The sequence below is a fragment of the Phyllobates terribilis genome, unplaced genomic scaffold (genome assembly GCF_046119375.1).
Source record: "Phyllobates terribilis strain yellow unplaced genomic scaffold, ASM4611937v1 Scaffold_1__5_contigs__length_1240528914, whole genome shotgun sequence".
NCBI classification, from domain to species: domain Eukaryota; kingdom Metazoa; phylum Chordata; class Amphibia; order Anura; family Dendrobatidae; genus Phyllobates; species Phyllobates terribilis.
Window position 1 is genome coordinate 44,431,343 of NW_027362761.1, and position 72,089 is coordinate 44,503,431.

At 44.5% G+C, this 72,089-nt stretch overlaps 1 protein-coding gene across 1 annotated transcript; it reads left to right on the forward strand.

Moving 5' to 3' along the window:
* The first annotated feature begins 750 nt into the window (after window positions 1–750).
* Window positions 751–52,564, forward strand: SPINK2 (serine peptidase inhibitor Kazal type 2). The gene is made up of 4 exons (XM_073651716.1): window positions 751–884; window positions 2,958–2,995; window positions 48,266–48,378; window positions 52,256–52,564. The coding sequence occupies exons 1-4, from the start codon at window positions 836–838 to the stop codon at window positions 52,299–52,301; spliced, it is 246 nt and encodes an 81-aa protein (XP_073507817.1). The 5' UTR covers window positions 751–835; the 3' UTR covers window positions 52,302–52,564.
* Window positions 52,565–72,089: the final 19,525 nt, after the last annotated feature.

The window sequence follows — 72,089 nt, forward strand, 5'->3', positions numbered from 1 at the left end:
GCACAGTCCTTGTTGCTACGGGTAACCACCAGCTTCAGGAACAAACAACCCATAGTTTAGCTTTCCTTCACATGACAATACAGATTCAGAGCTTGTGTCTCCAGGCCCAACCCACACCAAATGCTTTAAAAGGCTGGGAATTTATCCTCTGAACTCCTCCCTCTCTACAGGTGTTTAATTCTTCTAGCACTAAACATGGCTGATTAACCCCTCTCATCACTTCGTATGCTGGAACATTTTTTCTATGTTTATATTACTGGAGCTAACAATCTCAGTGCTACATACCATATCTCCCCTCCAGTACTTTTCCAGTGACTTTGTCACAATACATCTAATATTTGTCTTGCAGTATGTCGCAGTAATGCAATATATGCTTATCCAATCTTGCTTTGCAGTATAAAGATGCTGATTACAGAAGACCATAGATCAGGGATCTCCATCACAGGACTTTCCACCAGAGTATGATTGTAGTTGTAGTTTGGCAACAGCATGAGAGCTGTAGACTATAATCAACCATTTTTTTCTGTAAGACTAACAGGTAAGTAAGGGAATTTGATACTTCCTACATTTTTATATGTTATTATTACTTTGCTTATACTGCCAATGTCGTCTAATTTAATAGAGACATTGACTTGCTATATGAATTAGATATTAAGGAAAGTACAGTGTTCCTTAATGAATTGTTGGACATGCTACAAAGGCTGCATATACTGCTGTTGTGTGACATCACAGGTTTGTTCCAATGAAGCTGACAAAGGCAGGCACTGGGAGTTCTATTCTGAAACACAGTGCTGTCCTGAGCAAACAGCTTGTAAGTCAGAGGAGAGAAGAAACCATGAAGACTCTGATATTCTCCACATTACTTTTCTACATACTAACACCAGGTATGCAGAGGTATTGTTCTCACCAGTAAGAGATCATTTAAATAGTCTCTTTTTTGTTATTCATAATATATTATTGTAAGGATTTATTGCATGCATTTTTCATGTTGTTTCCAATTACCCAGTGAACTGTTACTGTAGATTCGTTAATAAATGTAGGAACCAGCCAGCATACATTTACTTTTACCAAATAAATTAATTGTATATCATTGGCATGGATTCACTTGTTTACATGATGCCTGTAGTAATACTTTACTTTTCTCCATACTATATATGTACAAATGTCAATGGGATGTCAGCCTTTCATACATGATTGGATGATGAATCAAAAATGTACTTTCTATTCACTAGAGAAAATCTCTTAATGATAAAGAGAAAACATATATGCATTATATTTATAAAAGGCTCTGAATGTGTAACTTTAAAGGGAATGGGCACCATTATAAAAAGTTTTTTCGAGCAATTGTACCAGCCCTTGCTGTTTTGATATTGCTCAGACCATTTTTTTTATCTTATTTTCTCTTAAAGGAGGTTACCAACAAAAGAAAAAGTGTAGTTAAAGGGAACCAGTCAGGTCACCCGTACCCACAGAACCACCAGAAGTTGTTCCCTGCTTAACAGTCCCTTTATTACATTGCACACACAAAGAGATCTTTAGAAAAAGTATTTCTAATGTTCGTTTAGATGTAAATGAGGCCTTTGACTAGTCGATGGGGCGTTAGTGTTCCCAGACTAGTCGGCTAGTGATAACAAGCTGGATAGCTCCTCTCCTCTTGAGTCCTCAGGACATTGCATCCGTGGTTTCCATAAAGAATTTCACATTTTGATTTTTCTAAGCAAAGAACAGTTATCCATTTTGTGTATCAGTTTTAAATGAGCTCTGGCCCAGAGAAGATGGCAGTATTTCAGGACAATGTTGATATATGGCTCTTTCTTTGCATTGAAAGAGCTTTCATGCATATTTTTAATGCCGTGCCGACTGATGGCCCATAGATCAGGAGCCTCCAATATTGACCGTCGGCCTTGTCCTTTGTGTACTGTACATGGATGTCTCTGAATTTTTTTGATGATATTATGTACGGCAGATGAATGGATAATCAAAGTATTTGCAATTTTACGTTGAGGAAACATTTTTTTTAATTTTTCCACAACTTTCAGATGCAGTTGTTCACAGATTTGTGAACCTCTGACTATCTTTGCTTCCGAGAGACTCTGCCTCTCTAACATGCTCTTTTTATACAGTCATGTGACTTAGTTGTCAAGCCTGTCCCAACCTTTTTGAGATGCGTTGCTTCCATCAGTTTCTAAATTAGTATTTTTTTGCAAATGAAATGGAAAAATGTCTGTCCACTTCTGAATAAAATATGGCAATAAGAAATTCCCAAATCATTGCATCCTTGTTATCTTTCTATTTTAGACAGCGTCCAAACTTTTTTGGAATTGGGTTTGTAGGTTGGTGAACGATTGTCTACTGAATGATCGCTTCCTCCATGCAGCAATACTCGTTTTAGTCAATATTTGTCATTGCAGTTGGTCAGCCTGGTCATAAATGTTCAATGACATTAAGCAGAAGATTCTTCTGGGAATGCTCTTCTTAGGAAAGATTGTTGATAGATATTTTCCAACAATGTCCAACAATCAGATGAAAATTTTGAACACAACCGCCATTTTTTTCAGGTGATGGCTGTGTGTCATCATTTGGCTAAAACATCTGCTGTTAAATTTTATCTAATGAACATTTGTTATGGTTAGAATCATTTACTTTTATCAACTTTTGTCTAATTCGTTCGGGCACCTTAAAGGGGTTGTCCAGGAATGAACTATTGATGACCTTTCCTCAGGACATGTCATCTACATCAAATTGGTGGGTGTTCAACCCACGGCACCCCTACTATTAGCTGATAACTGGTGCCACAACCACTAGAAGTATATCGTGTATGGAGCAACAACACCACATCTCTGTGCACTGTCTAGTGGCAGTTCTTGTGTACTGCAGGTCAGCTTCCATTTAAATTAAAGCTTTGCATACATTCTACTAGACACTTCATAATATAAAATGTTAACTTGCTTTTACAGCTTTGTGGCCAGTTCCCGAAGCAGAAGGTGCAAGAGTGGTAAGCATGATTTTATTTCTATTTTAAACAGACATAAGAAGCCCCAATGTTTTTTCGTTCTGCTTACAGAACTACCCATAATATAATATATAAAATCAGCATTACAAGGCCTTTTACCATGAGATGGTTACCAGTGAAAGTGGAAAGCTGGTTGGAGCAAAGTGTTTTACTAAACATTAGGATATGGCTTTCACGTTTCAAGCTGCCCTCCCAGTCTTAGTTTAGACTGAAATATTCAGTAGTCTATAGTTGGACGGCCATTAGGCAAATAGTGGTCAGAAATCTGTAGATGACATAGGATAAAGTTTAAATGGCAACTCTTTTCCTATACTGTTGTTCTCTGTTATTTATGATCATTTCAAACTGAGTGATGTATGTTGTACATTGGAATCATTGGGCATTTCTCAAGAGCAGAGTTACTCCTTTCATGTGACCAATCATATAGTGTGCCCTAGTCACATGCCAATAAACCTTATTAGTACAGAAAGGTTCTCTTAATTTTTATTGTCATTGATTTTTATTACATTTGCCCTCAATTATTTCCCTTAAAGGGAATCTGTCACCATGTTTGTGCCATTTAATCAAATGTAGAGGCGGAGACCCTGATTCTAGCAATTTATCACTTAATGGGCTACTTAGTGTAGTTTTGATAAAATCACTGTTTTATTAGCAGAAGATTATCACTGGAGGACTAGTAAACCTGCTGCCAGGTAGTCAAGCATATTCATGAGCTCTATAAATCCTTATCCCCACCACTGATTGGCAGCTTTCTATGTAGACTGTACATGGGCAGAAAGCTGCCAATCAGTAGTGTTGGTATGGACGAAGTTATACAGAGCACAATATTCATAGAACTGGTAAATCTGCATCAGATGAAACTGATGTTATCAAAATGACAGCAAGCAAGCTCAGTAAGTGATACATCACTGGATGGGGTAGCAAAAGCTTAGTGACACATTCCTTTTAAATTGAAAGTGTTACCGAGTATATAACTATTCTTATTTGTGGTTTAATTACTTTGGATAGTCAGTAGGTAAACTAAACTTGTCCATATAAAATTAGTGACAGGCCCAATATAGTTTAACAAGGTGGCATATAATAAGAAATTTTCCGCTACATGTTTTCTACATTACAGTAAAGGTCATAAGTTTACAAACAGAAGTCTTATAAAAACCCTCTTTTCATGCCCTTAGTACTGTATTCTCTGCTTTACTCAATTGCGGCTTCTAGTTTCCTTTGTAAAGGCAAGGGGGCACCTGATTCCCACACTGTGCTCACCTATTCACTGACCCCTGTGACTATTGTTCTGCCGCTATCTGAGAGCGCCGGCTGCTTTCACATCTATTAGGTTGCAAGTGTACAGTACTTCCAATTTGTAATCCCAGCAGAGGTATCATTCCCCAAGCTTCTAGCTTGAAACAAGAATGTAGCAGCATGGTTTGATTTTGGCAGTCATATAATATAGTGATTCGAACTAAAAAACTAATGCATTGATTTATTATAGATTTGCTGACAGTCTTTCCTTGCTGCGCAAAGCAAATAGAGTTTTCTCTAGTCTATCTTATCCTCTTATCTGTGCTCCTCCTCGGCATATACCACACACTATGATTTATAACCATTTATTTTCTTCTCATGTAACACATTATGTATAATACTTGTATGGATTTTAGGGACCCTTGTTTTGTTTCAGCACTTTGTCTCCAATCTATTGCTGTTATTGCATCATAATGGGGTGCACAGGGCCTGCCAATAGAATTGACTCCGAGGGCCCATTCTACCACTAAATTTTAGGGGGCAACATTTAGGAAGCTGGGCCCATGCAAAGAGAAGATGGACATTTCTGCAGTGATAACATGTTATGTAAGCCAGTTATGCATCTATAAAATAAACGGTGTTATTCATTTAATTATATATGGAATATAAGTGACCAAGATTGCGCTGCCCTTGCCAGTCATGCGGGCTACAGACTTTAATTGAAAGAGGAAGGCCTACTTCTTGTTTAAGAAAAGGATTCATCTGCTCCCCCTGACTGCATCAGTGGTGTGGCTATTAAAGTATGTCATTTTGTATATATCATAGACTCTGCATAGTGTTGCCAACATAGCTCCCAACCGTCCTGTATTCTGCAGGACTGTCCTGTATTCTGCGGGACTGTCCTGTCACGGCTCAACTCTTCTCCCGGGCTATATTTATACTTACCTCTCCGATGTCGCTCCATAGCTCCTCCTCTCGAGGGGCAGGGCCTCTCTCTGGTCAGTGAATAAATTAAATTACTTTACACTCACCTCTTCCTTCTCCTGTGATCGTATCTGCTGGGACTCAAACTGGGAACTCAGTGTTCAGAGCATGTAGCTCTAACCACTGAGCTACAGCTCTCAATGGTAGACATAGGAGGATTTAGTTAACTTGACTCTACAATGCAGGCAATGAATCCAGAAGCAGCTCATACAAGTATATAGCAATATATTTTTAGGCTACGTCCACACAATCTAGAGCTGACTGCGGCCCCGAGTCTCTGGCTTCCCCTCATTATGCAAATGAGCGGCGGCCATTTTTTTTTCTCACAAGAAGGCTTTCCACATAGAGGTTAGGTCTATGGGGAAAGCCCGCATGAGCACATCAGTCACAAGCTGGAAGCACTACAACACTGCCTCGGCCAAGCGGCAACAGGCTGTGCTGAAGCTAATTTGCTTAGGTGACAAACCGCACAACGCTGAAGAGCTGTGGACAGCTCTGAAAGAGCAGGCAGATCTGTGGCTGACACCACTGACCCTACAGCTAGGCATGGTTGTGCGTGACAATGGCCGGAACCTGATGGCAGCTCTGAGGCGAGGCGAGCTCACAGACGTACCATGCCTGGCCCATGTGCTTAACCTCGTGGTTCAGCGGTTTCTCAAAACCTACCCGGATCTGTCGGATCTGCGTTTCAAAGTACGCCGCTTGTGTGTCCATTTTAGAAAGTCAGCTACAGCCCTTCCAGCGCCCTTGCCGTCCTTCAGCAGCATTTGCAGCTTCCAGCTCACCGACTGATCTGTGATGTCCCCACGCGTTGGAACTCTACATTGCAGATGTTGGGAAGGATTTGTGAGCAGAAGAGGGCAGTTGTTGACTACCAGCAATAACAAGGCCGTCGGTATTCAGGTCAGACTCCACACATAAAACCTCAGGAGTGGACATGGATGTCAGACATATGTACCATCCTCAAAAACTGTGAGGACTCCACCAAGATGGCGAGCAGCAATGACACCATAATTAGCGTCACCATCCCGCTTCTCTGTCTTCTGAAACGCTCTCTGCTCACAATTAAAGAGGATGCATTGCAGGCGGAGTATGATGAGATGGAGCAAGGAACCATACAGGGTGATTCCACACAGCCCAGCCTCATCTTATCCCAACGTGGATTGGTTGACAATGAGGAAGAGGAGGATGAGGATGAAGAACGGGAGCTAGTTTCCTGCGCTATAGACGGTACTTACTACCTGCACAACTGTCATACCGTCTGTTCAGCATGGATGGCCTGAGGACAGGGAGGAGGAGGATGAGGAGGAGAGCATGGTCAGTCATCCTCTTAGTGAGGACATGGAAGTCTTGCCTCTTTGCAGTCTGGCACACATGGCTGAGTTTATGTTACGCTGCCTTTCCCGTGACCCCCGCGTTGTCCAAATTTTGGGTGACAGTCATTATTGGTTGGTAACACTTCTAGACCCACTCTACAAGGAGAACTTTGTGTCTCTTATTCCCGTGCAGGATAGGCTTAATAAAATGGGGCAGTACGAGAAGGCCCTTGTTGTGGAATTATTAAAAAAATTCCCATCTGAAAACGCTGGCGGCAGAGGTCACATTTCGTTGGACAACCAAGGAGTACAGGCGAGAGAGACACAAATGCAATGCAACAGAGGCAGTGGAACACTGTCAAAGTTCTGGGACAGTTTTCTCAGACCCTCCCATTGTACAGGCCCTGAGGCGTGGGGTACTCTGCCAAGGAGGGAAAAGTTACGGAAAATGCTGTGGGAGTACCTTGCTGACCGCACCTACGTGATTCCTCTGTGCCTTATAATTATTGGGTATCCAAGCTGGACACATGGAATGAACTGGCTCTCTACGCCTTGGAAGTCCTGGCCTGCCCTGCCGCTAGCATTTTGTCAGAGTGGGTTTTTAGTGCTGCTGGTGGAATTATAACCGATAGGCGCATCAACTGAAAATGCTGACAGGCTGACTCTTATAAAAATGAACAAAGGCTGGATTGGGCCAGACTTCTCAACACCACCGAGTGATAGCTGCGTAACATAAACTCAAATGCAGTGTATTTTTTTGGGAGGTCTAACTCTATTCCCATGCACCTCTGTCTTCACACCCAGACATGGGTATACGATTCCTGATTTTGTCTATTTGCTCTTGTCCTCCTCCTTCTCCGCATCCTCATCCTCCACCTCCATATCACCACCATATGTACCATATCAACATATCTATGTCTCTTGCAAGGGACATTGGAGTTCCTCCAAATTTTTGTCAGCCGAGGCTTCACTGCATAGGCAAACAGTATGGGAGACCCACCTCCTAATAATGGGAACATTATTTTCAGGAGGCCCTCTGACCTCTACGTCTTTTGCAAGGGGCATTAGAGTTCCTCCAAATTTTTGGTAGCTGTTGCAGTCACTGCATAGGCAAACAGTATGGGAGACCCTCACCTTTCTAATGGGAACATTTCGTTACTGTGGCCTAGCTCTATGTGCCTTTAAATTGTTAGTAGGGTTTTTCCTAAATTTTTTTGCAGCCGTTACACTCACTGCATACCCTATAACTGAATAGCAGACTCTCTCCTTTCTAATGAGAACATGTTGTACTCGTTACTGTGGCCCAGCTGTATGAGTCTTTAATTTGTTAATAGGGTTTTTCCTAAATTTTGGCAGCCGTTGGACTCACTGCATACCCTATAACTGTATAGCAGACCCTCTCCTTTCTAATGGGAACATGTCGTACTCGTTAGTATGGCCCAACTCTGTGTCTTTAAATTGTTAGTGGGGTCTTTCCTAAATTTTGGCAGCCATTGGACTCACTGCATATGTTACACACACGCCGCTAGGTTCAGATAGGGCGAGGGGTTTCATGAATTCTTTGGAATCCTGGGGGAACCGTTACTCAGGGCGACCATAGGCTCCAGCTTCTCTCAGGCACACAATAGATTCAATTGCTGACCAATCACATCTGACAAGAGTCTTCATAAACAGTTGAACAGTGGAGTTTAATCAAGTACGGCCAGTACCATTTAACTCTTTGAAGCAACAGACTTCACCACAGTACAGTCTATTAAAGCAGGCACAGTAACGGCAGTCTCTTCAGAAACATAATTCAGCGCAGATTAGATCTCTTTGCAGCACACTTCTATGCATACACAACCACAGGTTTTTCCTTCACAAGGACACAATAGTGCACAGCATTCTTTATCCTGCATGGAGATGGAGGGGGGAGGGTTTGATGAGGGAGATGATCCCTATGACAGGATTCCTTCCCATCCTTATCTTTCTGCCCAATAATACTCCGCACTGTTAGCTCAGGGAGTCTATCTGACCTGTGTTTAGCTTCCCTCCTGACCTGAATTCTGTTCCCATGCCTTCTGTGAGATGCAGATCATACACCACCTTTCTCTTCGGCTCTAGCCAGACAGTAAACAACTTCCCCACAAACCCCCTGGGGCTCTATTAAAACACTCCCTGTCTCCTGTGCTTGTGTTACTTCTAATAGTTGCTGAATGCTTTTTAAGCAACAGCACTACTTCTGCATGTCACACTCTTCCCTCCTTTTTGAATGTCATCCTCGACATTCGTCTTAATTGGTCAATCTGACCAATTCTGAGACAGTGGTGAAAGTTGAATAACTTCATATACAAATTGGCATTGTCGAATTGGTATAACGTTCGTAAACATTGATAACAACCTATTCTTACGACCTTTTACTTGTAGGACGCCTGTAAGAAATAAACCTTTAACACAATTAAAACAATCAGCATCTCTGCAGCTGGAGCTTTTCGTAAGTCTTCAACAAGCTCTCTCTCGCTAGGCTCCAACAGTTCTTTGTTTCTACAAAGTCTTTTAAGGAAAATCAAAGCATGAAAACAAGTCTTTCTAGTAGGCAACATCTTCCATACTGCCTCTCGGTGGTGAATACCACTCCAGTGGGCTTACCTGGTCCGTAGGCAGAGATACCTGTTTCCAGTCAACAGTACTTGGCATTTGACTCGGGACACCAAGTGTCTCATATGTCAGCATCACGGGCCTCCTCACTTCTCGAGTCGACATCCTCCTGGTGGGTTGTTGTTATGTTATGATCTGCAACATGTACTAAGGAAAGATAGGGGAAAGCTGTCTCTTCAGTAAGACTAAGCTGAATCCCTATGATGTAGAGGGCTGCCTGTTCCTAGTGAACAGACCCGCCTTAGTCCTCGGCTAGTCTGAACGAAGACCTATAGAATTAAGGGAGGGGTCCCTAAAAGAACTAAAGACTGGGACAAAAATGGGACACCTCCTAAACAGAAGTTGTTGCAGAACACAAAAAGACAAACTGACAAAAATGTACTAGAGGTCCCAGAGGACCAAGTGAACTTGAAAGAGAAAGGCACCGAAGGCTAGAAAAACAGTCAAACACTGAAGTCCAGCACAGCCACAAGGGCGGAGCTGGAATTTAAAGGCAGATGGTCAAGTGACCGCAAAACACAAGATGGAAAAAACAAACAGGAGGGTTCTAACACCTTAGATACCACGGGTTCTTCGGTCCCAGGAGTTTCTTCCGCCACACTCATTTCCCGTGCTTCCTCAGATGCTCTTGGAGCTGCCTCTGTAAGTTCCTGTACTTCTCCTGAATTGCCTGTTTCCACCCAGTCTGGTAATTTCGCTACACCTGAGTGTCGATCAGTCTCTTCAGGGACTGGTGTTTGATTGTCAGATCTGAATTGGACTTCATCTGTACTCCTTCGTGCAAAAAATCTGGAGCCTCGGGTCTTAGTTCACTCTCCTGAGGATGGTACATCCCTCTCCTTGCCGGTCCAAGAAATACAACGGTGTGTTCTTCTTCATCGGAACTTTCAAGGTCACTATCCATCTCCGGAGCTTCAGTCTGTGGTGGTCCCTTAGTCGATCTCGGACAATGTTGGTCTACTTCTGGGAAGTCTTGTTGCGGTGGGAGATAATCACAGGGTAGTAGTAAATTTCGATGGACTATTCTGGTTTTCTTGTCTCCTGTTTCCAATCGGATTTCATACACTGGGCTGTCATCAGCTTTCCTCCTTACGACCACATGCACCTTGTCTTCCCAGTACGAAGGAAGTTTTCCTGAACCGCCTTTCTCACGTACGTTCTTGACTAGCACAGGGCTTCCCGATGCCAATTCTGCTCCATAATATTTTCAGTCATAGTACTCCTTACTCTTGCTTTGTCCTTGCGTAACCACTTTGGACGCTATGTTGTATGCCTCTACCATCCGTTCCTTCCATTTCCGAACAAACTCCAGATACGTTCTGTAAGTCTTTGACACCAGAGTATCGAACATGATGTCGATTGGCAGTCTTGGCGATTGTCCATACAATAGGAAGAAGGGTGAGTAACCCGTTGCATCGCTCTTTGTACAGTTATATGCATGTACCACTTTTGACAGAGAACTCTTCCAGTCTTTCTTCTCATCAGCTGTTAAAGTGCGCAACATCGACAATAATGTCTGGTTAAAACGTTCCACTTGTCCATTACCCTCTGGGTGATAGGGCGTTGTGTGGGATCTCTGAATTCTACAGTACTTTCCTAGCTTGGCAAAGAGCTTGTTCTCAAATTCTCCTCCTTGGTCATGGTGTAACCTTTTAGGGAACCCAAACCTCAAAGCAAAATCATTGAAGATCTTCTCTGTCGCTGTTCGACCCGATTTATTGGTGGTGGCATATGCTTGAACAAATCGAGTAAAATGGTCCATCACCACCAAGATGTATTTGTAGCCACCCTTGCACGTCTCAAAATGTAGAAAGTCTATTGAGATCATCTCGAACGGATACGTAGTTTGGATGTTTCCCATAGGTGCCTGGGTCGATGTGTTGGGACATTTATCTTTCAGACACCCACACTCCCTGGTCATGTACCTCTCAATATCTCTCTACATGTACGGCCAGAAGAACCCTTCATGGATCAAGTTTGTTGTCCTTTCCACTCCCAGGTGTTCCATTTTTTCATGTAGTTCTTTGAAGACCAACCTACGGAATACTCTGGGTAGTACCAACTGCTGGTTTTGTCCTCCTTTACGATACAGGATACCGTCTCCACTGAGGTAGAGCTTCGTCCATTCTTTAACTAAGACAGATACTGCTGCTGACTCATTATCTCTCTCCCGTTTACTTGGAAACCAATTTTGGTCCACATAATGTAGTATTCGACCAATTATCTGATCTTCCCGTTGTGCTTTATGGATTGTTCCTTTTGGTACTTGTTGAATGGACAGGGGGTGATCTTGTTCTTTCGCTTTTACACTGATTTCCATTGTCAACGGACACCACAATGGTGTGTCTTCCTCTTGATAAGCTTGTACTGCTTGGGTAGTGCTCTCAATTGCTTCCAGACTGACTTCCTCCAAGCATTCTTGCATGAACTCCTCAGGCTCTAGTGGCATTCTCGACAATCCGTCAGCATCCGCATTGCATTTTCCTGGCCAGTACTTGATGCTGAATTTGAAGTCAGCTAGTTCAGTGATCCATCTGTCATCCGTTTCATTCTGTTTGGCTGTAATGAGGACATAGGTCAAAGGGTTGTTGTCAGTGTAAACCTCAAACTCTTTGCTGTAATAGAGATAATCTCTAAATCGTTCACATTTCAATGTCAGGAACTCCACTTTTCCAGAATGTAGATTGTAATTCTTCTCGGAGTCTGTCAACGTTCTAGAACCGTAACCGAAGACTCTCAATTTTCCATCTTGATGCTGATACAGGGCAGCTCCCAGTCCGACTTGAGAAGAGTCACAATGAAGAACAAATGGTAAGTTGAAATCAGGATATCCCAAGATGGGTGGTTTTACCAGGTAGTCTACTAGTTCTTCCAATACCTCCTGGTGGTCTGCTGTCCAGAGAATGGTCTGTTGGGATGAAACGGCGTTGTTTATTTTAAGCCCAGTCCTACCCGCGTTCTTCTTTTTCTCTGTGGGTGTTGTTGACTCTGTTGTCCACCCCAAGAGGAGGTATAGTGGGGCGGCAATCATGGAGAAGTTCCGAACGTAAGTACGGTCGTAGGAGAGGAATCCTAATATCTGCCTCAACTCCCCGACGGTAGATTGCCACTTGTCTTTTAAGGCCAGTACCGGAGCGATTTCTGCTGGGTCCATAGTATATCCTTCTCCGGACACAATTTTCCCTAGAAATCGGACTTGCTTTTTGAAAAGTTCACACTTCTTGGGGTCAACTTAACTCCGTGTTGTTGATACCGCTGTAATACGGTCCTCACGTGTTCAACATGCTCCCGGAAGGTTTTGCTGTGTACCACATTGTCATCCAAGTACTGCTGGCAGATTTCATCCCTCAATCCTTCTAAACAGGTCTCCATGCTCCTCTGGAACTCTGCTGGAGCTGAACTGAGCCCAAAAGGTATGCGGATCCACTCATACAACCCGCATGGTGTGATGAATGCTGTTAAAGGTCTACTGGACTCTTCAACAAACCCTTGATGGTATGCTTTACCCTGATCGAGGACAGAGAACCAGGTACTTCCTGCTAGGGTATCCAGCACATCTTGAATCTTTGGTATCGAGTGCCGATCAGGTACTGACTTTTGGTTTAGTTCCCGGTAATCACAGCAGAGTCTCAACGTACCGTCCTTCTTTCTAACAGAGACAATAGGAGAGGAATAAGACGACTTTGACTTTTGGACTCAACCTCTGTTGATTAGGTCTTGTAAATACTCTTTCACTTTACGGTGTAATGGTTTCAGCAGAGACATGTAACTTCTGGTTACTGGGGTCGTGTCTTTCAAATTGATTTTCAACTGCAACGACGGGATACAGCCTATATCAGAGTCATCTTTGGAGAATGCATAACACTCGTCTCTCAGCATCTGTTTTGCTACCACTCAATCTTCAGAACACAAGTGTTTTAGGGGTAGTGGGGGAACCCAGGATCCCGAGGTTGGTCGTGAATTTCCTCCTCTGGTCAACTCCTGTTCCTTGGTGGGGAGACTGAATTCACGATAGACCACTGGGCTCTGGGCCGGCGTCATTACCCGGCACACCCAGGCAAGTGCTGGGGCCCTGAGCAGGTGGGGGGGGCCCACTCACCGTCGGGCACCCCGGCGTGCTATTGACCCATGAGCGGTGTGGGTGTGGTGCCGGTGCCAGCGCCCCCCCCCTCCGCTTGGTCAGGATCCCGGCTGCCGGCGCACAATACTTACCTCTCCCCGTGCCTCCGCAGCAGCTCTGGTATCTTCCGCGTCCTCTGACTGTGACGTCTCAGGTCAGAGGGTGCGGTGACGTCTTTACACCGCACTCTCTCCTGAGCTGTCACAGGCAGCGCAGAGCGGGAAGACGCCGGCGCAGGGGAGGGGCCCGGAGCAATGGCAGCAGGTGAGAAGTGAGGTGAGTATTTGATTTTTTTATCTATGTATGAAGGCATGGGGCATTATATGGTGGGGGGTGAACAAGTGACATCCTGCATGGGGCATTATATGGGGGGGGGCAAGTGACATCCTGAATGGGGCATTATATGGGGGGGACAAGTGAAATCCTGCATGGGGCATTATGTGGGGGGGGGACAAGTGACATCCTGCATGGGGCATTATATGGGGGTGGAGGTGACATCCTGCATGGGGCATTATATGGGGGGGACAAGTGACATCCTGCATGGGGCATTATATGGGGGGAACAAGCGACATCCTGCATGGGGCATTATATGGGGGGAACAAGTGGCATCCTGCATGGGGCATTATATAGGGAGGGAACAAGTGACATCCTGCTTGGGACATTATATGGGGGGAGAGGTGATATCCTGCATAGGGCATTATATAGGGGGAGAGGTGACATCCTGCATAGGGCATTATATTGGGGGAGAGGTGACATCCTGCATGGGGCATTCTATGGGGGGAGAGGTGACCCTGCATAGGGCATTATATGAGGGGAGAGGTGACATCCTGCATAGAGCATTATATGGGGGGAGAGGTGACATCCTGCATAGAGCATTATATGAGGGGAGAGGTGACATCCTGCATAGGGCATTATATGGGGGGAGAGGTGACATCCTGCATGGGGCATTATATGGGGGGGAGAGGTGACATCCTGTATGGGGCATTATATTGGGGGGAGATGTGACATCCTGCATGGGGCATTATATGGGGGGAGGTGACATCCTGCATGGGGCATTTTGTGGGGACACAGCCTGCATGGTGCATTATGTTGGGGCCAGTATTCTGTATGGAGCATTATAAGGGGGCCAGTATCCTGTATGGAGCGTTATATGGGGGCCAGTATCCTGTATGGAGCGCTATATGGGGACCAGTATCCTGTATGGAGTGTTATATGGGGACCAGTATCCTGTATGGAGTGTTATATGGGGACCAGTGTTCTGCATGGAGCGTTATATGGGGACCAGTATCCTGTATGGAGCGTTATATGGGGGCCAGTATCCTGTATGGAGCATCATATGGGGACCAGTGTTCTGCATGGAGTATTATATGGGGACCAGTATCCTGCATGGAGCGTTATATGGGGACCAGTGTTCTGCATGGAGCGTTATATGGGGACCAGTATCCTGTATGGAGCGTTGTCTGGGGACCAGTATTCTGCATGGAGCGTTATATGGGGTGCATTATTCTGTATGAAGCAATATATGGTGCCCATAATACTGTATGGAGGACTATGTGGTGCCCATAATACTGTACGGAGGACTATGTGGGGTCATTATTCTGTATGGAGCAATATATGGGGCCCATAATACTGTATGGAAGAATATATTGTCTGGTCTCCACTGTGCGCTGCGAGGATTCGCCAGTTTCTGAGCTATTGTAGAATTTACAAATAGATATCACTCATGTAATATAAGAAGTGAAATCTTTGGCATTGTACTATATATATATATTTCTCTGCGGTATCTGTGCATCATGAATCGTGGTATGTGTTAACGGGGCCCACTGAGACTCTTTCGCCCAGGGCCCACAAAAACCTGGAGCCGGCCCTGCCTGGGCTGGTCTCACACTGGCTGGATATGCCATTTTAACGGTTTCGATGTGACCTAACACAGTCTTTGAATCCAGTCTAATTTTGTGCTTCGTAGTATTCATCACCGGTATTGTCACTCGAGCAAACCAACCAGTAGGAATCGTAAGCACAGTCTCACCTTGAACTAGGCCTTCCGGAAGTTCTGAGGAGTCTTTTGGCATGAACAGTCTTTTCTGGACTTTTCTTCCCGGGTTCTACCCAGACTCCACACCTCACCCCCACCATTTGGTTTGCAGGGATGATGGTTGGGCGCCAGCCTACCTTGACTTCTTTTAGGTCCATTGTATTCTGTGCTTTCTTTACTCTATGAATCACATTTTCCGCCACGTCGTTGGTTATGTGTCAATTGCATCCACCACCAGCGTCCCTGACTTGTGTTTCGTGATGACCTCACTGATTACATTATAACCCAGGATAGGATCCTCTGCCACATTCTGATCACTGGAAAAGGTACTAAAAGCTCAATGGTGTTGCTGTTTTTCGTGGCCCTCAGTTGGAAAGTCACTTCCACCCAGCCGATGAAAGGGATTTCAGTCTGGTTGACAGCTTTGCCGTGGAGTTTTACTTATCCTAAGAGTTATGAGAGACAGGTATGTGGCAGGTAGCTCATTCTCCATTCTTCATTTAAAAGGCTCGCTAGGGCTACTGTGTCCCACAGTGCTTTTACCAGGAGTCCATCTAACTGGCACTGCTTCTGGTGCCTCCTCCGTGTCACGGTCACCAGTCGCCCCGCACTGGCCACCTCCTGTCTTTTAACCCAAACGACCGCGACCATTGGCACTCCTTGGCATAATGTCCTTCCTCACCACATCTTAGACAGTGGACACATACCGTATTCTGATTTGATGAACGGTACGCTTCACAAGCCGGGTATCTTCTGTTTTGGAACCCACTCCTGGGTCTGAGGGATTTAGGTTCTGGCCTGGAGTGAATCAACTTTTTCACCTCAATCAACTCGGCTCGCAGTTCTCCTATTACTTCCTCCCAGTCAGCGCTGGTGGTCCTCTCTTTTAAGGTTCCCTCTCGGAGGTGGCACTGGAGGGTCTCCATGATGATCTTCGGACTGGCCACTGGGGGGTCTCCAACTTCAGCTAACTCATTTTGGTGATTTTAGGAGCAGAGCCTTTCTTTAATTTCTGTTTGCTCTCTGACTCCAAACCAGCTGCCGCATTCATTTTTTCAATTAGGACTTCGTCCAGAATGCCGGGATCTTCTAGATACTGTTTCAGCTGCAACTTTATGTCTTTGCTGATTAACCCCGTTCCCAATGATCTCAAGAACTTCTGGACTAGTCCAGCATCAAACTTTTCCTCCGCTTCTATATCTCTGGATGCAAACAACAGTCTATCCTTAAGTTTAATTGCTCTGAACAAGAAACTTTGGGGTGATTCATTATCTTTCTGTGAGATGTTAATGAGTCGGTGGAACAATTCTGAAGCACTCTCTTCTTTATAGTGCCCTTTTAAAATCATCTTCAGCTGTGGCAAGGTCAATTGACTCTTCATTTCTAGCATACTACGGAGGTTCAGTCCTGGGCTGATCGCTTTCACCACCACCTCAACGATCTTATCTGGTTGGTAGCCTTTCTGTAAGCCTGCATCGATCTGGTGCAACAAGTTCATATAAGACAATTTCTCTTTCTGTTCAGATTCTCCAATCTGTCCCAGGATCTTTAATTCTTTCCTTATGGTGATTTGTGGTGTTAGAGAGGACTGTCTCCCTGATTTATCTAACCCAAGCAGGTTAAAGGTTCTGTCTGATTCAATCACCCATTCAGAGGTTTTGGTCGATTCCTGCAGGGCTGTTGTTAGGGCTTTGAATTGATCTTTCAATTCCTGTAGTTCTGTCTGCGGAAAGAGATTCCCTCTTTTGGTGATTGGTGCCGCCCCTCCATCCTCCAACTTCAACCTAGTTAGAAACTGTGTTAAGTCCTGGAGGAATGTCCCCATGACGTCTTAAGCTTCTTTCTCCCCCAGCTCATCCATTTTTGCATTAATGGCAGCTAGCAGTTGCCTGCGGTTGTGTGCTTTAGAAATCTGTTCTTCTGACATCTTTATATGTTCTGCTACTGTTCTCAATTCTTCACAGGTTAACTGAAGAAGCCGCTCACTAATTCTGTCCATTTGTATTTCCACATCCATTGCTTCTAGTGACTTTTCTTTAGGGCTGGTCCCCTTTAACTGGTGTAGCAGAGTTGAATTGAGGTGCTGTGCTGCTGTGTTTTTCCAGACACTTTTCCTCTTCTCCCTCTACATGCTAATTCCCCCTCAGGAGTCCCCGCATGGGCCACCAATGTTACACGCACGCCGCTATGTTCAGATAGGGCGAGACAGGTTTCATGAATTCTTTGGAATCCTAGGGGAACCGTTACTCAGGGCAACCATAGGCTCCAGCTTCTCTCAGGCACTCGATAGATTCAATTGCTGACCAGACACATCTGACAAGAGTCTTCATAAACAGTTGAACAGTGGAGTTTAATCAAGTACGGCCAGTACCATTTAACTCTTTGAAGCAACAGACTTTACCACAGTACAGTCTATTAAAGCAGGCACAGTAACGTCAGTCTCTTCAGTAGCATAATTCAGCACAGACTAGATATCTTTGCAGCACACTTCTATGCATACACAACCACAGGTTTTTCCTTCACAAGGACTCAATAGTGCACATCATTCTTTATTCTGCATGGAGATGGAGGGGGGTGGTTTGATGAGGGAGATGATCCCTATGACAGGATTCCTTCCAGTCCTTATCTTTCTGCCCAATAATACTCTGCACTGTTAGCTCAGGGAGTCTATCTGACCAGTGTTTAGCTTCCCTCCTGACCTGAATTCTGTTCCCTTGCCTTCTGTGAGATGCAGATCATACACCACCTTTCTCTTCGGCTCTAGCCAGACAGTAAACATCTTCCCCACAATCCCCCTGGGGCTCTGCTAAAACACTCCCTGTCTCCTGTGCTTGTGTTACTTCTAATAGTTGCTGAATGCTTTTGAAGCAACTGCACTACTTCTGCATGTTACACACACCCTATAACTGTATAGCAGACCCTCTCCTTTCTAATGGGAACATGTCGTTACTGTGGCCCAGCTCTATGTGTCTTTAAATTGTTAGTAGGGTTTTTCCTAAATTTTGTCAGCCGTTGCACTCACTGCATACCCTATAACTGAATAGCAGACCCTCTCCTTTCTAATGGGAACATGTCGTACTTGTTACTATGGCCCAGCTCTATGTGTCTTTAAATTGTTAGTGGGGTTTTTCCCAAATTTTAGCAGCCCTTGCAGTCACAGCATGGGCATTTCCACTATATGAGACCCGCTGCTTTATGATGGGAACATTTTTTTTTACTGAGACCGTCCTCTATGTCTCTTCAAAGGGGTATTGGGTTGCGTCCAAATTTTTGGCAGCCCTTGCAGTCACTGCATACGCAATAACAGTATAGGAGACCCACTTGTTAATAATGGGAACAACAAAGCATAGCCGGCTGATGGCTCTCTAACAATAGCGAGGGCCGACTGCTGGCCCTTTAAGAATAGTAAGGCTGTAAAAATAGTGTTTGTGACTTTCACAATCCTTCCTTCATAAATGAAACAGGATGTGTCTGATGATGTTTCACACACCACATGGCCAGATAAGGTTGTAAAATGTGAAAATGACATTTCCTGGTGAATGCATTTGTCTTGGTTGAAAGCAATGCAAAAGTGCAAAAACGCATCAAAAACACTACGTGTGAACATAACCCAGGGTGTGGAGGAGTCTTTTTGTTTTTGGTTATTTATTTTGCCTTATATACAATTCATTATCCAGGAAAGGATGTTCCTTAACATATTTCCCAGGAAAATCCATTTTGGTTTCGTTTTTGTATGTTTTATTGTGAGTCCGTAAAAGTGGCGTAATACCTCTGACAATGTTGTTGACAGCAGTGACCTGGGAGTCACAAATGCTTCCAGTGGTCTTCCCCATGCTGTTCCCATGTCATTTGATCACTGTTCCCATCGATTTGGGCAATTTTTAGGCCCTCTGCAGACCGCCGGGGGGAGCTGCCGGAAAAATGCTCGAGTTTCCCATAGACTTACATTGGGCTTGTTACTTGGACCGAGCACTCGAGCCTTTTCCTTTTTTCCCACTCGAACAACAAGTACCCAAGCATTTTTGTGCTCACTCATCACTATTAAAGACACAACAAATTTAGTTGGTGGCTGATCTTGATACTTTTTAACTTTGGGCACAAAAGCGAAATACATGAATTTGCCCAGCAGATGGTAATAGCAAGCTTTATAGACATGCTAGTCTCTGTTCACACCTTGTTTGGCCTATGCAGTTGTAAGCAGGATGCAAACTTGTGCTCTGATAAATTACAAGCCCATTTTCCCACAGCTGAGAAAAATTGTTGTAGGTGTCTGAGAGGTTTGGAGATTTTTCATCCGTATGTTCATTTTTTGAACATACGTTCATTTTTTGGCATTCGGTTTATATATCAGCAGTTTAAAAATGATACAAGGCTAAATTAATTTTCTATGTTAATAATTGTAAATTATATGTTTATGTCATTTTATGTATGTTGTCATTTTTGGGCATAAAATTATTTACATAAATGTTGTTAAGAAATTGTTACCATATAATACATGTTTTATAAGTAATATTAGTTGTTTAATAAAAGAAATATACTGCTGTTCTGCCTGTGTCTCCGCTGTTGCATAATGTTTATCTGCTTTATACTAAGGCCACACTCAAACGTAAGTATATTTGGTTCATGTTCTGTCTATGTGCGAAATGGATTTTAAACTGACCAATGTAACTTAGTGGACTAGTTCAGATGAGTATTTTATCACCTGGACCGGACACAGCATTTACTAGTCTTACATTTTTCAGAAGAGGTTTGCCCATAGAACTCAATGAATGCCTGAGAAAATGGGTATTGTACTGACAGCATCGATATGGCATATGATTTTAATACATCCCTTACATTAATCATTTATTAAGTGGAGTGCACCTCCTATTGGATTCCGCACATCTTATTCCATTGTGTTAATCGGTGATGAAAAAACAGATGTCAAAAGGATATCAGAAAAGCATATTAAGGATGACATGTTAGAAGGTGCGACATAAGAGACAAGAATCCCCAGCACCATGTGGCATTTGTGCTAGAAGACTGCTATCTATTGTCCAAATGAGACCCTGTTGAACCAACCAGAAGAGGGAGAGTTTCTGACAGGATCAGTTTGACTGAAGAACCTGGTCAGGTGACCTTAATAACGCAGTTCCCTGATAGAAAAGGTGAGCGCGCCAAAACGGGAAAAGATTTGGCGCCAAGTTAAGGAACGGGCAGGACGTGTATCAAGGAAGATGCTAAGGCTGAGGTGACAGTCTGCAGCAGAAGGTCTGAGACAGTGGGCTGTGGCGCGCCTGTAAGCAGGACCCTGACGGCATCAGGCGAGTTACAGAATCCAGACGCTGGTCAAGACCTGAAGACCCGATCCACACCAGGCAAGTTCCAGAATCCAGACAACGCCGGTCAAGGCTCGAAAACCTGACCTGCGCCGGTCAATACCTGGATTCCAGAATGCACCCTTCAAGAGCTGAGGCTCAGCTCTCATCTCCCCGGGTACAAGAGACATCCGCCGTCAGTCAAGCACTGAAGATCCCCGAGAAGACTCCGCTCAGGGGTGGACGCCTGTGGTGATGAACGGGAGGCACGAGTGAGCCAGGCCGTTGCTTCCAGCACCGACGTTCGGTACAGGGTTTGGTCTGGGCTAGTACAACAGGCAGGGCGGGGGCCTACTGAAGCAAAGGCGGTCCAGCGAGCCTTGTTAGACTTTGTCAGGAAGACTTGCGGCCTAGCGACAAGAACCGGAGGGCCTGTGTTAGAAGAAGCAATAATACAGTGACTTTCTCTTGTACCGGTATCAACCCCTTTGTTAGAAGTTATAAGAACATATAACAAGAGACTGCTATGGTAGCTAGAGTAACTTGAGGATTCTTTGTACATTTGTTTCTGTATATTTTATGCTGTAATTATCCTGTTTAGCATTAATTTCCGTTGATATAGTTACTGGTCTGGCTCATCCCTGGGTGCAATTTCAAGATACCTGAAGGAGCCTTGTTCATCTGTACAAACAATTATATGCAAGTGCAAACAAGATGGGAATGTCCAGCCATCATACCATTCAGAAAGGAGACAGGTTCTGTGTCCCAGAGATGAACGTGCTTTGGTCTGACATGTGCATATCAACTCAAGGACAAAAGCAAAATACCTTGTGAAGATGATAGAGGAAGCTGGTAAGATTGTGTCAATAACCACAGTGAAACTAAAATTTAACTTTTTGGGCATAATGACCATCTTTACATTTGGAGGAAAAAGGGAGAAGCTTTGAAGCCTAAAAACACCATCCCAATTGTGAAACACTGGGGTAGCAGCATCATGTTGTGGGGTTGTTTTGCTGCAGGAGGGACTGGTGCACTTCACAAAATAGATGGCATCATAGGAAAAGAATATGTGGCAATACTGAAGCAACATCTCAAGAATAGAGATGAGCGAATGTTTCAATATTTGATTTGGATTACGATAGCTGAATTTGCAATATTCGCTTATTTATTCATCGAATGTTCACCGAACGTTACCGAACGCCATAGGATTCAATGGGGGGGGGGGGGCAAAAAAATGCATACACCTTAAAACGGGCCCAAAAACTGCCAAAACACATCATATTAGGGGTAGACACCTTGAAAGTGCCATCAATTGAGCCAGAGTACAAGTACTGTAATCATTATTACTATTACAGCGACATTTATTCCGTAGCGCTTTCCATGTGAAAAGGAGTCACCGTCAGTGACTCATCGACTGCTACAAGAGGAGAGAGGACCCTGCCTGCGAGGGCGCGCAATCTACAAGGGATGGGTAAGGATACAGTAGGTCAGGGTACAGCTAGTCGTGCAGCGGTATGCTGGAGCAAGGCTTACCACAGATTGTACGTTTGTCACATGAAGTATGTCTTCAGCTTCCTTTTCAAGGCTTCCACTGTAGGCGACAGTCTGATATGTTTGGGTACTGCATTATCACAGTAGGGGATATGCACGGGACAAATCTGTGGAGAGCCTAAATCACGTTAAACTTCCAGGAGCTCACAACTGAGCAGATTAACCCCTGCACCGACTAATATGAAGGCGAAAGTCTTCTTTCTAATGACTGCAGGAGTGGGAGGAATCAGACGCTGCTGTCTTCTGGCTCCTCTCTGTCACGGTAAACCCGTGACACCTTGCAAGCTTCAACACAATGTTCACAAGGTAGACAGCAGCAGTGGCCGGTCTCCTAGACAACGAGCTAACTCCTTTATGATGATAGAGGACAACATCTGCGAGTAGTTTGTATGTTCTCCCTGTGTTTGCGGGGGTTTCCTCCAGGTTCTCTGGTTACCTCGTCAGTAAAAAAGCAGCCATACAGGAGTGTTCACAGTTCAAAAAATTAGGGCCTGACACCACCATTTCCGTGGACAACAGATTGGAGATGGTGGATTTCCACCTCTTAACTTTGTCATGTGTGGGAGGAAACAATCTTTTACGTGACCACAAATGCGGGACTGAGAGCTGGCTGCAGTGCTAAGAGAGGGCGGAGTACGGTGAAACGGACAAACTGCTGGACCGTGAATGAGGTGCAGGGGGACATGTTGCAGTGGATTGAGAAACATGTGGTGTGCTCGGTGAAGCAAACACAGCATGCATGCCAGCTTCTGTTACAGCTGACGGGCTCTCACTCAGCCTTACAGAAGCAGGTAGAGAAGCAGAGGTTCTGCAGTGGGAGACCAGCGTGCCAATACTTTGCATGGTAACAGAGGAGGAGGAAGAAGCAGCGGATGCGGTTCATGGGGAAGCTGATGGTTGTTGAGGTCAGCTGGTCCACATTTTATCGCAGTGAGATTGATGGAGTAACACATGTTGATTGAAAATGTGAAGGTTCATGCTTGTAATAGTCAAATTATTGCACTTTTTCCCTCTACTGAGTTTTTTATCGCAAAGTTTGCATATAACATGAGCTGGCTCATCCTTTGTGGTCTCAAAAAAGGCCCAGGCTAGGCTACTTTTGCTGCCCCTGCAAGCTGCTGGTCACTGCCATGGTTGTGGCTAAGGATCCAGTGCTCCTCGTGCTTGCATCACTCCGTGTCTGCACCATATGACGCAACGTAACCACCTCGTCTTCCTCCTCCACCTCCTCAGATGAGCTACTCAGCTGCGTGCCTCTGGGTTCACACCAAGTTGGATGTGCAACCTCATCGTCATCCAATGTGTTATCCCATTCCTCGCCCTCAGAGTCACCCTCCTCTTCTTCTTGCCCTGACAGCACAGTACAGTCGAAGGTCAGAAAGCTGCTCGGACCCAACCTTTTTCTTTTCCCCCTGTGTGGAGAAGAATATCTGACCCAAACAATTTTAAGCTGAGATGCAGTCTGCTTTATATACCCATTTTGAGTTTATCAGGTCTGTGTACCGCTGTGTGGAGAACAATATCTGCACTAAAAAATTATTTTCACTAGAGCATAACTATTGTAAAGGAGACCAAAACCTCTTCCAATGCAGCCAATCAGGAGTGTTCACATTTCCTTAAATTAGGGCCTAATACCACCGAAGTGGCATCAATTTCAGTACAGTAGAAATAGTATAATTAGGACCGACACTTCTTTCCCTACAGCCAATCCAGTAGGTGGAGACCCAATCAGGAGTATTCACAATTGAAAACATTTGGGCCTAAAACCACCAAAGTGGCATCAATTTCTCTAGATTATAAGTAGTATAATGGGGACCAACACCTCTTCCACTACAGCCAACCAAATAGATGGAGACCCAATCAGGATTCCCCATATTTCCAAAAATTGCTGGCAGAAACCAACAAAGTGACATCGATTTTAATACAGTAGAAATTGTACAATTAGGAACGACACCTCTTCCCCTACAGCCAACCCAGTAGATGGAGACCCAATCAGGATTCCCCACATTTCCAAAAATTACTGGCAGACACCACCAAAGTGGCATCAATTTCAGTACAGTAGAAATTGTACAATTAGGAACGTCACCTCTTCCCCTACAGTCAACCCAGTAGATAGAGACCCAATCAGGACTGTTCCCATTTGAAAACATTTGGGCCTAAAACCACCAAAGTGGCATCAATTTCACTAGAGTATAAATAGTATAATAGGGACTAACACCTCTGCCACTACAGCCAACCCAATAGATGGTGACTCAATCAGGATTCCCCACATTTCCAAAAATTACTGGCAGACACCAACAAAGTGGCATCAATTTCAGTACAGTAGAAATTGTACAATTAGGAACGACACCTCTTCCCCTACAGCCATTCCAGTAGATGGAGATCCAATCAGGACTGTTCCCATTTGAAAACATTTGGGCCTAAAACCACCAAAGTAGCATCAATTTCACTAGAGTATAAGTAGTATAACGGGGACCAACACCTCTTCCACTACAGCCAACCCAGTAGATGAAGACCCAATCAGGACTGTTCCCATTTGAAAACATTTGGGCCTAAAACCACCAAAATGGCATGAATTTCACTAGAGTATAAGTAGTATAATGGGGACTGACACCTCTTCCACTACAGTCAACTCAATGGATTGAGCGACCAAATCTGTATTCTCCACATTTCAAAAAATTAGGGCCTAAAACCTGCAGACGCAGCAAGAGCAGGCACACAAGCCATATCACAGACTGCAATTCCGCAAGATCAATGCAGCACACAAAAACTACAACATCGCCTACTCTGTACAGTCTGCAATTGGGGTGCAAAAGTCCATTGAGATCCATGACTTGTTCACCTTGATGAATGTTAGGCAGTCAACACTTTCATGGGACAGCCGGGTGCGCTTATCCGTCAGGACATCACCAGCAGCGCTGAACACACGTTCTGAGAGAACGCTGGCTGCTGGGCATGATAAAACCTCCAAGACGTGACAGGCGAGCTCAGGCCATTCATCCATTTTTGAAGACCAAAATGTAAAAGGGTCAAAATCCTCACTGATGGTATTCGTATTGAGCTCTAGATGGTCCATCACCATCCTCTCTAGTCGTTCTCCAAGTGTCATATTTGTATTCTGTTGTGCTGGTGCACGAGCTGGTCTAAAAAATGTGTGAAAGGACTCACAGAAATTGCTTCTGCCACTTACTCTGCTGCTGCTGCTAATGTTTTGGCGTTGACGAACTGGCCCACTGTGTGCCTCACTCCTATCTTGGGGAAAAGCTCTATTAAGGTTGCTTAAAAGCTTGTTTCGATACTCCAACATTAGCGTGTCCCTTTCCAGGGCGGGAAGCATATGGCAAAATGTATTCTTATAATGTGGATCTAACAGAGTGGCAACCCAGTAGTCAGCATTATTTCGAATCCTAACTATACGGGGATCATGTTGCAGAAAGTGTAGCAAGAAGGCACTCATATGTCGGACTCTTCCAGGTGGTCCAAAGCCCGACTCTATTGTTGGCTGCGTAACACTGATGCATGTTTCCTCCGTCCCCTCCTGCCAACCACGTTCAACAGAGAGGGGATGATTATCCTCTTCATCTTCTGACTGTTGCTCTCCCATCACCTCTTCCTCCTCCATTTGTTCCTCGGCTCTTGCACCTTCACTAACAGTATGTCTGGTATCACCAAACCCCCTCGATCGCAGGAAGCCACCATCACTTGGCATCCGCCTGTGTGACAACAGTCTGGAACTTTGAGACATTCTTATCCCTTCCACATCTTCCTCTTCTTCTGGCACAACCACCTCCGACTGCATGCTATTCAAAGTCTTCCCCAGCATGTAGATGCTGATTATCAGCGCTAACTAGTTTAGTAGCCATTTCAAAACTGTGCAGAAGGGTGCAGAGGTCCTTAATCTGGTCCCACTCCGTAAACGTGATATGCCCCACATCCGTACTGCATTGGCTTAGGCTATATGACACAACATACGCGTCAGGGCTCGTTGCTGCTGTCACAGTCACTGCAACATGTGCAGAGTGGAATTCCACCGTGTCGGCACATCACATATCAACCTGTTAACTGGCATGGAGAATGACCTCTTTATCGATGCCAGTCTATGACATGAGGGATGCAAATGGCGGAAGTGAGCACACAGCTTCCGTACTTTCTAAAGCAGCTCATCCAGTCCGGGATAGTTGTTGGAGAAATCACTATACCACCAGGTTGAGGACGTGAGCCATGCAAAGTGTGTGAGTTCACCTCAGTGTAGGGCCACCAACAGTTTCTCACCGTATGGCACATGACGTGCCCTGGCTTCGGGTTCAGCGGAGACAGCCATTGCTGAAACTGAGCCTGGAGAGCTGTCCACAACTCTTCAGCTGTATGACTGCAATCTCCAAGGCATATTAATTTGAAGACTGCCTGATTGTGGTGAGCCCTGGCTGCTCAGTATGGAGGTAATGTGGATTCGCTCTGCACTGTTGGAACGTGTGTCTCGTTAACGCAGAGGTTGATTGCGCAGGGGGAGGCCCTAGAGGATGTGGAGGATGCAGAAGCAGTGGAGGAAGTGCGAAATACAGAGGTTTCGTCTGCAAGCCTTGGGGATTCCAAGATTTGTGGAGCAGCCCCTTCCCAGCCTGTCCCCACAGCCACCAGAGTCACCCAGTGCCCAGTCAGCGAGATGTAACTCCCTTGGCCATGCTTACCAGGTGTCTGTGGTGAAATGCACCCTGGCAGATATAGATTTAGTCAAGAAACGGGTGATGTTGTCTGCAACATGCTGGTGTAGCGCAGGCACAGCTTTCTTAGAGAAGTAATGGTGACTGGGCAACTGGTACTGGGGGACTGCGACGGATATCAGCTTTCGGAAACCGTCTGTATGTACCAGGTGGAAAGGCAACATTTCCGTGGCCAAAAGATTTGAGATGGTGGCGTTCAACCTCTTAGCTTTGTCATGTGTAGGGTGAAACAATCTTTTACGTGATCACTGTTGTGATCTGCTACAAGCACTAAGGAAAGACAGGAGATCTGTCCCTACAATCGAACTAAACTGGATCCCTACGATGTAACGGGGAACCTGATCCTGCGATCAGACCCGCTAAAGTCCTCGGCTAGTCTGTACGAAGACCTATAGATACAAGGGAGGAATCCCTACAAGAACTAGGGACTGGGATAAAGTTGGACACCTCCTAGCAGAAATTGTAGCAGTCAAAGACAAACACACAACAAAGAACATAGAGGTCCGAAGACCTAGCAAAACTAACAGAGAACGGTAACAGAGCACCAAGCTAGCTCAAGAGTAGTAAATACAATGAAGTCCAGCAAAGCCAGAAGGGCGGAGCCGGATTAAATAGGCAAAAATGGTCATGTGACCAGCAAACTAGAAAAAACCTAACAGGAGAGTTCTAACAGTACCCCCTCTTCTAAGAGGATCCTCCGGATCCCCTAGGACCGGGCTTATCAGGAAACCTCCTGTGAAATGCTCTGACAAGTCTGGAAGCAGAAACATCATCCGCCCTCACCCATGAGTTATCCTCGGGTCTGAAACCCTTCCAAGCGACGAGATACTGCAAACTCCCTCTATACCGTCTAGAATTTAGGATGCGGGAAATTTCATATTCCCCGTCCTCCACCACTGGAGGAACAGTGGCAGAGGCGTCACCAACCGACACATCAGCTTTTTTCAACAGAGAAACATGAAACACCGGATTAATCTTCCAGGAGGTAGGAACCTCCAACCTAACAGCAGATTGGTTAACTATCTGAAGCACCTTAAAGGGCCCTACAAACTTGGGACCCAATTTTTTCGAAGGAATCCTCAATCGCAGATTCTTAGAGGACAACCAAACCATGTCACCAATAGCAAACGAAACCTCTTGCCGTTTCCTATCAATGTACCTCTTAGATTTTTTGTTAGCCTCCTGAAGATTATCATGCACATCCGTCCAAACTCTCTCCAAATCACCGCAAAAACTCTCCTCCTCCGGCACAGCCGATACCAATTTGGAGAATGACCCAAAAGACGGATGTCTCCCAGTACAACAAAAAAAAGGCGAACACCCAGCAGAAGAGGATGTATGGTTGTTAAGAGCAAATTCATGGCAGAAACTCAGACCACCCCTCTTGATTGTCTGCCACAAAGCAACGCAAGAACTGCTCAACATCCTGGTTCTTTCTTTCTGTCTGGCCATTAGACTCAGGATGATATCCGGATGAAAACGACAAATGAACTCCCAACCTGTCACAAAAGGCACGCCAAAAACGAGCCACGAACTGAGGTCCCCTATCAGAAACAATGTGAGTAGGAACGCCATGTAGTCTGACAATTTCCTTGACAAAGGCCTTAGCGAGTCTGTTAGCGCAAGGCAGTTTGATGAAGGGAACCAAGTGACACATCTTGCTAAAACGGTCCACGACCACCCAGATGACCGTGAAACCTTCAGAGGGGGGAAGGTCAGTAATAAAGTCCATAGCCAGATGTGTCCAAGGTGCACTAGGAACCTCCAGAGGGCAAAGCAACCCCGCAGCAGGAGCATGCGAAGACTTAGATCTAGCACACACAGTACATTGACGCACCCACTTAATGACTTCCTTCTGCCATCCAGGCCACCAAAAACTGCGACCCACAAGTCTCTTGGTCTCAGAAATTCCTGGATGACCTGCCAACCAAGACTCATGACACTCAACAAACAAATCTCTCCTAAAGGTCCTAGGCACAAACAACCTCCCATGGGGAGTGTTAGATGGGGCATTCTCCTGAGCTTTAAGAATCTCATCCTCCAAAACGGAGTCCAAAGCAGCAATCACAACACCTTCTTGTAAAATGCTCTCCTCTTCCTCCTCAGCACTGACCATAGGAGAAAAGCTGCGAGACAAAGCATCCGCTTTAACATTCTTGGTACCCGGGATGTAAGTAACGGAAAAATTAAACCGCGAGAAAAAAAGTGCCCACCTAGCCTGACGGGCATTCAAGCGCTTGGCAGCATCAAGATAGATCAGAATTTTGTGATCAGTGAAAACCTGAATGGGAAATTCAGCACCTTCCAAGAGATGACGCCAGTGTTCAAATGCGAGTTTAATAGCCAGCAATTCCCGATTACCAATATCGTAATTAAGTTCAGTCTCAGAAAATTTTTTTGAAAAAAAGGCACAGGGATGTACTCCATCCTTGCTTTCCTGAGACAACACCGCACCGACCCCCACAGAAGAAGCATCAACCTCAACCAAAAACGGCTTAGTCACATCAGGCTGCATAAGGATGAGAGCAGAGGTGAACCTCTCCTTTAGAAACACAAAAGCTTCAATGGCCTCAGAAGTCCACTGAACCGCATTAGCACCTTTCCTGGTGAGATCGGTCAGTGGTTTGACAATAATAGAAAAATTTTTTATGAATTTTCTGTAATAATTGGCGAAACCCAAAAACCTCTGTATCGATTTCAAACCAATAGGCCTAGGCCATTCCTGCACAGCTTGAACTTTAACCGGGTCCATCTCAAAACCTTCACTGGAGATAATGTAACCCAAAAAACTAATTCTCTGTACAGCAAACTCACATTTCTCTAGCTTAGCAAAAAGCGAATTGTCCATTAATAACTGTAAAACCTCACGTACGCTCCGCCAATGAGACTCCAGATCAGGCGAATAAATCAGAATGTCATCCAAATACACAACCACATTTTTGCCGATCAAAGGTCTAAGGATGTCATTAATAAGATTCTGAAAAAATGCTGGAGCATTGGTAAGACCAAAAGGCATAACCAGATTCTCAAAATGACCCACAGGAGTGTTAAAAGCAGTCTTCCATTCATCACCCTCCTTCATGCGCAACAAATTGTATGCCCCCCGGAGATCAATTTTAGAGAACCACTTAGCCCCCACTAACTGGTTAAACAAATCAGGAATCAATGGCAGTGGGTAAGGATTGCGTACAGTAATTTTATTAATCTCACGAAAGTCCAGACAAGGACGTAAACCGCCATCTTTTTTTTAAACAAAAAAAAATCCAACAGCCACAGGAGACTTGGAAGGCCTAATGTGACCGGCGGCCAAGCTTGTCTGTATGTATTCCTCCAAAGCCTTTCTCTCAGGAATAGTAAGATTAAATAAACGACTTTTAGGAAGAGTCGCTCCAGGGACAAATTCAATGGTACAATCATAGTCTCTATGGGGAGGCAAAATTTGTGACTCCTCCTCAGAAAAAACTCTCCAAAAATCCTGAATAGGTACAGGTAATTCCCCTTTTTCCACCGCAGCAATACATCTGTTACAACACTTGTCATAACATTTAGGGCTCCAGGACTTAATTTCATTGGTAGACCAATCCAGTACAGGATTATGCAATTTTAACCAGGGCAACCCCAATATTACTGGAGAAGGCAAATTATTCAATACTACCAAATCCAAATTCTCTTGATGAATACCATTAATAGTGAGGGGAAAATCACAGACCTTGTGAGTAACACTCTTCAAGGGAGAGCCATCGACAGAAACCACAGCAATAGGGGATGACAAAGGTTTAGGTTTTAATGTAAGTTTTTCCAAGAATCCCCCATCAATCACATTCAGAGTAGAACCACAATCCACAAATACCCGAAATTCAATTAATTCTTCCTGAGCAGTGGTAGTAGCAGATAGGAATACCCCCTTAGAATTTAAACAGGCAATACAGGCATAACTGACCATTTTTTTTTCTTTGTTCCTACGAAGCACACAGTTCTTAATAAAATGACCAGAATTTCCGCAATAGAAGCACAAACCTTCAGAAAGCCTGCGGTCTTTTTCCTGAGAGCGGGGTGTCATCGCCCCAATCTCCATCGCCTCTCCTTTGTCAGCACAGACCCTCTCAACACTTGGAGCTGACATAGCAGAGGATTTGCTCTCATTAACCCTTGCACGCAGTCTCCTGTCCACCCGTATAGCTAATTGCATAGCCTCCTGCAAGTTTCCGGGTGTGGGATAAGCAATCAGCAAATCTTTAACCCTTTCACCTAGCCCCGCCAGAAACAAACTTTTCAAAGCTGAATCGTTCCACCCCACCTGGGCAGACCACCGACGGAAGTGAGAACAATACTTTTCCACATTACCTGATCCCTGCCTCAAACGTCTCAATTCAGACTCAGCAGATGAGACACGATCAGGATCATCGTACAACAAACCCAAAGCAGAAAAAAAACTATCCACTGATCTAAAGCACGGATCACTAGGTTGGAGAGAAAAAGCCCATCCCTGAGGATCCTTGCGCAAAAGTGACATTATGAACCCTATGCGCTGTGATTCATCACCAGAGGATCCGGGTCTTAAACTAAAATACAATAAACAAGCATTTTTAAAAGAAAAAAAATCTTGTTGTTCACCAAAAAATAGATCAGGCAGACGTACCTTTGGCTCTACCAAATGTGCTCCAGAACAGCTACTCACGTGTTGTTGGAGCTCGGCCACCTCCAGAGAGAGTCCCTGCAAGCGTTGAGCCAAATCTTGAACCGAGACCATCATGGAAACTGGAGGTCTTTCCTTAGAGAAATTTTTTTTTTTTTTGGCTGGACTTACTGTTGTGATCTGCTACAAGCACTAAGGAAAGACAGGAGATCTGTCCCTACAATCGAACTAAACTGGATCCCTACGATGTAACGGGGAACCTGATCCTGCGATCAGACCCGCTAAAGTCCTCGGCTAGTCTGTACGAAGACCTATAGATGCAAGGGAGGAATCCCTACAAGAACTAGGGACTGGGATAAAGTTGGACACCTCCTAGCAGAAATTGTAGCAGTCAAAGACAAACACACAACAAAGAACATAGAGGTCCGAAGACCTAGCAAAACTAACAGAGAACGGTAACAGAGCAACAAGCTAGCTCAAGAGTAGTAAATACAATGAAGTCCAGCAAGGCCAGAAGGGCGGAGCCGGATTAAATAGGCAAAAATGGTCATGTGACCAGCAAACTAGAAAAAACCGGAGAGTTCTAACAATCACAACTGCGGGACCTAGGGCTGACTGCGGTGCTGAAAGAGGGTGGAGTATGATGAAACGGACAAACTGCTGGACTGTGAGGTGCAGGCGCAGATGTTACAGTGGATTGAAAAACATGTGGTGTGCTCGGTGAAACAAACACAGCAGTTATGTCCGCTTCCGTTACAGCTGACAGGCTCTCACTCAGCCTGACTGGAGCGGGTAGAGAACCAGAAGTTTTGCGGTGGGAGACCTGAGTGTCAGTACTTGGCACAGTAACAGAGGAGGAGGAAGAAGCAGCAGATGCGGTTGGTGGGGTTGTTGAGGTCCGCTGGTCTGCATTTTAGCGCAGTGAGATTCCCAGCATAATGCATGTTGTGTGCGCATGTGAAGGTTCATGCATGTAGTAGTCAAATTATTGCACTTTTTCCCTCTACTGAGTTTTTTCTTGCAAAGTGTGCAGATAGCGTGAGTTGGCTCATCCTTTGCAGTCTCAAAAAAGGCCCAGGCTAGGCAACCCTTGCCACCCCTGCGAGCTCCAGACCTGCGACCGCTGCTGGCCACAGCCACAGTTGTGGCTAAGGATGCAGTGCTCCTCGTGCTTGCATCACTCTGTGTCTGCGCCATAGGGCGGAAGGTAACCTCCTCGTCTTCCTCCTCCATCTCCTCAGATGAGCTACTCGGCTGCGTTACTCTGGGTTCCAACCAAGTAGGATCTCATTCCTCGCCATCAGAGTGACCCTTCTCCTCTTGTTGCCCTAACAGCACGGTACAGTCCGCTTGAGCCTCAGGTGTATCTGAGTCTCATCAGGATCACCTCTCTCCCCGGTGGTTAACGTCTGGTGATGAGGGTCAGGAACCTGCTTGGATCCTACTTCGTCCTGCCCCGAATCCAACGTAAAAAAAATTTGGCCTATAGTGCAGATGCTTTCTTCCTCTTCTTGACTCTGTGAATGTTTGGAGTACACGTCTGATGCCCAAGGTATAAAATGGGTCAACAGTTCTACAGACTCACCCATCTGTGGTTCGCTACAGTCAGTTGGGCACTTGGACAGTTGTGACACGGGGAGGGGAGGAGCAACGGTAATTGGGGTGCCACCTCTGTGGACTGTACTGTGTGTGATGTTGAGGTGGAGGAAGAAGAGGAGAGGCCACTTAAAGCAGCGCTTTCCATCCACTGGAGCACCTGCTCTTTCTGGCCCTTATCAACAAGGCATATCGCTGTGCCAAAGAAAGGGAGTGGATTAGCCCGTCCAGTAACAAAAGTTGTCAGTTTGTCTTTGGATAGGACATGACGGTGTTGGTTCACTAGTGGTTTAACTAACATTACAACCTACCCCACGTATACCTTGAACACCAAGCCTATTCCCCCTTCCACCACAACCTCTCTTTTTCCCACTCATGTTGCTCAGATACTGTAGTAGGAGCACGCTATTAGAAAAACAAAATTAGATTTTTTCCTCTGCAACAGCTCTGCACACACCTGAATTTCAGTGGCACTAAATGACAAGGTAAGATATGGCTTGCTGTATAATGTTACTAACCGAACAAAGTATTTTTGGTAATGTAAAAGGACCTGTCACATGACCGCGGACGTCATGGAAGGTCCTTTTACATTACCGGTACCCGCCACGGAGCCAGCAGCGACGCCGGGAGCAGAGCGGGGGCCATCAGAAGGTAAGTATAAGGTTATTTTTTATTTGAATTCTTTTTTTTACAGGTTCTATGGTACCTGGGTCTGGAGGAGAGTCTCCTCTTCTCCAGACCCGGGTACCATCCGTGCATTAATCGCATAAGATACGATTGACTACATGTAGTCATGCTTATCTTATGCGATCCAATGCAAGTCAATGGCGACGATTTAGCAGTGAAATCGCACTAGAATTGGTCTTGCTGCGGGTTTTACCGCAATGCGAATTCGCAGCGGAAATTTCCGCATGATCTGCACAGCACATGCGGATTTCAATTGTAGTAAATGGCGGACCTATTACAAGCGATTTTAATGCGTTTTCGTAGCAAAAATACGCTGCAAAAACGCATTAAAATCGCTTCGTGTGCACATAGCCTAAAAAGGAATGTTTAAGTTTGGGAAAAACATGGTCGTAAATCATGGAAACTGTTAAATTCCTAGAAAACTGGTTCTACCCAGCTTTCTATGCCTTCTGTAACAAAGAAACTTAATACAAAGACATCTCTATATCAGATACAACACCCTGTGTTCACTTTTATGAATAACACTTCTAAAGCTAATATTAAAATACGAAATTATCAAAGATATGTGAATTTTCTAAATAATAAAGCAAAGTATAAATATTTACTATAACAATTCCTCCCTTTTTATTATTTACAGACAATTTATCCATCAGCTACTTCCCCATGCTATGGGAGCCTGGAAGGGACAGTTCCCGTTCACTGGTGGACATCTTGTTTGTAAATCTCGTCATATATGATTACTGGAGGAGCACTGTGATATTTTGCAGATGTGTTAACTGATGGTCTATGATGTCTGATCTTACGCATCTCTTTACATAGTGTCGTCATAACAAATATACCAGTTCTATCAGTTACATACACTAGTAATACCAACATTTATGTAATGAAAAGGTAAATGCATATACTCTTATTCCCTATCCCCATTTCCACTATATGAGGCGAGGTCTACCATTCGGTTGGTTTATCTGCAGCTCATTTCTATATATGGAATGTTTGGGTACAGCATTTGTATCTAGGTCACCATGCAGGAGTATGAAGGTGGCAGGCGTAAGGCGTGCTAAGGTGCAGGTTCCCTCTGCACCCGGGAGAAGCCATTTATAGGCCTGGTGACCACATACTAGATATAAATCCTTAGGCAGTATGCAGGGTATGATGTCAGTGAGTCTCCCAAGGCAACATATATAAGTCAAAAGTCCTTGAATCAGAGGATTCCTCAGTTGTAACGGGCAGTATCAAAAGTCTCTTTGCGGAAACAGCTATAGTTGAAAGCCTCATATGGGGTTGGGGGCACTGCGGTATATGGCATAGTATCAGAGGATATTGGGCTGTGAGTGCATATCCAGCAGTTCTTAGGACAGTCTTTAGAAACTATGTCTCGCAGAAGGACTTGCTGATACTTATCAGTTTGTTGTTCCAGTCCTCTCCTCCTTTAGTACATCATTGAGAGTTAAGGAAAGGGATGCAATTGCCATCAACATGGTCCAAAGGGGCACGATCATCATCTTTGCTGCTGCCGGGGATCAGGACCTTTTTCCAGTGGCTGGCGTAATGGGCAAGTGTCTCTACCATGGAGGTTGACAGAAATAGCAGTGGTCAGTACTTAAAATAGCTCACTGTATCTGGGCTCAGTGGTCTCCTCATATGTCTCTTGATGACGACCCATTCTCCTGGTACCAATGTGTATGCCGCTTATACAGTTGGGGTCTGGAGGAAATAACACGGTTATGATTAACAATCAGATATTTGTGCAACTCCAAGACATATTCAGTGAAGGAACTATAGGAGGCTGCTGCTGCGGGAAATACAATCCTGTCTTAGGGACACCACCAAACAGTATTTCATCGGGGACAGCTTCTCTCTCTACACCTTGGGGCAGTCCTCACTGAATATAATGCAATGGGCAAGCAATCTACCCAGGACAAGTGTGTTTCCTCCATTCACTTCTGGATTTTTAATTTCAGAGTACCATTAAGGCGTTCCACCTTCCCACCATTTTGTGAGTTATAGGGAACTTGGAAAACCTGTTCTATCCCCAGAGTGACCATGATCTGTTTCATCAGTTCTCCAGTGAAGAGTGTCTCTCTGTCATTCTATATGTTTCGTGTACCCCATATCTACAAACCATCTCACTCATCAAAATTTAGTTTTGAACTTTGGTCACGGCCCAAGTTTCAGGCAACCAAGGGAAGAGATCAATGCATACCAGGACGTATTCATAAGTACCCACCTTAGGTAGCTGGATGTAGTCCTCCTGCAGTCTCTAAAACGGATAATCTGGTTTTGGCGTGCATTTTGTGGGACTCGAATAGGTCTACCGGGGTTATGTTTCGCACAAACTAGACATACTTTGGAGCCGCGTTTGGGAACCCTGAGACGCATCAGTTTTGTAGCACCACTGCACACATAACACCCTTTGAGTTGTACATCGGGGGAATGTGCCAGGGCAGCCATCATGGGGAACAGGCAGTGTGGGAGGCAAATATTGGTGTTTACCTTCCATATCCCTGACTCTGACCATACAGCACCCGCTTTGGCCCATACGTTCTGTTCGTGTGGGGGAGTCTGGGTCTGGAAGACCTGCAGCGGTTCACAATCAACGGCCACTGGGGCCAGTGCGGTGACAGTCTCCTCTTGGAAGGGGCTTCCCGCACTCTTGGTCACTGAGTCCTTAGCGGGGCCGTGTCTGCTATGGCCAGTATTCCTGTCAGAGGTAGTCGTGCTGCTTCCTTAGCCACCTGGTCGACCAGGGCATTCCCTTCTGCAAGGGGAGTTTGTTCCGTGTATGCCGATAGCTGCCCTTCGGGGAAGGGTGAGTGCTGTGAGTAGCTGCTCTACCGCCTCATAGGTTTGCCAGCAGAGGTCAGAAAATTAAATGGCTCTGCCAAATGGCGCCAAAGTCATGTGAGACCCTTTAAAACATAACTTGAGTCTGAAAATACATGAATCTCTTTACCTTTTCCCAGATTGCACGCTGCAGCGAGTGCCTTCAGCTCAGCCTCTGGCGTAGAGCAGCTGGAGGAGAGTGGTTCATGTATTAATACTGTACTGGCTAATCCAGTATCTATCATAAAGGTAACAGTCTGTCCCTCCTCAGAGAAATGGGGACAGTGAGTGTGGGTCCCTAAGGGGTGACAACGGGGCACAGGGAGACATCTGGATTGCCAGTTTCCTATAGGGGGTTCAGGATAGTAGCTATTGATATTGAAGGACATTTGGCCGTAAAAAAAAAGTCCCTTTTGTTTTCTTTCTTTCCCACACCAACATGTACTTTTCTGCAGTCTCTATGTCTTGATGATCGCTTTCCCCTCTCATAGAGTCATAGAGTCATAGAATCATAGAGTCATAGAATGGTAGAGTTGGAAGGGACCTCCTGGGTCATCTGGTCCAACCCCCTGCTCAAAGCAGGATTCACTAAATCATCTCAGACAGATGTCTGTCCAGCCTCTGTTTGAAGACGTCTATTGAAGGGGAACTCACCACCTCTCGTGGCAGCCTGTTCCACTCATTAATCACCCTAACTGTCAAAAAGTTTTTTCTAATATCTAATCTGTGTCTCCTCCCATTTAGTTTCATCCCGTTGCTTCTAGTCTTTCCCTGTGCAAATGAGAATAAAGATGATCCTTCTACAATGTGACAGCCCTTGACATATTTGTAGACAGCTATTAAGTCTCCTCTCAGTCTTCTTTTTTGCAAGCTAAACATTCCCAAATCCTGCAACCGTTCCTCATAGGACATGGTTTGCAGACCAGTCACCATTCTGGTCGCTCTTCTCTGAACTTGTTCCAGTTTGTCTATGTCTTTTTTAAAATGTGGTGCCCAAAACTGTACACAGTATTCCAGATGAGGTCTGACCAAAGAGGAGTAAAGACCGATAATGACTTCACGTGATCTAGACTGTATGCTTCTGTTAATACATCCCAGAATTGTATTTGCCTTTTTTGCTGCTGCATCACACTGTTGACTCATGTTCAGTCTATGATCTATTAGTATACCTAAGTCTTTTTCACATGTACTGTTGCTTAGCTCTATTCCTCCCATTCTGTATATGCTTTTTTCATTTTTATTGCCCAGATGTAGTACTTTGCATTTTTCCCTGTTAAAAACCATTCTGTTGGTTGCTGCCCACTGCTCCAGTTTATTTAGGTCTTTTTGAATCCTCTCTCTCTCTTCTCTAGTATTAGCTATCCCTCCTAGCTTTGTGTCATCAGCAAATTTAATCAGTTTACCCTCAATTCCTTCATCTAAATCATTGATGAAGATGTTGAACAATACAGGTCCCAGGACAGAGCCCTGTGGTATCCCACTTGAGACATTCATCCAGCTGGATGTGAAGCCATTTACAACCACCCTTTGAGTCCGATCACTAAGCCCGTTATGAATCCACCTAACAGTTGCCTGGTCCATTGCATACTTGGTCATTTTTTCAATAAGGATGGTGTGAGATACTTTGTCAAATGCTTTGCTGAAGTCAAGATATACTATATCTACAGCATTTCCCTGATCCACCCAGTCAGTGATTCTGTCATAGAAGGAAATTAAGTTAGTCTGACATGACTTGTTAGTTACAAACCCATGCTGACTCTGGTTAATCACTTCATTCTTATCCAGGTACTTACATACATGATGTTTAATAATTTGTTCAAAGATCTTTCCTGGTATAGAAGTCAGACTCACCGGCCTATAGTTCCCTGGGTCCACCTTCTTCCCCTTTTTGAAGATAGGAACAACATTTGCTCTTCTCCAGTCTTCTGGGACTTCTCCTGTTCTCCAAGAATTTTCAAAGATTATGGAGAGTGGTTCTAAAATTTCTTCTACGATCTCCTTCAGTACTCTGGGGTGTAATTCATCTGGACCTGGAGACTTGAACTCATTTATGTTAGCTAAATATTCCCTCACAATCTTTCTGTTTACAGATAACTTGGATTCTTCTATTCCTTTAAAAGGACAGTGAAAATCAGTTGATGTTACATTTTCTTTCTGAGAGAAAACAGATGCAAAATAGGAATTAAAAAGTTCGGCCTTCTCAACATCCTCTCTTACCATTTCTCCATTTTCATCCTGTAAAAATCCTATAGCATCTTTGACTTTTCTTTTACTTTTGACATACCCCCAAAATCCTTTTTTTTTTTTGCTTTTGACATCTCTTGCAAGCCTTAATTCATTGTCAGCTTTAGCTAACCTGATACGTGCCCTGCAGGATCTGCAGACTGCATTATAATCTTCTTTAGATATGCCTCCCTCTTTCCATTTAATAAACATTTCTTTCTTTCTTTTTAGCATGTGTTTAAGTTCTGTGTTCATCCATCCTGGTTTCCTTAAATGCTTCCCATTGTTCCTACTTTTCGGGATTGTTAACAATTGTGCTTTGAGAATCTCATTTTTAAAAATTTCCCATCCTTCCTGGACATTTTTGTCCTTAAGGACATCCAGCCATTGGATCCCTCCTATTCTCTTTCTGAGTCTCTTAAAATCTGCCTTTCTAAAATCTAACCTTGAAGTTTGAGTCTTCACATGTCTTCCTCCTCTAGTTATCCAAAATTCTATAATAGCATGATCGCTGCCTCCTAGGGTCCCAGCCACCTTTACCTCCTCAACCATTTCCTCCCTGTTTATAAGGATTAGATCCAAAGTAGCAGATCCCCTTGTTTTCTCCCCTACCTTTTGGAAGATAAAGTTGTCAGCAAGAGAGGATAGGAATTTGCTTGACCTGTTAGTTTTACTTGAGAGAGATTCCCAACAAATGTCTGGATAGTTGAAATCTCCCATGACCACTACGTCATATTTTTTGGAGAACTTGGTCATTTGATACATAAAGAGTTCATCCATATCTTCAGCTTGCCCAGGTGGCCTGTAGTAAATGCCTACAATGGTGTCCTTTCCGTTGTTCTCTCCTTGTATTCTTACCCAAACAGTTTCCACAGAACTCCCAGTCTCTGAAGCTTCAATCTCTGTGCAGATATACGCTTTTCTAACATACAATGCGACACCTCCTCCTCGTTTATCAATTCTGTTTCTTGCAAATAAGTTGTATCCTTATAGCCTTTTATTCCAATCATGTGTATCGTCCCACCAAGTTTCAGTGATTCCAATGACATCATATTTCTTTTCCTGCATTAGTAGTTCCAATTCTCCTTGTTTGTTGCCCATGCTTTGTGCATTTGTATAAAAACATTTTAGTTTGTGATTGGTTTCTCTTCCTCCCATATTTTTATTTAGATTTTTTTGTCTTTGTTCTTTCTTTCCACTTCCAGTAGCAGAGATCTCAATAGTATTTGTCAGCTGTATGGCTTTTTCTGGCCTTTTGCTTCCCTTCCCACATTGTTCTAGTTTAAAGCTCTCCTGATGAGTGTAGCAAGGCGACTTCCAAATACATGTTTTCCAGTCTTCGTAAGGTGCACCCCATCTCTAGCAAGTAGTCCATCGTATAGGTAATTTATCCCGTGATCCAGAAATCCAAATCCTTGTTGACGGCACCATCGACGTAGCCAGTTGTTCACCTGTAGAATCTTATTCCACCTCATTGTTCCATGGTCATCCACTGGGAGGATGGATGAGAAGACCACCTGCGCTCCCAATTCTTTCACTTTCTTGCCTAAGTCTTCAAAGTCACTGCAGATGGTTTCCAGGTCCTTTCTTGCGGTGTCATTTGTCCCCACATGTATTAGCAGGAATGGGTAGTGATCTGTAGGTCTGAAGAGTCTTGATATCCTGTCAGACACATCTTTAATTTTTGCTCCAGGAAGACAGCACATTTCTCTTGAGGTTATGTCTGGTCTGCAGATAGCGGCCTCTGTTCCTCTTAACAGGGAATCCCCCATGACCACCACTCTTCGTTTTTTCTTCACAACATTCTTCTTTCTCCATCCAGGAGGATTCTGAGGACTTACAAGGTTATTCATTGCTGGCAAAGTCTTATCTTGCTGTATTTCTTCAAGGTTCTCCTGCGTGAGAGCCTGGTACTGGTTCCTGAGCAGTATGGGTGCTGACTGCCTCTCGATCCTCCTGCTTCTGTGGGTCACATGCTTCCATTCCTCTGTTTCGTCAGGTGCAGTTCGAATTTCTTCTCTTTCTGAATCATGAAGAGATAATTCTGCTCTGTCTAAGAACTCTTCACCTTCCTTAATGATTTTCAAGGTAGTTAACCTCTCTTCTAGATTTCGCAACTTTTCCTCCAACAGGGACACAAGCTTGCATTTCTGGCATGTGAAGTTTGGCTTTTCCACTGGCAAGTCTGTGAACATGTAGCAGGATATGCAGCTCACCAAATGGCTCCTGGACTCTTCCATAATCTTACTGTTAATGTTCTGAAAACAGTGAAAAATGCTTCGGCGCGCGGTTTACCGATGTCCTCTTTTCAGCTCCAACAGCCAAAATCCAGTGTTCTTTGAGCTCGCGGAGACTCTTCACTTACCCCAAAATGCAGTGGAAATATGCAAATTATCTCCTCAGGACTCCTCCCCTGGTTTACCGATGTCCTCTTTTCAGCTCCAACAGCCAAAATCCAGTGTTCTTTGAGCTCGCGGAGACTCTTCACTTACCCCAAAATGCAGTGGAAATATGCAAATTATCTCCTCAGGATTCCTCCCCTGGTTTACCGATGTCCTCTTTTCAGCTCCAACAGCCAAAATCCAGTGTTCTTTGAGCTCGCGGAGACTCTTCACTTACCCCAAAATGCAGTGGAAATATGCAAATTATCTCCTCAGGATTCCTCCCCTGGTTTACCGATGTCCTCTTTTCAGCTCCAACAGCCAAAATCCAGTGTTCTTTGAGCTCGCGGAGACTCTTCACTTACCCCAAAATGCAGTGGAAATATGCAAATTATCTCCTCAGGACTCCTCCCCTGGTTTACCGATGTCCTCTTTTCAGCTCCAACAGCCAAAATCCAGTGTTCTTTGAGCTCGCGGAGACTCTTCACTTACCCCAAAATGCAGTGGAAATATGCAAATTATCTCCTCAGGATTCCTCCCCTGGTTTACCGATGTCCTCTTTTCAGCTCCAACAGCCAAAATCCAGTGTTCTTTGAGCTCGCGGAGACTCTTCACTTACCCCAAAATGCAGTGGAAATATGCAAATTATCTCCTCAGGACTCCTCCCCTGGTTTACCGATGTCCTCTTTTCAGCTCCAACAGCCAAAATCCAGTGTTCTTTGAGCTCGCGGAGACTCTTCACTTACCCCAAAATGCAGTGGAAATATGCAAATTATCTCCTCAGGATTCCTCCCCTGGTTTACCGATGTCCTCTTTTCAGCTCCAACAGCCAAAATCCAGTGTTCTTTGAGCTCGCGGAGACTCTTCACTTACCCCAAAATGCAGTGGAAATATGCAAATTATCTCCTCAGGACTCCTCCCCTGGTTTACCGATGTCCTCTTTTCAGCTCCAACAGCCAAAATCCAGTGTTCTTTGAGCTCGCGGAAACTCTTCACTTACCCCAAAATGCAGTGGAAATATGCAAATTATCTCCTCAGGACTCCTCCCCTGGTTTACCGATGTCCTCTTTTCAGCTCCAACAGCCAAAATCCAGTGTTCTTTGAGCTCGCGGAGACTCTTCACTTACCCCAAAATGCAGTGGAAATATGCAAATTATCTCCTCAGGATTCCTCCCCTGGTTTACCGATGTCCTCTTTTCAGCTCCAACAGCCAAAATCCAGTGTTCTTTGAGCTCGCGGAGACTCTTCACTTACCCCAAAATGCAGTGGAAATAGGCAAATTATCTCCTCAGGACTCCTCCCCTGGTTTACCGATGTCCTCTTTTCAGCTCCAACAGCCAAAATCCAGTGTTCTTTGAGCTCGCGGAGACTCTTCACTTACCCCAAAATGCAGTGGAAATATGCAAATTATCTCCTCAGGATTCCTCCCCTGGTTTACCGATGTCCTCTTTTCAGCTCCAACAGCCAAAATCCAGTGTTCTTTGAGCTCGCGGAGACTCTTCACTTACCCCAAAATGCAGTGGAAATATGCAAATTATCTCCTCAGGACTCCTCCCCTGGTTTACCGATGTCCTCTTTTCAGCTCCAACAGCCAAAATCCAGTGTTCTTTGAGCTCGCGGAAACTCTTCACTTACCCCAAAATGCAGTGGAAATATGCAAATTATCTCCTCAGGACTCCTCCCCTGGTTTACCGATGTCCTCTTTTCAGCTCCAACAGCCAAAATCCAGTGTTCTTTGAGCTCGCGGAGACTCTTCACTTACCCCAAAATGCAGTGGAAATATGCAAATTATCTCCTCAGGACTCCTCCCCTGGTTTACCGATGTCCTCTTTTCAGCTCCAACAGCCAAAATCCAGTGTTCTTTGAGCTCGCGGAGACTCTTCACTTACCCCAAAATGCAGTGGAAATATGCAAATTATCTCCTCAGGACTCCTCCCCTGGTTTACCGATGTCCTCTTTTCAGCTCCAACAGCCAAAATCCAGTGTTCTTTGAGCTCGCGGAGACTCTTCACTTACCCCAAAATGCAGTGGAAATATGCAAATTATCTCCTCAGGACTCCTCCCCTGGTTTACCGATGTCCTCTTTTCAGCTCCAACAGCCAAAATCCAGTGTTCTTTGAGCTCGCGGAGACTCTTCACTTACCCCAAAATGCAGTGGAAATATGCAAATTATCTCCTCAGGATTCCTCCCCTGGTTTACCGATGTCCTCTTTTCAGCTCCAACAGCCAAAATCCAGTGTTCTTTGAGCTCGCGGAGACTCTTCACTTACCCCAAAATGCAGTGGAAATATGCAAATTATCTCCTCAGGACTCCTCCCCTGGACTCCTCCCCCTCAGGACTCTCCCCCTCCCTCTTTTCTTTCTTGCTGCAGAGTCCTAATTAACTCTTTCTTTGACATGCTTTCTACCTTAGCACCCAGGGCTGAATCATTCAGATCCTTCAGATCAACCTATTGTGCCACTCCTGGCGACTAGTGTGTTCTACGGTCTGGACTATATATCTAAGACCATTCATGAATCACTGCAGCAATAGTAAGGGATCACTGTAAAATGACTGAGACTAGATCATCCCATGTGGCCCAATATGCCTCCTCAGCACCATGGAGAAGCATTATAAATGTTAGAGGGTCCAGGAGCTGGGTACAAAGAGTGATGAGCTCACTGGGGGACCAGGGCCATTATTCTATTGGCTATACCTATGGTGGATCATGTACTAGCAGGTTATTCTCTATCCTAGGAGGTAGAAAGTGTACATGACTCGTGGTTCTCATGGGGGTAGAGGCACCTTGGACATCTATGGACATGGGGACCCACAGGACACAGTAATTAACACCACGGGGATTCTGTACACAATATCTGCAATTCCTGCATAAGGCAGGTGTGTCACAAAAGATGTAAGTTTTACATCAAGTACAGAAACTACAGGGGTCTCTGTGTTTTCATACTATCATAGATTACATACTCAGTTCTATGTCTATTTTCTTTCCTCTGATTTATGTTCACTCATTGAGAGATGCTTTGAATACTTCTAACCAAATCCTAGCCAGCTCAAGTCTGGTCTTATCTATCTTCCAGTAATCCTTCCTAATTGCAAATACACTTCTCCCATTCCTTCTTAGTTTTTTCACTATATCACATGCATTGACAAAGGTGGTACCTCTCAGACTGCTTATTTCCTTTCAGTTGCTAGTCCTCATGATTGCAACTTTAATGCCCGCAGTTAACCGAAGAACTGAATGGGCCCAAAGAGTCTTAACCATAGAAGACTCTACTCTTCTCCCAGCTTCCTTAGCTCGCAAGAGAATTAATTCAACACCCAAAACCAAAATGTTCTCGAAAAAGAAGAATTTTAGGAAATATCACATCAGGTAACCAGCCCTACAGTACAGACCAAAAGTTTGGACACAACTTCTCATTTAAAGATTTTTCTGTATTTTCATGACTATGAAAATTGTACATTCACACTGAAGGCATCAAAACTATGAATTAACACATGTAGAATTATATACTTAACAAAAAAGTGTGAAACAACTGAAAATATGTCTTATATTCTAGGTTCTTCAAAGTAGCCACCTTTTGCTTTGATGACTGCTTTGCACACTCTTGGCATTCTCTTGATGAGCTTCAAGATGTAGTCACCAGAAATTGTCTTCCAACAATCTTGAAGGAGTTCCCAGAGATGCTTACCACTTGTTGGCCCTTTTGCCTTCACTCTGTGGTCCAGCTCACCCCAAACCATTGGGTTCAGGTTTGGTGACTGTGGAGGCCAGGTCATCTGGCGTAGCACCCCATCACTCTCCTTCTTGGTCAAATAGCCCTTACACAGCCTGGAGGTGTGTTTGGGGTCATTGTCCTGTTGAAAAATAAATGATGGTCCAACTAAACGCAACCCGGAAGGAATAGCATGCCGCTGCAAGATGCTGTGGTAGCCATGCTGGTTCAGTATGCCTTCAATTTTGAATAAATCCCCAACAGTGTCACCAGCAAAGCACACAACACCATCACACCTCCTCCTCCATGCTTCACGGTGGGAACCAGGCATGTAGAGTCCATCCGTTCACCTTTTCTGCGTCGCACAAAGACACGGTGGTTGAAACCAAAGATCTCAAATTTGGACTCATCAGACCAAAACACAGATTTCCACTGGTCTAATGTCCATTCCTTGTGTTCTTTAGCCCAAACAAGTCTCTTCTGCTTGTTGCCTGTCCTTAGCAGTGGTTTCTTAGCAGCTATTTCACCATGAAGGCCTGCTGCACAAAGTCTCCTCTTAACAGTTGTTGTAGAGATGTGTCTGCTGCTAGAACTCTGTGTGGCATTGACCTGGTCTCTAATCTGAGCTGCTGTTAACCTGCGATTTCTGAGACTGATGACTCAGATAAACTTATCCTCAGAAGCAGAGGTGACTCTTGGTCTTCCTTTCCTGGGGCGGTCCTCATGTGAGCCAGTTTCTTTGTAGCTCTTGATGGTTTTTGCAACTGCACTTGGGGACACTTTCAAAGTTTGCCCAATTTTTCGGACTGACTGACCTTCATTTCTTAAAGTAATGGTGGCCACTCGTTTTTCTTTACTTGGAATTTGCATTATGGCAAGAAAATAGCAGCTAACAGTCTAATCAGTAGGACTATCAGCTGTGTATCCACCAGACTTCTGCACAACACAACTGATGGTCCCAACCCCATTTTTAAGGCAAGAAATCCCACTTATTAAACCTGACAGGGCACACCTGTGAAGTGAAAACCATTTCCGGTGACTACCTTTTGAAGCTCATCAAGAGAATGCCAAGAGTGTGCAAAGCAGTCATCAAAGCAAAAGGTGGCTACTTTGAAGAACCTAGAATAAAAGACATATTTTCAGTTGTTTCACACTTTTTTGTTAAGTATATAATTCCCCATGTGTTAATTCATAGTTTTGATGCCTTCAGTGTGAATGTACTATTTTCATAGTCATGAAAATACAGAAAAATCTTTAAATGAGAAGTTGTGTCCAAACTTTTGGTCTGTACTGTATGTACCCATACAACTTTGATACATAACCAAACAAACAACAATCCAAAAACTATACTACCAATAGTTATTGCAATTGCTTCCACTAGTCAACATAACATGTCATGAGAGAATAAGTTATTTTTCTACAAAACCTTTGTCCACCTCCTCTAATTCAGACAGATTACATCTAGGACAAAAAGTGAGGGGCTACCTAGATCAGAGCATAATGTAAGGTTTTAAGTACGCTGAACAAGGAGTTCCCTTCAACATTCTTCAGGGGGCACAGCTTGACAAAGAAATCTGAGTTAAGTCTCCCCTCTCTGGATATACTGGGTATAGAGACTACAACTCCTATTATACTTTTTCACTCTTGAGTTCAAACAGCACAGACACCAAGGATGATGATTCATCAGAACTATTTCACATAAAACAGAGCACAGGCACTGAGGACAGCAATTCTGACTCACCAACACAATTTTACAATACGTCAGTCACTCAATCCACAGTCCACAAGCGCTGGTATAAAATCCTCCTGATGTATTCAGGCTAAGGCTGCATTCAGTGCCTCTCTCAAGAGTGTCTTTATCAATTTACAGGGGACAATTAATACCCTTAGAGTACTACCTTGCCGTGAAGGATTCCTCTGTTATGAACACTTCACTAAACCTGTTACGGACCAATTTTTCACTTCACCACATGTGAAGGAACACACCTAACGGGATCCCTTATCAATCGGAGACCGTAGTCCCTTATTGGTCACTCAAAAATCATTCAGTCCCACATTCATAGTTTACAACAATATCAATCCAGACTTTACAATCACATAGACAATGAGGACAACATATATCAATCCTCCAACTCCTGAAATATACAGGAAGAACTGCGAAGGTGCTGACCAGAATCATTGGGCAAGGATGGCTTGTCACTTCATTCAATGTTCATTCAATCGTCATTCAATCACAGTTATACATCTAAAGACACATTGAAACATATGACAGACCACAAAATATACAAACAAAATTCAAATACCGGCAAAGGTTCAACAGAGATTGCCTTGTTCGGACCACCAATTACCCGTCTTGGCGCCCTCTAGGTAACATTGAATTTTTAGTAACACAATGGGCTACTCACCGCGGATCATCATTCAGTGTTCCTAGAGAGATATCCTTGCAGTCGGGTCCAAAGGAGATCCAGTTCTGACAATCCCGGGTTTTCGGCGCCATGTAATGATGTGGAAACCTATAAGCATAGTGTTAGGATAAGCTCAAGAGGCTTCACACATTTGCCAGTTTTGATCAAATCAGGGAGTCGATCGATCGGAGACAAGAGAACACACAAGCAATTCTGTGTCCCAGACTCATCTGAGTCTCAGATGCCTGGTCACATATCTTTATTACAAGCAAAGAGATAAGAAAAAAAGGGGGATGTCTTTACAAGCTTTACCTAATAAGGAATGTTTAAGTTTGGGAAAAACATGGCCGTAAATCATTGTTACTGTAACAAAGAAACATAATACAAAGACATCTCTATATCAGATACAATGCCTTATGTTCACTTTTATGAATAACACTTATTATAAAGCTAAGATTATTCATACACTCGCCTAAACCCAAAGACTATGGGGCAGATTTATCAATTCTGTTTATTTTTAGGCTGTGCAAGCTTAGATATGTTTGATAAATTCAGAGCATATTTTACACCACATATAAGTTGACTTACTATATGCCAGAAATTTACGCCAAAAGGTAAGTCACCCCCTTTCCGCTAGATCACACCTTTTTCAGCTAGGCCACACAACTTTATAGGACAGGGAGCAGAAAGTGTTTTAAAACATATGATAAATATAGTGTAAGGCACGAAATACAGTTTTTAGGCACATAATAATATCCCCCCTTTGTGTCGAGTGATTGCTTGTTACCATTCATTATTACTGTTCAAATAATCATAGGCAACAGCTGAGAAAAGCTTTCAGTAAATGCATTTCGTCATTGTCCTTTGTAATCTGTTATGTAATTTGATTTCAGCCAAAATGTTACCTATATGAACAGATGCCGGGATGCACAAGAGACTTTAACCCTGTCTGTGGAACAGATGGAAATACCTATTCCAATGAATGTGTGCTGTGCTCCTCAAACAGGTAATTGCTAATTGCATGTGTATTAGGGTATGTGCACATGATCCAGAGCCGCTGCGGGTTTGAAGCTGTGGACTTATGCAGCATCAATCCCACAGCGGCCAGATGTTACAGCACAGTGGATGGGATTTCTAGAAATCCCATGTCTCACCCGCAGAAACTGACATGTGGCGCGTCTTTCCAGACCGCAGAATGTCAATTTATCTTGCGGGTCCGCATGCGGGCTTCCCCCATAGACTAACATCTATGAGGAAAGTCCGCAGTTGAAAAAAAAAATAGCGCCACTCATTTGCATAGATGAGCGGAAGCCGCCGGCGGCTCTTCTGCAGCATCTGGACCGCAGGCTGGTACGCATCGTGGGCACTTACCCTTAGAAAGCCTGTCAGCTGGCTTATGCCACCCCACTCCCATACATGCTGAGCTGATTTATATAGAAAAGAAGAAGAGACAGTGAAAGCATTTACAATGCTAAATGATTCGATTCTTCTGCTCTAAGACTGGTTTTGTAAGTTCCAAGTCTCTTATGAAATTGATCAACTAATAGCAGACTGCAAACTAGAGACTACAAGAAACCAAAAGGTTCCTTTTAAAGGGGTTGTCATTAATGTTGTCCAGTGATGAGTGAAGCCCACTGATGCCAGAGCAAGGAACTTGCCACCGTACCAAGCTTCTTTGTGCTCAGATAACATCTCTCTGCTCTATGGTCACTGGTAAATGAAACATTATTAGATACTTTCGAGTCAGTAGAAAAAAAAAAATTCTTCAGTAATAACGGAACCTCTGCAATCTTCAATCAGGAATTGACAAGTTGCCAATCCAGCGCTAATTCATGTAGGCATATTATGAGAGTGCAATCTAAATGTTGTTCTGAATCATAATACAGCGCCCCTAGCTGTCTATATAACCTACTGTACTTCCTTATGCCTCTTATTTCTAGAGTTATTTTCTGTTTCTTTCAGAGGGTGAAAAATAGCATAGCCCATCATCTGCTTTTTTGTGGATGTAAAGTCCACTATGAGTATTGCTTATAGGGAAGACCATGGCCTTGATTCGTCAAAGTGTTTATGATAGAAAAGTAGCATAAAACACTTTTATTGGCATTTTCACTCCAGTTTCGGGTACAGTGTTCGTTTTAGGACATGATCAGATATCAAAATCAAACATCAGAATGATGTCAGTTTGAGGCTAAATACCCTGTCTGACAAGTGATTCTGACAAGTGATCCTGAAAAGTGATTCTGACAAGTGATTTTGACAAGTGATTCTGACAAGTGACTTTGATAAGTGACTTTTACAACTGTAATAATAATAAAAAAGTCACTGTTCGCTGATGGGACTTGAATCCAAAATTCTGTGTCCAGAAGCCAGTGCACTAACCACTGAGCTATAAACTCAATTGAAGAAACCTAGGAGTTCTATTTGGTTATATGATTTTCAGTGCAAACCTGTCTGAAACTCATTGGGACTTAGGCACTGCAAGCAAGCCAAATTAAAATGATGTTTGATTTTGATGTGTGAGTCTGATGTGTGACTTTCTTCAAACATCAGAATCACAATGACTTTTAGTCACCCTGAGTATTTTCATGGTTGATCTCATAAGACAAGAAAATCTGCCAGTTGCTATCGCTTGACTGGATAGCTCAATGGTAAGGCATCCCAATAGTAATGTAATTTTTTTTTTAATTATGTCTATTTAGCACACAAACTACAGGGGTGTCTTACTTTTAATATTCTGATTGTCATCCTGACGTGTTAAGAATTTCAGACACGCTATCTATTTGCATGGTAAATTACATAGCCAAAGTAAATTGGGAGGCACTAATTTACTATAATATCTATTTCCAAGTGACTGTACATTTGTATAATTTCTTAAAGGGGTCTAATGATAAAATTTCTTTATTGTAAATTTTTCTTTCCATCCACCCAAGAACTGGCTGCAAACTCCCAATTTACTTTTGCTATGTAATTATTATTATATATCATTACCTAAATTATCAAATAATGAACCTACAGTTTAATGGTAAGGCATCTGTGTCACATAGTTTTGGTTATCCGCCAGTCAAACGAATGAAAAATGGCAGCATTTCTTAAGACAAAAATGTTACTCCAATGAAGAACTGCACTAGTATCAAATAATGCTGCAGATCATATGACATAAGAGCAGGGCCGGCTTTAGACAAAGTGAGGCCTTGGGCAAAAGTTTAAAGTGGGGCCCCAAATGCTCACATATTGCACCATCACATAAGCCTTTATGTTGCATTTACATGCACGTGCTGCTGAGAACAATGATTTTTGTTCCGCCATAAACAATCCAATCACCCGATGAATGAGCAGCAGTTTGCACATTTATTGGGCGATTGCTGACATGTTTATACCTATGAATTCTCATCTCCTCTGCCAATATTTATAAATGTGGATGCTACATACATACACCATATGAACAACTAGAAGCACCAAAAGAGTGGAGTAAACGACTACCCCACAAGCAAGGATGTTAACTAAAAAAATCTATTTTTATTAATTGAGTATTAAAAATTCATCACCAATACAGGTATATAGACAGGTCTAATAAGGAGGAAATAGATAATGAAACATCACAATCCAGGGAAAAACATGTGATTAATAGCAGCAAACACTTTTTAAGAAAGCTTTATGTGAAACGTGCGTCGGGCAGCTGTGGCAGGCTCATCCAATCCTCCCTCATTCATGGGTAAGCATTACATTGGATACTGAATAACACATGTCACTTTAGACTTCTGTCACTTTACTATCTTTATATTGTCTTGTCTCTCTTGATGATATGTAACTGGGACTTATATAGCGTTTGCTGCTATTAATCACATGTTTTGCCCTGGATTGTGATGTTTCCTTATCTATTTCCTCCTAATTAGACCTGTATTGGTGATGAAGTTTTAACACTTAATTAATAAAAAGTGATTTTTTTAGCTAACATCCTTGCTTGGTGGTCCTTGTTTACGCCACTCTTTTGGTTCTGGTGGATGTTTTATGATATGGGAGTATTCCACCTTTCACCTGATATACATATTTAGGGGGGACTTTATACCTTTTGTTCCCAGCCCAGATTTATATTATGTGTTTTTTGAACATTTTTGTACTAATACATACACAATATGTGACTCACATATATATACACACACATATGTATACACACATACAGCACACATGTATACACAGAGCACAAAGATAGATAGACAGATATTAAATAGATAGATAGAAATAGAGAGATAGAAAGAGAGAGATAATAGATAAATAGACAGATAGATAAATGGATAGATAGATAATGGATGGATAGATAATGGATGGATAGATAGATAATGGATAGATACAGAGATACAGTGGGTACTGAAAGTATTCAGACCCCTTTAAATTTTTCACTCTTTGTTTCAGTACAGCCATTTGGTAAATTCTAAAAAGTTCATTTTTTTCTCATTAAAGTACACTCTGCACCCCATCTTGACAGAAAAAAACCCAGAAATGTAGAAATTGTTGCAAATGTATTAAAAAAGAAAAACTGGCCCACACTAAGCCCCTCAGTCCTTTAATTTAGATACTCTTCTTATCACAAGTCCTTTGCATATGGTTTAAAACAAAACCTCTAATTGACCATCATAAAGCAGTTTCGCATCTCAAATGAATATAAATGTACTACGACAACACAATATTGACTTTACAAGTACCCAAGCAATTACTTAGTGGTATGTAGGTAGTAATGGATTGCATTCAAGTGGGCAGAGTTTCCAGTCTTGGCAGTGCTTGGTAACAATGTCAATATTTTTGAGATGCTGAGTACTTAATGACAAGTCAATATGATACTGGCACTAGATGGATAATATTGTGAAACTTATTTGTTTTCTCCACAGAAACAATGGGCTGAAAGTTCAAGTTAAATCGAAAGGCGAATGCTGATATGCTCCTATTACATCTCGGAGAGCTTCAGAAGCAGTCTTTTCTTTTCTTTTACAGCAATGATCACTTTGAAGAACATTTTAATCGTATGAAAAATAAATCCTCAGCAAATCCAATACAAAAGTGGAAGTATTTATGCGTAGCAATTCATAAAGATTTAGTGACTATATTGTTGTATGCAAAGTATACACAGTTGAAATAGTTCTTAAATATTATGCAAATAACTTTCAGCCCTAAATTGATTTTAATTAAAGAAGATTTGTAACTGGTTGAGCTTTCCAGAAAATATATCATCATGCTTCTATTTGTAAATATCCATCAGTTATTTTCTTTTGTATAAATTTTATTGAATTTATATAATGTATTAATATATATAATTTTGTAACAAAATACAAAAACAAAAGTTGGTGGCATAAAAAGTAAAGGAATAGAGAAACTTCCTGAATTAGAATACATTTCCAAGTATGGATTAATGATACACAGGAGCAGTATTGTTAGAAAGCGATGCAAGCTAAATAAGAACTTAGTGAACACATTTAAATTTAAGGCGATATTCTTCTCTTGGAAGCAGTGTTCATTGATTCGGCTGATAATTTCGGCAAGTGATGGTACTTCAGTTTTTTTCCAGTAATAAGCGATCTTCATTTTTGTAGCTATGATACAATGTAAAACAACTGTTCTGTGAATAATAGGAAACCTCTCTAAATCTAACATAAGTACTGTTTGATTGGCTGTCGGAGAGATTTTGTAATTACAAATCTTGGAAAGAACATTGCTTATTGGCTCCCATAGTGGAGAAAGCAGCATAGAGGAGGCAGAGAGATCTGGGAATATTCTACTTAATCTGTTGGGTGTGAAATAAATATACAGGATCTTCCTGAAGTTTTCCAGGTGATTAACACAATTGGAGATTTTCAGCACTATAGAAAAGGATTCCACCCATTAATTGTCTGAATATTGGAGATTAGCGTCCATTGTCCATTTCCTATTATGTGAGGAGGCCAAGTTAAATCTAGACTCTATGAGCATTTTATAGCTTGAGGATAAATGTCCAACATTTTTAGAATTATTTTTAATTTTATCTAAAAAATTGTGATGATGGGCCAATGAGGAGAGTCCTCCATTTGATTATTAAATTTAACTTTAAGATGAGGGAATGGACTTCCTCATCATAGATATTGAATTTTTCTTTAAGTTTGAAGCGAGGCATCAAATTTCCCTCATTAAATAAGTCAGTTATAGTCAAAACACCTCTCTGAGTCCAAGGTTCCACATTAAAACTAGAATAGAAGGCTTTCACAACTGCTATAGGGACTCTGAGAGTGGAAACGTGATTACTCGCTTATTGGTAATTAAGAAATGGCAAATTTCCAGGAAGTTTTGAGTGATAGATAAGAGATTCTTTGCTAAGAATTTACCTTGAATGGAGGCATTAAAAAAATTTGAAAAGAGTTTTACCTCAAAGATGTTTTTCCATAATGACCCACTGTGACGTAAGATCTTCTATCCATAGATAACACATTTGGTCTAAAATGCATGTAATATTGCACAATCGAAGGGCAGCGCGTGGCTCCTTTTGGTACTGGAAGGTACAATATTTCTGCTTGAACTGTCTTTCTTATTATACCAAACACATTTAAGAATAATGGATTATAAGTCTTTTAAATGTTTCATGGGGAATTGGATAGGAAGATTTCTGAACATATACTGAAGGTATTTTTAGCACCTTAATAGATGCTATATGCCCTAACCAAGAGACTTACTGATTAGGTATAGTTAAAAGGTTATTTGTAATTTCCTTCTTTAAGATGATATAATTGGTTTGTACCATATTTTTAGAGGGAAAAGGTAAGTGAAAACCCAATAAGTGATTCAGTCATTACCCCATGGAAAAGAGTACATCAATTTTAGCGTCTTAGAATCCATCTGGTCTGTATCCAAGTATTTGACATTTAGTACAATTTAGGCCATAGTAAGAGATTTAGCTAAAAGTCTAGCGTACTTCTATAATTTCAGGCAGGGATTGCATCCGATTTTCAAGAGCATTTATGATATCATCTGCAAAAAGACCTATTTTATGGAATCTCTTGTTTAATTTTACCTTCTTGAGTAAAATCCTTAAATAGACTGGTCATATAGGATGATATGATGGGATTAAATCTTTTTTTTCATATTCCTTTACTAACCCATCCGGTCCTTGGATTTATTATTTTAAGATGTTTTATAATATTAGCTACTTTTATAGTGTATAAACTTAATTTAGGTTATTTAATTGCTCCTGGAATAGTTTAGGTAATGAAATATAGCTCAAAAAGGAGTAAAGAAAGTCTACAGAAAGCTATGGGGTTCTATGATCTTTATGCAGGGAACACCGTAATGTTTCACTGGAAACATCTGGATTGTCATTTATTAGAAATAATTATTTTAAATAGCTTTCTACTTCTCGTTTTTGTTCAGGAGTAGTAAGTTAAATATTATTCAATCTTCATGATGAGTATGGGGATTTATAGAAGTTTTCAACAATTTTGCATGACACTGGAACATGGTCTAACCATGTTATTGACCCAATATCAGTGGCTTTTATTTTTTGTATTAGCCATATGTCAACAATAGTTAAATCAATTCTTGAATAAAAATTGCATGGGTTAGATTGGAATGTGTAACCTTGATCGTGATTAACCCTCTATGTATTCGATATATGTTCTTAAAGGAGAAGGTTAGAAAGATTTGGACCAAGGTGAGAAGGGATTGGGGAATTTTCCAGACTGGCGCAAACCACCATATTAAAGTCCCCATATTTAAAGAGAGAGCCTTGTTTCACTGAGGTGATAGTGGTGAATAATCGTTTGAAAAAGGGTAGTGGATTGGTGTTGGGAGCGTATAATGTTGCTATGATATATGTGATATTGTTAATTAAGCTAATTAGGATAACATCTCCCTTCGCTTCTTCTCTTGATTGAATTTTTGATTGGAAAACTTGGACAACCCATATTTATTAATCTGAATTAATCTTCAGAGTTGAGATATGTGTCTTGAATGAAGAGAATAATATATTTCAAGCATTGTGCTTTCCAGAGCAGTGACCATTTAAAGGGGCTGTTAAATCCCCATACTGTTTTGTAAATATATTTAAATAAGCTGTATATTTGCTTTTAGTCTTCCACATGTCCCACCCCACCTTTTCAGCTATATCATACATGAGAACACATACGCCATCACTTAAAATAAAAATACAGAATTAACCGTTTAACAGGTTTGGTTGATCCGCAGAACCTCATTACAGATCCCCCACAGCAAGACAACATAAAGGAAGTGATAAAACTTTTAAGGGTATATTAGGAAAGTAGAAAGCAATAGTTCAGTTCTAAGTGAACCTCAGGATAATGGTTTATCCTGGAACAGGGGGTGGTATAGAGTCACTGACTAAGGTTTGTATGTAAGTGGCCAAATGTTGAGAAATGGGAGCATTAACTTCAAGTAGAAAGCAACTTGGTGTTGGGTATTAAAGGGAAGCAGTCAGCAAGTTTTTACTATGTACAGTCATGGCCAAAAGTATTGAGAATGAGACAAATAGTAATTTTTCCAAAGTTTACTGCTTCATTTTTTGTAATGGCAATTTGCATATACTCCTGAATGTCAAAGAGTGATCAGCTTAACAGCAATTACTGTACTTGCAAAGTCAATATTTGCCCAGAAAATGAACTTTAACCCCCAAAACACATTTCAACATCATTGCAGTCCTGCCTTAAAAGGAGCAGCTAACATCGTTTTAGTGATTGATCCATTAACACAGGTGTGGGTGTTGATGAGGACAGGGCTGGCGATCAATCAGTCATGATTAAGTAAGAATGACATCACTGGACACTTTAAAAGGAGGCTGATTCTTGGCATCATTGTTTCTCTTCAGTTAACCATGGTTATCTCTAAAGAAACACGTGCAGCCATCATTGCACTGCACAAAAATGGCCTAACAGGGAAGAGTATCGCAGCTACAAAGATTGCACCTCAGTCAACAATCTATCGCATCATCAAGAACTTCAAGGAGAGAGCTTCCATTGTTGTCAAAAAGGCTCCAGGGCGCCCAAGAAAGACCAGCAAGCGCCAGGACCGTATCTTAAAACTGTTTCAGCTGCGGGATCGGACTACCAGCAGTGCTGAGCTTGCTCAGGAATGGCAGCAGGCTGGTGTGAGTGCTTCTGCACGCACCGTGAGGCGGAGACTCTTTGAGCAAGGGCTGGTTTCAAGGAGGGCAGCAAAGAAGCCACTTCTCTCCAGAAAAAACATCAGGGACCGACTGATATTCTGCAAAAGGTACAGGGAATGGACTGCTGAGGACTGGGGCAAAGTCATTTTCTCTGATGAATCCCCTTTTCGATTGTTTGGGACATCTGGAAAACAGCTTATTCGGAGAAGAAGAGGTGAGCGCTACCACCAGTCTTGTCTCATGCCAACTGTAAAGCATCCTGAAACCATTCATGTGTGGGGTTGCTTCTCAGCCAAGGGAATCGGCTCACTCACAGTCTTGCCTAAAAACACAGCCATGAATAAAGAATGGTACCAGAATGTCCTCCAAGAGCAACTTCTCCCAACCGTCCAAGAGCAGTTTGGCGCCCAACAATGCCTTTTCCAGCATGATGGAGCACCTTGCCATAAAGCAAAGGTGATAACAAAATGGCTCATGGAACAAAACATAGAGATTTTGGGTCCATGGCCTGGAAACTCCCCAGATCTTAATCCCATTGAGAACTTGTGGTCAATCATCAAGAGACGGGTGGACAAACAAAAACCAACAAATTCTGGCAAAATGCAAGCATTGATTATGCAAGAATGGACTGCTATCAGTCAGGATTTGGTCCAAAAGTTGATTGAGAGCATGCCAGGGAGAATTACAGAGGTCTTGAAGAAGAAGGGGTAACACTGCAAATATTGACTTGCTGCATTAACTCATTCTAACTGTCAATATAACCTATTGATACTCATAATATGATTGCAATTATATTTCTGTATGTGATATAAACATCAGACAAACACTAATAAAAACCAGAGGCCAGCAGATCATGTGAAAATATAATTTTGGTGTCATTCTCAAAACTTTTGGCCATGACTGTAGTCTGAGAGCACCATAATGTAATGAAAGAGACCATGAATACAGTAATGTGCCTCTAACTAGGCTGTGTTTTGCTTGTCAATACAATCAGCAATTTATCACTACAGGACAAGATGCCACATACATCCAAGTACAACCACACCCCCAGTAATGATCAGCAGCTTTCTATCACTATGCACTCTACAGAGAAAGCTGTGGTGTGTGCGGGATTATACACAGCTCAGCATCTCAACTGTGCTAGAACTGCAGCAGAGAAAACTGTGATTCTATCACAACTTCTGCACTCAGTAAACTAAGTGATACATTGCTGGAATCCAGGTCTCTGTCCCTACCTCATGCCTCTGTCAGATTACATAGCAAAAACCTTATTGCCAGCGGATTAATCTCTGTACTGTCCAGCTGTTCAGCAGTGAATATATATTTATTCAGGAACAAAGATAACACACCTTACAACTGGTATTTCTTATTGCTTAGGATCTTAGCATCTTGTCTGTCAGCTTACAAAGTGAAAATAAAGTGTGCTCAAGCTACACACACAGTGAACAGGAACTTCCTGGTTCTTTTTTTAACAATGCTTTACTGGTAGTGATGAGCGAGCACTAAAATGCTCGGGTACTCGTTGCTCGGGTCGAGCAAATTGGAATACTCGAGTGCTCGACCCGAGCAACGAGCCCAATGTAAGTTTATGGGAAACGCGAGCATTTTTCAGGCTTCTCCCCCCCGGCGGTCTGCAGAGGGCCTAAAAATTGCCCAAATAGATGGGAACAGTGCTCAAATGACATGAGAACAGCACGGGGAAGACCCCTGGAAGCATTTCTAACTCCCAGGTCACTGCTGTCAACAACGTTGTTAGAGGTATTACGCCACTTTTACGGACTCACAATATAACATACAAAAACGAATCCAAAATGGATTTTCTTGGGAAATATGTTAAGGAACATCCTTTCCAGGGTAATGACTTGTATATAAGGAAAAATAAATAACCAAAAACAAAAATGCTCCTCCACACCTTTCGCTATGTTCACACGTAGCGTTTTTGATGCGTTTTTGCACTTTTGCACTGCTTTCAGCCAAGACAAATGCATTCACTGGGAAATGTCATTTTAACATTTTACAACCTTATCTGGCCATGTGGTGTGTGACACATCATCAGACACATGCATACAGTGCTGAAAAGACATGGGAACAGCATGAGGAAGACCCCTGGAAGCATCTCTGACTCCCAGGTCACTGCCTAAAAGTGTACCCATCATAAGTGATCCTTGACGCATGCGAAGATGCCTCCCGCCATGCACCTGTCATTGCAGACTAGCAAAAAATCACTGTCTCCTTGTCCAAGTGCAGCGTTCAGTTGTCCCTACCTCATTCCTTGGAATGCAAGTGCAAATAGGCAGCCAGCCACCCACCCACCCACAGGCTGCAATACTATACTGCCAAATTTTTGACAGCTGCTTGCACTTGAAATGTGGCTCGTGGAGGCGGAAGCTTTTCATAATCTCATGCCGGCGGCGGCCAGGTGTCCATACTTGGTCCCCAGCCACCACTATTTCTCCCGGTATCATCTCCGCCTTCCACAAGCACAAGTCCCACAACATTACCCGTGCCCTCCCTAGTGCACTTACTGGGAAGGACCGCCTAACCACAAACATATGGATAGGTGAATGTGGCCAGGGACGGTACGGAGCCAGTCCACAGCTTTTTTTGCTGAGAGTTGTATTTCACCACAGCCATATTCTTTAGCTTGGTGAAAGGACTTGGGAAACCATATCTACTCCAGCTGTCATTTCTCCCAGGAAGTCCTGTAAAGCTGCTTTCACTTGAAATGTGGCCTTTTAGGCTCGTGGAGGCGGAAGCTTTTCGCAACCTCATGCCTCATTCCTCGTGTCCATACTCGGTCCCCAGCAGCCACTATCTCTCCCGGCGTTGTTTCCGCCTTCTACAAGCGCGGGTCCCTGAACATTACTGCTGGTACTTTTCTGTGGGAATCTGCTTGCCTCCTACCAGCCTGCAATATTTCCAGTAAACTATGGTACGACGCGATAGTATTAGCACTGCCCCAGTACCAGTAGCGAAACCATCCCCAAATTCCTTCTCAGGAATTTTATTTGATAGACTGAGTGGCATCCCAAATACATTAGTTTCTCACAAAGGAGCTGAAGCTAGAGTGGCAGTAGGTGCAAGTTTCTCCAGCATGTTAGATATCAGAGGGTGAACGGCAGCACATTGGATCAGTGGTTAGCACTGAAGCCTTGCAGCGCTGGGATCCTGGGTTCAAATCCCAGCAAGGACAACATCTGCAAGGACTTTGTATGTTCTCCCCATGTTTGCGTGGGTTTCCACCTCAGTAAAAAAGCAGCCATAGAGTGTCCAGGAACCTTCCCACACACTTTTCTTAGCCAGGACTGCTTCTCGGCAGGGTTGGACGGTCCCACCAGAGACTCCTCTGGCGTGCCCTGGCTTCTACATCAGGAGAGTTCATGATATCGCTAACTTTGCAGCTTCTATGGGGCTCTTGAGCGGGGGAGAAAGGTGAGCCCTCAGAATCAAACCCTCTGGTGGGCCCAATGTTTTTCAATCTGAAACAGCTTCTCAGTGGGAGTTGTATTTCACCACAGCCATATTCTTTAGCTTGGTGAAAGGAGTGGCATAGAGGGAAACCGTATCTACTTCGGCAGTCATTTCTCCATCACCAGGTTCCACCCATTGTCACACAAGACCATGCCTGACTGTATGTTCAGCGGTGAGAGCCACAGATCAGGCTGCTGTGTTACAGCTTTCTACAACTCTGCAGCGCTGTGCGGTTTGCCACCTAAGCATTAAGCATGTTATCTTCAGCACAGCCTGTTGCCGCTTGGTCAAGGCAGTGCTGTAGTGCTTTCAGCTTGTGACTGATGTGGTCATTTCGGAGATGAAGGAGGAGGTGCAGGAGCTGAACAATGTGATTACATTGAGGTTACATTGGCGACTCTATTTTTTATACTAAAGAAAGATCCTACTGTTTTTTTTTTACGTTATTTTTTAAGACAAATGCATTCACCGGGAAATGTCATTTTAACATTTTACAGCCTTATCTGGCAATCTGGTGCGTGACACATCATCAGACACATCCTGTTTCATTTATGATGGAGGGACTCTGAAAGTCACAAAGCCTATTTTTATAGAGCCATCAGACGGCCCTTACTATTCTTAAAAGGCCATCAGTCTGCCCTCACTATTGTTAGAGAGCCATCAGCCTGCTATGCTTTGTTGTTCCCATTATTAACGAGTGGGTCTATACTGTTATTGCGTATGTAGTGACTGCAAGGGCTGCCAAAAATTTGGACGCAACCCAATACCCCTTTGAAGAGACATAGAGTAAAAAAAATGTTCCCATTATAAAGGAGCAGGACTCCTATAGTGATAATGCCCATGCTGTGACTGCAAGGGCTGCCAAAATTTGGGAAAAACCCCACTAAGAATTTAAAGACACATAGAGCAGGGCCACAGTAACGAGTACAACATGTTCCCATTAGAAAGGAGCGGGTGTGCTATACAGTTATAGGGTATGCAGTGAGTCCAACGGCTGACCAAATTTAGGAAAAATCCAACTAACAATTTAAAGACACATAGAGCAGGACCACAGTAACGAGTACGACATGTTCCCATTAGAAAGGAGCAGGTGTGCTATACAGCTCTAGGGTATGAAGTGAGTCCAACGGCTGACCAAATTTAGGAAAAACCCCACTAAGAATTTAAAGACACATAGAGCAGGGCCAGAGTAACGACAAATTCCCATTAGAAAGGAGAGAGTCTCCCATAGTGTTGCAGTGAATGCAAAGGCTGCCAAAACTTGGGAGGCACTCCAATGCCCCTTGGAAGAGACTTAGAGGGCCTCATAAAAAATCTTCCCATTAGAAAGGAGCGGGTCTCCAATACTTGTAATGCCCATGCACTAAGTGTATGGGCAAACATTTACCCCTGGGGGGTATACATGAACATACTGTATCGATTTTTTTTTTTACGGGCAACATAAACACCTTTTAAAAAAATGATGTGGGTGTTGCATCACGGACCGCGGTCACCCTGATGATATGGTGGTGGAGGATGAGGATTAGGAGAAGGAGGAGGACAAGAGCAAATAGCTAAAATTAGGAAGCGTATACCCATGTGTGGGTGTGAAAAGGTGCATGGGAATACACCTCCCAAAAAAGACACTGGATTTGAGTTTATGTTACGCTGCTATCATTCGGTGGTGTTGAGAAGTCTGGCCCAATCCAGCCCTTGTTCATTTTTATAAGAGTCAGCTTGTCAGCATTTTCAATTGACAGGCGGATGCGCTTATCAGTTATAATTCCACCAGTGGCACTAAAAACCCGCTCTGATAAAACGCTGGCGGCAGGGCAGGCCAGGACCTCAAAGGCGTAGAGAGCAAGTTCATTCCACGTATCCACCTTGGATACCCAATAATTATAAGGCACAGAGGAATCACGGAGGATGTTGGTACGGTCGGTAAGGTACTCCCTTAATATCTTCCCAAATTTGCACTCCTTGTGAGAGTACCCCGCGCCTCAGGGCTTGTGCGACAGGAGGGGCTGAGAAAATTCTCCCAGAACTCTGACAGTGTTCCCCTGCCTCTGCTGGATTGGAGCTGTGTCTCTCTCGCCTGTAGTCCTTGGTTGTCCCACGAACTATGACCTCTGCCGCCAGCATTTTCAGATGGTAATTTTTTTAATAGTTCCGCAACAAGGGCCTTCTGGTACTGCCCCATTTTTGTACACCTGTCCAACTCAGGAATAAGAGAGTGAAAGTTCTCCTTGTAGCGTGGGTCTAGAAGTGTCACCAACCAGTAATGTCTGTCACCCAAAATTTTGAGAACGCGAGGGTCATGGGAAAGGCAGCATAACATAAACTCAGCCATGCGTGTTAGACTGCTAGCAGGCAAGACTTCCGTGTCCTCACCAAGAGGACGAGTGACCATGCTCTCCTCCTCCTCTCTGTCCTCAGGCCACCCACGCTGAACAGACAGTATGACAGTTGTGCAGGTAGTACCGTCTATAGCGCATGAAAATAGCTCCTGTTCTTCCTCCTCCTCCACTTCCTCATTGTCACCCAATCCACATTGGGATGAGATGAGGCTGGGCTGTGTGTAATCACCCTGTATGGTTCCTTGCTCCATCACATCGTGCTCCGCCTGCAATGCATCCTCTTTGATCGTGAGCAGAGAGCATTTCAGAAGACAGAGAAGTGGGATGGTGACGCCAATTATGGCATCATCGCTGCTCACCATCTTGGTGGAGTCCTCAAAGTTTTGGAGGATGGTACATATGTCTGACATCCATGTCCACTCCTGAGGTCTTATGCGTGGAGTCTGAACTGAATACCGACGGCCTTGTTGATGCTGGTAATCAACAACTCCCTCTTCTGCTCACAAATCCTTCCCAACATCTGCAGTGTAGAGTTCTAACGCGTGGGGACATCACACACCAGTCTGTGAGCCGGAAGCTGCAAACACTGATGAAGCATGGCAAGGGCAGCGGAAGCTGTAGCTGACTTTCTAAAATGGGCACACAGGCGGCGTACTTTGACAAGCAGATCTGGCAGCTCCGGGTAGGATATGAGAAATCACTGAACCACGAGGTTAAGCACATGGGCCAGGCATGGTATGTGTGTGAGCTCGCCTCAGAGCCGCCACCAGGTTCCGGGCATTGTCACACACGACCTCGTCAGGCTCTTTCATAGCTGTCCACAACTCTTCAGCATTGCGAGGTTTGTCACCTAAGCATATTAGCTTCAGCACAGCCTGTTGCCGCTTGGCCGAGGCAGTGCTGCAGTGCTTCCAGCTTGTGACTGATGTGGTCATTTCGGAAATGGAGGCTGAAGAGGAGGAGGAGGCTGAGGAGGATGAGGCTCAGGAGCTGTAGACTGTGGGGGCAACCCTGATTGACCTAGGGCCCGCAATCCTTGGCGTCAGGAGGACGTGTTCCGTCCCAAGGTCCGACTGGGTCCCGGCTTCCACTATGTTAACCCAGTGTGCCGTCAGCGAGATGTACCATCCCTGCTCACAAGCACTTGTCCACGTGTCCGTGGTTAGGTGAACTTTCCCGGTAACTGTGTTGTTGAGAGCACGGCTAATGTTTTGGGACACGTGCTTGTGTAATGCGGGACGGCACACCAGGAGAAATAGTGGCGGCTGGGGACCAAGTACCGAGGAACGGCCACCGCCATCAGGTTGCGGAATGCTTCCATCTCCACGAGCCTAAAAGGCAACATTTCTAGCACAATCAGTCGTGAAATGTGGGAATTTAGTAGTGTGGCCTGTGGGGCATTGGCAGCGTACTTGCGCTTGCATTCCAAGAACGGGGGTATGGACAACTGAACACTGCGCTGGGACAAGGACGTGGACGTGCTTCCTGATGCTGCTACTTGAGAGTGTGCAATGACAGGTGCAAGGCAGGAGGCATCTTCACATGCACCATGGACAGGGGATTGGCTTGCATGCACAACAGCGGAAGAAGCAGTGGTGCCACCCGCAGACACTGTTCCTGGACCCTGGGGTTCGGCCCACAAAGTTGGGTGCTTTGCTGCCATGTGCCTGATCATGCTGGTGGTGGTCAGGCTGGTCGTTTTGACACCCCTGCTGATGATGTCCTTGCAGGTGGTGCAAATGGCCTTTTTGGGGTTATCGGCAGAGTCTTTAAAAAACAACCGGACTCGGAAAGACCTAACAGTTGTACTGGCAACTTCCTTCTTGTTGGTGTTACGGGGAATGGTTGCTTGCCTTCTTTCTGCGGCCACCACACTGCTTCTTCCTGCCTGTTGGGGTGCTTTGCCTTCCTCCCACTGTGTGCTGCTCCCCTCGCTCTGCATGTCCTCCTGTCAGGTTGGGTCAGTTACTATATCATACACCACCTCGTCTTCCACTTCCGCATTCTGGTCCTCCTCCTGACTTGGCAGTTGTGTCTCATCATTGTCCACCTCTTGTGACACTTTCCCACCGTTGCCTTCGTGTGACCGTGGCTGCTCAAATATTTGGGCATCGCTACATGCGATCTCCTCTTGCCCCGCTTCAAGTGGACCAGGCGAGAGGCCCGAATCTATAAATGGAAAAGTGAACAGCTCTTTGGAGTGTCCAAGTGTGGGATCAGTTGTCTCTGGGCACTTGGCATGGTGGGATGGTGGGAGGAAGGAAGTTCAGGGTGAGGAATATGCGGTCCAGACTCACAGCTACTGAGACTTGACCGTGTAGAAGACAAGGTGGTGGTGGTGGTGGCTAAGTGACTGGAAGCATTATCTGTAGTGTTGAGTGAGCACTAAAATGCTCGGATGCTCGAAGCTCGGGTCGAGCTCACCGTGATACTCGGGTGCTCGACCCGAGCAACGAGCCCAATGTTAGTCACAATAAAACGGTCAAAAACGAAACTGCTTTCCTGTGAAATATGTTAAGGAACATCCTTTCCAGGGTAAAGACTTGTGTATAAGGTAAAATAAATAACCAAAAACAAAAATACTCCTCCACACCTTGGGCTATGTTCACAAGAAGCTTTTTTTTATGCATTTTTGCACTTTTGTATTGCTTTTAACCGTGACAAATGCATTCACCGGGAAATGTCATTTTAACATTTTACAACCTTATCTGGCCATGTGCTGTGTGACACATGCATACAGTGCTGAAAAGACATGGGAACAGCATGGGGAAGACCCCTGGAAGCATCTCTGACACCCAGGTCACTGCCTAAAAGTGTGCCCATCAGAAGTGATTCTTGCCGCATCAGAAGATGCAGACTTGCAACTATCCCCGTGCAAGTCCTTGTCCCAGGGCAGTGTTCAATTGTACCTCCTCCATTCCTTGCAATGCAAGCGCAAGCCTGCCACCCACCCACCCCCAGGCTGCAATACCATACTGCTTGCTTGCACTTGAAATTGGGCCTTTTAGGCATGTGGAGGCGGAATCTGGCCACCACGTCATGGCTGCGTCGGCGGCCTGGTATCCATACTCAGTCCCCAGCCGCCCCTATTTGTCCCGGTGCACCTTATACACAAGCGCGCATACCAAAACATTACCTGTGCTCTCCCCAGTGCATTTAGTGGGAAGGACAGCCTAACCACAAACACGTGGACAAGTGAATGTGGCCAGGGATGGTCCATCTCACTGACGCCTTCACACTGGGTTAATATTGTGGAAGCCGGGACACAGTTGGACACTGGGATGCAAACACGTCCTCCAGACATAGAGGATTGCGGGTCCTGGGTCAATCAGGCTTCAACACAAAGTTCAGAAGGTAGACAGCAGCAGTGGTCGGCCTCCTACACAACGAGTAAATTATTCATGATCATGAGGCCATCCATCTCCTTAGCTTTCTGCTCCTTGGAATGCAAGCACATGTATGTTGTAGCGGCTAGGCGTTTGGCGCATATCCTACCTCCTCCGAGGATTGCTGGATGTTTTCCTGCTACTATCCCAGTTCTATGACTCCTGTTAAAACAAAGCTTCAGGTGATGAATGATGGATGAGGTGGTGGCAAAGGAGAAAGAGCAGGAGGAACAGGGACCATTCACATCAATATCAGGCCAGTCAACCACACATGTCTTGTAGGAAATGTTTCTGTACCAAAAGGAGCGGTTCGGCTACACAGTTATAGGGCATACAGTGAGTGCAATGCCTAACAAAAATTTTGAGGCACTCCAATGCCCCTTGGAAGTGACATGGAGGTCAGAGGTCCTTAACTAAACCGTTTTTTCCATTTATAGCAACTGGGTGTTAGGAGGGCGGTTGCAGACAACTTCAATATAATGGAACGCAACCGACCCCGGGGTCCGCGATGCAGCCTGGTGGACTGCTGCCTAACACTTTCCGGGTGGAAAGGAAAGCAACCAACTTAAATGTAAAACCCTTCCGTGTTTCTGGACACTGGAACGGGTATAGCAAATCGCACTATCTCCGTTAGCAGCACGAGAGATAGGCGGAGAAAAACTATCTGTAGTCCTGTTACAGCACAGGGACTACAGTGGCGGCGCTAGGATGCGTGTATTACTATGCCGACAGGTACACGTGCCTCCAGCCGGCGTGCTACCGGAATGAAGGGTACTACTCCACGTGGCTGACAGGCGATAGCCGTGGATAGGATGTCTGCAGGCTGCTCAGGGTGTTAGGTGACCCCTTAGGCAGAGCCAGACTGCTAGACGAAACTACCTGCCTCTATGGAACTAGCCTGCCTGACAGAAACTACTCGTGGAGCACAGTCGTCCACACAATCGCATCACTGCTCAAAGATCAGAACGTGCCCCCATGTTTGTGGGCGGGCCTTTTAAAGACTAAGCCCTGCCCACCGATGCGCCATTGGTGATGCCAACCATGGACCAATCAGGCGGTGCCAGGTCACCGAGTCAGGTGGGTGCCAAACCACCAATCACGATCCGCCAGGTCACGGGCATGCTCAGTGCGGCGAATCCTGGACTTAGACTCCAAACGCCCTGTCTCCCTCTGCAACCCATTCTTAACATTGCTAGGTACCATTACACGGGAGACAATCTGTATGTCTCGTGGACCAGCTAGGCGTTGGGGCTGATGACGATCCTGAGCAGCTTCAGCCCCAGCTGGACTGAAACGAGAGACCACAGAAGGTCCTGGACCCAATTCGAATCCAGCCACAGACTGACGCCTAACATTATCCCCCCCTCTATCATCCCCCTCCACTTGATGCTCACTTTCCTCCATGAGCAGGGGGGCAAAAATGTGGTCCACCGGGTCACAGAGGGGATTCACAGAACCGTGACCCCTCCAGTGTACAGGGTACCCTTTTTTAAAGCGGGGGGCAAACCTTGCAGAATCCCCGCATACTTTAGTATTACGGGCCGTGAGCCACACTCTGTCGCCCGGATAGAATACGGGGGCAGGACGACGAGAAGTGACAACCGACTCTATGTGTGGAGTCCGTCACGGGTGACAGCTGGGGAAGACCAGCCGGACTTTGGCGGAAAGATTTATCTCTCACACAGACGGGACATGAGAGAACAAAGTCCTTGACGTCCTGGCGCCACCGGGGCCACCAATAGGACCGTTGAAGGGACTTAGTGGTACGTTTGACCCCCAGATGAGCTCCGATATTAGGGGCATGAGCCCAGGAGAGCACCTCATTTTGTATCTTAGGGGAAACAAACGTCCTCCCCGACTGAACCTGGTTATAGGACACTGGAGCCACCCACTCTACCTGAGAGTTCTTTTTGGCATAATCTGACAAGACCCGGGTCTTGGGGACAGACAAAGAATCAATACCGGAAGCCACGACGGTAGAGGGATCAGAAACTACCATCCGGGTGACAGTAACCATACACTGAGACACACAATTCTCACTCCAGGAAAAAATTCTCCCCGTATTCCAGTCAATGTGTGGAGTATGACAACGTAACCAGGGGAGACCCAATAACACCTCATCTAATCCACCGGGAATAATAAGAAAGGAGATGACCTCCCGGTGGCCCTGAGGAAATGACATGGTGAGGGGAATTGACTGGTGGGTGATTTGCTTGTCCAGGAGTGAACCATTGATTACTCTAATGTTCATTGGTCTTGGCAGTAACTCTATAGGAATGACGTGCCTCTGGGAAAACGTAGATGACAAAAAATTGCCATCAGCACCAGAGTCCACCCACGCCTTGGCAGTAACTGCAGATATACCGAAGGACAATGTCACCTTATATAATAATTTGGAGGAAGAAGCCCCAGAATCTAACACACCTCCTCCTACGGTGGTAAGACCTACTCGTTTTCCCGACTGCTTGGAACCCTTATTAACGGGGTACTCCAAGAGATGTGCAGGTCGGGAACGAGAGGGACTAGACTCAGTCCGGGATATATCCATAGCCTCAGGCTCCGGGTCAGGAGTCACGGGTTTGGAAACGGGTCTAGAGAAGGACGGTGCCAACCGACACTGGGGTCTGGGGACCTCCAGCTCTAATTTGTGTTCTGCATGACGCAAATCTATTCGGTTAGCAAGCGAGATTAACTCCTCCAGGGAGGTTGGAATCTCTCTGGTAGATAGAGCATTTTTAATATGCACAGCCAGACCCTTCCAGAACACCGGGAAAAGCGACTGCTCAGACCAATCCAGTTCAGCCGCTAGGGTTCTAAACTGGATGGCACAGTGACTGGTGGTGGCTGAACCCTGGATCAACGCAAGAAGCTTAAGAGCCGTATCATGCGTGACCTGAGGGCCTAGGAATACACTTTTTAGGGTCTTAAGGAAAAGACCCGCATTTGCTACAACTGGATCATTCCGCTCCCATAGAGGAGTAGACCACTCCAGAGCCCTGTGGGAGAGTAATGAGATGACATTTGGCTCTTTCGGAGGGGAACCGTGTCTCCATCATCTCCAATTGAACGGAGCATAAATTAATAAAACCCCTGCAGGATTTACTGTCTCCAGCAAAACGGGGTAATGGGGCAGTTGCAGCTGTTGCAGCATTCACCGCAGCCAAGTTAACCAGATTGGCTGCTTGAGAAGCCGCCTGGGTAGCTACTGCAGTGATATCAGCGACCGGAGCTTGTTCCAGAGACCAAAGTCTGGTCTCCAGTTGCTGTATGTAATGCTGCAGTTGCTGGTTGTCGGCCATGTTCGACAAGACCCTGATGCTCTGATACTGTTAGGAGGGCGGTTGCAGACAACTTTAATATAATGAGACGCAACAGACTCCGGGGTCTGCAATGCAGCCTGGTGGACTGCTGCCAAACACTTTGCGGGTGGAAAGGCGGAGAAAAACTATCTGTAGTCCTGTTACAGCACAGGGACTACAGTGGCGGCACTAGGATGCGTGTGTGACTACGCCGACGGGTACACGTGCCTCCAGCCAGCGTGCTACCGGACTAAAGGGTACTACTCCACGTGACTGACAGGCGATAGCCGGGGATAGGATGTCTGCAGGCTGCTCAGGGTGTTAGGCGACCCCTTAGGCAGAGCCAGACTGCTAGACAAAACTACCTGCCTCTATGGAACTAGCCTGCCTGACAGAAACTACTCGTGGAGCACAGTCGTCCACACAATCGCATCACTGCTCAAAGATCAGAGCGTGCCGCCATGTTTGTGGGCGGGCCTTTTAAAGACTAAGTCCTGCCTACCGATGCGCCATTGGTGACGCCACCCATGGACCAATCAGGCGGTGCCAGGTCACTGAGTCAGGTGGGTGCCAAACCACCAATCACGATCCGCCAGGTCACGGGCATGCTCAGTGCGGCGAATCCTGGACTTAGACTCCAAACGCCCTGTCTCCCTCTGCAACCCATGCTTAACATTGCTAGGTACCAATACACGGGAGACAATCTGTACGTCTCGTGGACCAGCTAGGCGTTGTGGCTGATGATGATGCTGAGCAGCATCAGCCCTGGCTGGACCAAAATGGGAGACCACAGAAGATCCTGGACCCATTTTGAATCCAGCCACAGACCAACGCCTAACACTGGGTCTCCTGTACACTGTTGGCCTAAGCAGTGAACGGAAGGCTTTCCAAAAATTATGAGGAACTGCAATGCCCCTTGAAACAGACATGGAGGCTAGAGGTAATTAAAAACAACATTTCAATGCCCCTTGGAAGAGATGTGGAGGTCACAGTAGCTTAACAAGACGGTTTCAATGCCCCTTACAAGAGCCATGCAGTACAGCATATTAAAAACATTATTCCAATTATTGGGGAGTGAGTCTCCCATAGTCTTTGCCTATGCCTTCCAAGCAAAAGCTGCCAAAAATTAGGACGGAGGAACTTGCAATGCTGGCAACACAGACCACGGTCACCCTGGTGGTATAGTGGTGGTGGAGGCTGAGGATAAGGAGAAGAGCAAAAAAACAGCCAAAATGAGGAAGCGTATACCCATGTGTGGGTGTGAAGCGGTGCATGGGAATACATCTCCCAAAATAACACAGTGAATTTGACTTTATGTTACTCTGCTGTCATTTGGTGGTGATGAGAAGTCTGGCCCAATCCAGCCCTTGTTCATTTTGATAAGGGTCAGCTTGTCAGCATTGTTAGTTGACAGGCGAGTGCGCTTATCAGTTATAATTCCCCCAGCGGCACTAAAAACACGCTCTGATAACACGCTAACGGCAGGGCAAGCCAGGATCTCCAAGGCACACAGAGCGAGTTCATTCCAAGTGTCCAGCTTGGATACCCAATAATTAAAAGGCACAGAGGAATCATGGAGGACGCTGGTACAGTCAGCAAGGTACTGCCTCACCATCTTTTGAAACTTTCCACTCCTTGTGAGAGTACCCCGCGCTTCAGGGTCTGTAAGCTGGGCGGGTCTCAGAAAACTGTCCCAGAACGTTGACAGTGTTCCCCTGCCTCTGCTGGATTGGAGTTGCATCTCTCTCGCCTGTATGCCTTGGTTGGGCAACGAACTGTGACCTCTGCCGCTAGCGTGTTCAGATGGGAATTTTTTTAACAGTTCTGCAGCAAGGGCCTTCTGGTACTGCCCCATTTTTGTAGACCTCTCCACCTCAGGAATAAGAGAGTGAAAGTTCTCCTTGTAGCGGGGGTCTACAAGTGTCACCAACCAGTAATGACTGTCACCCAACATTTTGACAACGCGAGGGTCACGGTTAAGGCAGCGTAACATAAAGTCAGCCATGCGTGCCAGACTGGTAATGGGCAAGACTTCCGTGTCCTCACCAAGATGACGACTAACCATGCTCTCCTCCTCCTCCTCCTCCTCCCCCCTGTCCTCAGGCCACCCACGCTGAACCGACGGTATGACAGTTGTACAGGTACTACCGTCTACAGCGCATAATACCAGCTCCTGTTCTGCCTCCTCCTCCTCCTCTCCCCCATTGTCCCCCAATGCACGTTGGAATGAGATGAGGCTGGGCTGTGTGTAATCGCCCGCTACGGCTTCTTGATCCATCTCATCATACTCTGGCTGCAATGCCTGCACTTTTATTCTCTGCAGAGAGCATTGCAAAAGACAGGCAAGTGGGATGCTGACGCTAATGATGGCGTCATCGCCACTCACCATCTTGGTGGACTCCTCAAAGTTTGTCAGGATGGTACATATGTCAGACATCCAGGTCCACTCCTGAGGTCTTATGTGTGGAGTCTGACCTGAATATCGACGGCCTTGTTGCAGCTGGTACTCCACAACTGCTCTCTTCTGCTCACAAATCCTTTGCAACATGTGGAGGGTAGAGTTCCAACGTGTGGGGACATCACACACCAGTCGGTGTGCCGGAAGCTGCAAACGCTGCTGCAACACAGCAAGGGCGGCGGAAGCTGTAGCCGACTTCCAAAAATGAGCTGACAGGCGGCGTACTTTGACGAGCAGATCTGGCAACTCCGGGTACGATTTAAGAAACCACTGAACCACGAGGTTAAGCACATGAGCCAGGCATGGTACGTGTGTGATCTCGCCTCGCCTCAGAGCCGCCACCAGGTTACGGCCATTGTCACACACGACCATGCCTGGATGTAGGTTCAGCAGTCTCAGCCACAGATCTGCCTGCTCTTTCACAGCTGTCCACAACTCACAAGCAGTGTGAGATTTATCATATAAGCTTATGAGTTTCAGCACAGCCTGTTGCCGCTTGGCTGAGGCAGTACTGCAGTGCTTCCAGCTTGTAACTAATGTGGTGATATCTGAGATGGAGGCTGAACATGAGGAGGAGGATAATGCGCAGGAGCTGTACACTGTGGGGGCAACTCTGACTGACATAAGGTCCGCA

Excerpts from the sequence above, each read along its gene's own strand:
- SPINK2 (XM_073651716.1), top strand. The coding sequence starts at position 836 with ATGAAGACTCTGATATTCTCCACATTACTTTTCTACATACTAACACCA. Across the intron at positions 2,996-48,265 it reads AAGCAGAAGGTGCAAGAGTG|CCAAAATGTTACCTATATGA; the intron begins GTAAGCATGATT and ends ATTTGATTTCAG. Across the intron at positions 48,379-52,255 it reads GTGCTGTGCTCCTCAAACAG|AAACAATGGGCTGAAAGTTC; the intron begins GTAATTGCTAAT and ends TTTTCTCCACAG.